This window comes from Microtus pennsylvanicus, chromosome 11 (genome assembly GCF_037038515.1).
Source record: "Microtus pennsylvanicus isolate mMicPen1 chromosome 11, mMicPen1.hap1, whole genome shotgun sequence".
NCBI classification, from domain to species: Eukaryota; Metazoa; Chordata; class Mammalia; order Rodentia; family Cricetidae; genus Microtus; species Microtus pennsylvanicus.
In genome coordinates this window covers 22,831,051-22,902,659 of record NC_134589.1, presented here as the reverse complement: position 1 = coordinate 22,902,659, position 71,609 = coordinate 22,831,051, and the positions used below count along the sequence as shown (strand labels likewise).

At 44.2% G+C, this 71,609-nt stretch overlaps 2 protein-coding genes across 2 annotated transcripts; both read right to left on the bottom strand.

The window, feature by feature from the left end:
- Positions 1 to 25,530: 25,530 nt before the first annotated feature.
- Krt12 (keratin 12) lies at positions 25,531 to 31,681 on the bottom strand. The gene is made up of 8 exons (XM_075942225.1): positions 31,142 to 31,681; positions 30,199 to 30,281; positions 29,003 to 29,159; positions 27,953 to 28,114; positions 27,739 to 27,864; positions 27,383 to 27,603; positions 26,231 to 26,307; positions 25,531 to 25,628 (listed from the first exon to the last, which is right to left on the bottom strand). The coding sequence occupies exons 1-8, from the start codon at positions 31,679 to 31,681 to the stop codon at positions 25,531 to 25,533; spliced, it is 1,464 nt and encodes a 487-aa protein (XP_075798340.1).
- Positions 31,682 to 36,633: 4,952 nt separating this feature from the next.
- Positions 36,634 to 45,389, bottom strand: Krt20 (keratin 20). The gene is made up of 8 exons (XM_075990779.1): positions 44,919 to 45,389; positions 42,124 to 42,206; positions 40,723 to 40,879; positions 40,227 to 40,388; positions 39,952 to 40,077; positions 38,919 to 39,139; positions 38,221 to 38,258; positions 36,634 to 37,324 (listed from the first exon to the last, which is right to left on the bottom strand). Exons 1-8 carry the CDS (start codon positions 45,315 to 45,317, stop codon positions 37,227 to 37,229), a joined length of 1,284 nt encoding a protein of 427 aa, XP_075846894.1. The 5' UTR covers positions 45,318 to 45,389; the 3' UTR covers positions 36,634 to 37,226.
- Between the last annotated feature and the right edge of the window lie 26,220 nt (positions 45,390 to 71,609).

Below are 71,609 nucleotides of genomic sequence, written 5' to 3'. Positions count from 1 at the left end.
CTGTTAACTGTGTAGCCTGTTTCCTCGCTCTAAAGTAGGAATAATAATTTTGCTTACTCTGGAGTTACCTTGGAAGCCTAATGAGTGCATAAGTATCAAGCATTAGGACAGCAGGTGGCAGGCATAGAAAAAGAGTTTGACAATATTTTTTGCTTTTGTCACTGATTTCTGTTTCTTACAACCTAACCCACTTAGGGCTGCAAAGTCTGAAAGAATGGGGGATGGGGAACAGCTTGGTTGCAAACGTGCTCGTATTTGCTGAGTCAGTGTCTCAGAATCTGTGTGAAGAAGCCTAGCATGAGGATCCCTCCAGGGCTAGGAGACAGACGAGAGGATCCCTGAGGCTGACTGGCCAGCCAGTGCAGTTTATTGGTAAACTCCATGTTCAGTGTGAAACCCTATCACAACGATAAGTTGGACAGCGAGAAAGACGCCTGATTTTCCTTTGATCTTCACAGGCTTGACCATACACATACGTGTACACATGAACACGAACACACACACACACACACACACACACACACACTGAAAGAATGAAAGGATAGGGTTAAAGGGTGAAAATGGCCAGAGAGGAGAGCAGAGGGGAAAGAGTTTCCATCCTGTTACTTGATGACGAACTTGCCATCCGTTTTTCTGTGCTGATGCTTGCTTTCATTTGTGTTTTTTTAAACCCACTTTATCCATTTTCCTCCCACCCAACAGCTGACGAATTTTATCACGTCTTGCTGCCAATGCTGTAAACTTGGCTTTCAAATATTTCCCCAGGATGATTTCACCAGCATCTGCGGCCTTTCTCTTCCTTAGCTCCTCACTGTGGCAACTGAGATCTAGTCTGTCCACTGCGGCATGATTGATGCTCTGGGAGCAGGGTTGTCATCGCCTCGGCGGCATGCTCAAGCTTCTGTGATGTCTTTTCTATAGCCTGGTTCTCCCCTGTCCAGCCAGCCCCGTTCCCCCTGCGGTGAGGGTGGCAGGGTGGCAGGAGAGCCACGTTCTCATAAAGTAATTACGTGGCCTTGGGCAAGACGCTCAGCTTTTCTGTGTTTCAAGTTACTATTCCATAAAATATGGAGCCTAATGAAACTTAATATTAAAATACGAGCAATATATAACTCAACGGAAACACTTAGCATTTCCTAAAATAATACTTAATCACAAGCAGGCCTTCTTTTCACTTTCAGCCAAAACGCTGTGTGTGGTTCCATCTCGAGGCCCTTGCTTGTTGCTCTCAGCTTGGAGCAGAATTCATTCTTCTCTGTGGATGGCTTACACCATTCAAATGTCGCACCTCAGCAGCAGACTGCGGCTGAGATGCCATCTCATTCATGAGAGTTTTTTGCTGTTCGGCCATTCGTGGCTATCTCTCTCAGTTCTTATGTTACATTGGTTTCGTGATACTGCATGCAGGCCTCCTCATTATTCTTCTAGAGAATATTGGCCATTTGGCTTCTTTAGATTCTTGGCCCACCTCATAGGACTCACTGTTCTCTGAGGGGTTTTCAGTGCCTCCCCCCACTTTCTTTGCTTTTGTTCTCGACATGTTGACACTCTTGCATGTTGGAAACGGAAAGGCTAGTCAAAAGTTGATTTTTCTTGGTATAAAGTTCTGACGCTCGTAGGTGCGAAAATGTTTTGTAAGCATAAGAACTCCAGGCTTCTACATGACATTCCCAGGGTGCCTTTGGGTGATGTGTATCCGAGAAGAGTAGGCCTTGAACCTGCGTCTTCCTTCTTTAGTCAAGTCATTTGTTTGATCTGCTGAGACTGCCTTGATACCAGTAAACCACTGAGTAGCTGTGTTATGAAATCTGGATTAAGGGCACTCCCTGGCTGGCTTTCTCTTACCCCGGTGAGGATGTAGTAAAGGGGGATTAAATGTAGATTAAATAAATTAAATTTAGCCTTTACAGTTCTCTTGTGCATTACAGGATTTTTGTTTGGGTCAAGCTGACATGATTCTGTGACAGACAGCTGCCGGCTATGGATAAGCTGCCTTTGGAGGGGGAAACAGCGACACAGAACAGAAAGCAGAAATGTAGTGTCCCCTTTGGTTTTCATAAGAAAATAGAAAAATTGGAAGAACCAAATAAACCAACCCGCACAAACTCCAATCGTAAAAGACGGCAGATGAACGTAACAAAATTTAGCAGCTATTTTTCACTCTGATAAATCTACAGAATTCTTTTAGGAATGTTTTTTGTTGTTCATCCATGTTGGTAATTTAAGGAATGGATGGATGTAAGCTATAATATTACCGAGCATAACCTCTCTCTCCCTTACTTATGAAGTTTTTGCAAATCTAGAGGGAATAGTGAAGATTTCGTCTTAGAGATGTGATGTAGAGATTAAACTACACAGTAATAATTCACTTCTCTATCTATTTTGATTAAGTACATAAAGTATAAGTCAAAGGGAAATCATATGGAGTAAAATTAATCTCTTAATGTTATTATTTAGAAAATTCTTAGACGACTGACTTAAAAACAGATGAGTAATTTCATAACAAATGTGGCTCTTTCTCTGAGTCACGTATTTTCCCAAGCAGGCAAGAATGCAGTCGACTAGACTTAAATAACTATTTAAATCTAATGCAGTCGTATGAAGGAAATTGACCATGACTGTTCTGGCTCTACAGGCTTGGAGACTGATCACATCCCAAGATTATTAATTCTTGGACTAAGCCCACTTAAGAAGTATGCGGATCCTATTTGGAAACCAGCCTGAATTTCTGAGTCCTGGGTCCTGTGCTAAGCACCTTATCTGCACTTTCATTTCATTAAATCCCAATGGCCACTCTACAAAGTTTGCTGGCAAGCCCTCCGAAAAGGGCTTCGCTGGAATTTCAGCACATTTATTTTCTGAGCAACTTGTGATGATTTAAAACTGTGTTTTCCAGCATTGTGGCTTCGAAAATTAATGAGTCCATAGGGATTTTATCTTAGTTTTTCAAAGAAGACATGTTTCCTTTACTATTCCTACTAGAAAAAGTCGCACCGTGGTGGAAAAACCAGTCATTTGGAGAGAAAAGGAAGGAATGGGTGAGTGGTGCTGTCTGGAGGTCAGATTTCCAGCTCTCCCCTGGGCTTCTGGCTTTGCCCGCACTTCCTGAGGGCCTCTTCTGTTTGAGTTTCTGGAGTCTTTGTCAGGATTGTGCTCAGCCCCAGTGCATCATTAAATCGATGCAATTAGCCACCGTGCATAATGGCAGTGTTAATCCTTTTATACCGCTGGTTTTTCCAGAAGCTGCTAGCTCCCATTATGGAGCTTAAGCCTTTTCTTCGGGTTTTAACTCCTAAGTCTTGGGGAATACAGGGCAGTACTGGTGCAAACCCGATTTAACCTGCTGGCAAACCAGACCGCGGAGTGCACCTGATGCCTTGGAATTCCTCAGCTTGTATAAATTTATTTTGGCTAAAAGGTGGGGCTAAGTAGAATTTTCTAGTTTTTTTTAAATTTCTTTTAAAAAGGTAATTAAGTCTTTCCTTTGACAAATTCATACATGTATATAGTACCTTCCGATCACTCTTATCCCCAGCCCTCTGTTATCTCCCCCCATCCCTTCCCCACATCCACGTCCTTTTGCTTTGTCTTGTGACTCGCTGAGTTTAATTAGGGCTGTCCCTGTGCTATTGGTTTGGAACTATTCCTCGGAGCCTGGCGAGCTCAAGGGGACTCCGGCTCTTCCAGACTGTTGGCAGCCCAGTAGGTCCAGGGTAAGGGGCTGAGCCCCGCAGACCCCTCCTCTCCCCACGACTGACTGTTGATATAGCTGGTTTTGGGCAGTTGCTCTGTGTTCCTGTTTGTGAAGACTGTGTCGTGCCCAGAGGATGCCTCTTCACAGCGATTCTTCCAGATATTTGGCTTTCACCCCCCTCCCCCCTTCTTCCATGGTGTCCCCTGAGCCTCGGGGGTTGGTGGTGGTATACATACACGTCTTATTTAGGACTGAGCATTTAACCACTGCTTATTCTCCGAACTTTGAACAGCCATGAATCTTGGCATTCACTGCAGTTCACTGGAAATAGAGGTGTTTTCTGGATTAGTTAAGTAAGTAGATATTTACAGAGTTATATAAGATGTTGGATTTTGTTTATTACAAATGAAGACCTTACAGCTTGTAATGTGGGCTGTTGTCACAGTCTGTCACACGGAGACCATCAAGCGTAAGAACAGTTCTGCTCTAGGCCCCGGGCTGGATCCCCAGCGCTGGTGGCAGGGCTGGGTTTCAGACAAGCAACAGCTTTTGTCGCGGAAGCCTACTCTGCTGGACAGCGTCGGGTCTTTATGTACACTTTCTCCTGCAACCCACTTAACCTGGAAGTCAGGAACTGTTAGTCTCTGCTCACAGGGGAGGAGACGGGAGCTCGTGAGGATGGCACAAGTGATGAGTTAGTGGTCTGGCTGGAAGGGACGGCAAGCCTGTGGCTAGATTACATCGTCCTAAACCTGATCTTTCATCGCCAGACCCTGCATTAAACTTTGTGCTGTCAAAGTCTTTCCCGGAAATGCAAATTGCTGTGGCAAAGATGGAACCTATTTTATTGTCACAGGCTGTTTTAGGAGAGGATGACATTGGCTACCTATAACTGAACTGAGTGGAGTTTTTAAGGCAAGCGGGTTTGAAGACTATGCCTTTGGCCGAGCTGGTATTTGAAGGGCAGTTTATGGGGCTCTTCTGGGTCCTGGTCATGTGCGCTTGTCTTGTGTGCTTCTTCACCACTGTGCCCACATCTTCCTGGCCCACATCTGTGCACACAGTGGTTCTAGGTATCGGCGTACTGCGAACTAGCATCTAAGCGTACTTCAAACTGGACCAAGTTGCCTTTGGACAAACAGTGAAGCTATGCTTGGTTTTTGGCATCTTCACCCTGGTCTTCCTTCTTCCTCTTCCTGGTGAACCTCTCTGTACCTCATCAGGCACTTGGGCTTTCTTGTGCTTTAGCTTCTCCTTTGTCTAAAGGGACGTGGAACTGCTCACTGGCACTGATTAAACCCGGCCTACTTGCCGTATGCAGTTCAGAATGCCAGCCTCCGCCTCGCAAGCTCGTCTCATTTAATTGTGAAACGAAAGACTGTTCCTTGAGCTGAGAAGCCGCGGGGAGATGTTGGGCAGAAGTTTGCTGAAATCACACTCTGCCTACTTAAAAGGCCAGCCTGGAGCAAAAGTGTAATTCCATTCTTCAAGAACGCATATGGGTGGACTGGGGAGATGCCTCCGTCTGAACAGTGCTTGCCAAGGCTCAGCTTACGTCAGGTCTTTGAGAGAGATGCTGAGCATTGGAAGGTATAGTCAGGACATTTGTCTTTTCAGCACTGGTGCATGCATTTCTGCAGAAGAGAAACATGCACGCACCGGAAAAGCCTGTCAACAAAGCCGCTAATATTGTTCCTTGAGAACTACACAAATGGGAGGAGAGAAACCAGCAGCCAGCATGTAGGCATACTAGCGTAATGTAAGAGGTAGTGAGCGCCCACTCCCCAAGATGGCTGACCTTTCACCTTTCTCCATCTCACTTCCTGCTCCAGGAAGACCACTGCACCCTCTTGCCTTATGCATGATGCTTGCTCAGTTTGGATCCCGCTGGGGAACAGAAGAGGGAAGAGCGAAGGTTATAAGAACACATTCTCCTGGCCTCCTCTGAGCCTTGGCTATATCCTATTACTGAAAGCTGAATCCTGGGGGTGTGAGAGCCGGCTCTCCATAAGTGCTTGTCACACAAGTGTGAGGACCTGAGTTGGATCCCCAGAACCATGAAAAAAAAAACAACCCAAAATCTGAGTTGGTGGCACGCCTTTGTAAGTCTAGTGCAGAGGAGGTACAGGTAGATCCTTGGGACCCCGGGCCAGCTAGCCTAACTTGATTTGCTAGCTCTATGCCAATGACAGATGCAGTCTCACAAAGAAAAACACCTCCCGCTGGGAAAAAAAAGACCAAAGGGTGGATGGCCCCTGAGGACCAGCAATCACAACACCCAAGGTTGTCTTGTGGCCTGTTCCCATCACACACACACACACACACACACACACACACACACACACACACGCACGCACATACACACCCCCCTTCTCAAGAAGGCTATCTCTATGGGACGTTCTTTCTACTGGAGATCGTAATGCCCATGGTAGCTCCACTCTACCATATCTACACTTTGTAAATAGCTCTTTAATTTTTAACCCCTTCTTGGACACCCTCCATGTCTGTATTTCTAGTTGGTTTGAAAAGGACTCGAACCAGTACTGATGTGTAGCCACACCACTATGGCCACAGGTGTGTGTGTGTGACGGGGCAAGAGGGCGCAGAGCTCCTCCATCTTGTCTTCTTGCTGAGTCCATCTCATCGTTAAGTAGAAGTTGCTCTCCTTGATGGAGAATCCCATGAAAAACTACCCAACTCTACTCTAGGATCCAAAGATCAGGATGGCCTAGCTAACTCAGCATTTGTTAAAACTGCCTGTCTGTGCAGAACCCTCTCCAGTGGGCTAACGGGTTATCTTAGCTTCTATTAAAACTGTTTCAACTGCTTACTCCTAGAACGCCCCCCCCCTTGCAGCTGCCCTGAGAGATGTCTCAATGAGGTCTCTACCCTTGAACAACCCCCTCCGTGTTCTGGTCCCAGCAAGCTGGAACAAAGACATTCAATTGGCTGTACACTGTGTTTGAGTGGTCATCTCTGGTGAGCTCCCTTTAACATAGGAAAAGAAAATCTGAAAGGTTTGGGGGCCTCAGGGGGAACACTGGGATGGCTTGTCCTTCTGGATAAGAGGTTTATTAGAAGGGCTGTCAACACCACATGAAGACAGACACCATCAATAGTTGAATGGCACAGCAAGGGCTCCAGGTGGAATTATGGGGTTCTAGGTGGAGTGGGAGTCTCTTCTTGGAGGTCTTAGAGGAAGCAGGAGGTTGCATTCTGCATGGTTGATGGATAGTCCACAGTACTTCTTATGCCAGACTGTCTCTGCTTCCCTTTGGCAGGGCATGGGTAGGGGGAGGGGAGCATTTCCAGGAAAGAAGGAAGGAAGAAATCATATTCAAGTGTGACTTAGAGGATATGGGGGAAGTGAGTAGGAGGGATACATTTAGCCCCTAGCTCCAAACCTCATACATAGCGCATCAACAAAAACAACAATGAGTTTCCTGTTGCCAAGGGACTGGAGCGGACAGGACCAAGACCATGCAGTCTTTCTGCAGACTAGCAAAGTCTGGAATGGCTATGGTGAGATATGCTGGCTTCCATTCTTGGTGTTGGTTGTAGCACATCTTCACCGCTTGGCTCGAGTTTCTCGAAGGTGTGCTTGCACGGCAGAAACAGCCCTGGATGCATGGTGTGTTTGTTCTTTGGAAGCCGGGCCTCCTTCCTTCCCTCGAAAAGCCAGCTCTCTGGTGCAGTTGAGGTGGGAGGTAAGAACGTCTCAGATGGGAAAGAAAGGGTTGAGATGGCATCGCCGCTGTGACTGACATCTTGGGACTGTGGAAACCAGCTCACCCTCCTTTCTGCACCTCCTTACCAGATGAAAGGAGAGATAATGGGGGCAGGGGGTGGAAACCACCATGAGGTTCCAGGAGTTAAGTAAGAGAGGACAATGAGCTCTTCCCCGGCAGAGCCAAGCCCCAGTGTAGAGGCGGGGCTGCACCGAGTGTGAGAGAGGGTGTTCCCTGCTCCGCGAAGGGAAGGAGCCAGCAGCAACCTGTTTCCATCATTGATTTTAGATATTTGCTTTGCTGACTCCTTCTTTCTACAGAGCTCCCCCCTCCCCCGCCCCTCCATCAGCAGTTAATCCTGTGTTCTGAGGTCGACACCCCAGGGCCACATCCCAGTTTAGTTTGTCCTGGCTGGTCAGCTTCCACTTCCCTGTAGAGGATGCCGTGAGAATAGGTATTAGGTGGATTATCGTCTGGCTGGTCTCATTTAGGCTAAGGTGTGATTTACTGATGGGAGAGGGGTAGGAACGCAGAGGTTGTCACCCAAGCTGTTTAGATGATCTCACTGAAGCTGTTTAGATTATCACTGAAGCTGTTTAGATGAAAAAAAAAATCTACCCTTGATCTGAGTGGAATTTGGGGCACTGTGGGGGCGAAAACTTGAGAGAAGAGATTTTTCTGTATTGTTTCGATTATTAATACAACTTGGCCATAAGGTTTGCTGTAATAAGAAAGGTAAGGAAAACCCTTTGTCGTCTCCAGCCCCTTGTCCCGCAGGACAAGGACAGGAGTCGGTTCTGATGTCCTTAGTTTTGAATAGTAGTTATTCCCTGTTCTCTACCTGTGCCATGTTAGACACATTCCTTGGCTCCGTTGATGCAAAGGTGAGAGACACGGGCATAGTCTTGACCCTTAAGGAAACTAGCTCTTCCGGGGTGCGGGGAGTTTGGGGAACGAGACCCAGAGAGATGCCAGCTGGACAAGAATTTTCTAACACAGATTTGTATAGAATATGTGAATTGTAGGCAAATGGAAACTAGTTTCTGTAGGACTTGAGGAGAAGCCACAGAGCTGCACCTTCAGTATGAGTGGGAGGTCATTGCCTAAAACAACACCCTAGACAAAGAGGACTCCGTGTGGAGAGGCGTTGGAAACACACAGGACGAAAACCTGAAAACTTGGGCTTGGCGTAAAGATAACGTGCTTGAGCGCCAAGAGATAAGCCTGAAAATTGCTTGGGGCCACGTTGGGAAGTTCCTTTAAGGAATTTGGATTTGATTCCAGAGTCTTGGAGTGGACGAATGAGAGCCGTCAAACAGGAAATCATAGGAAAAAAAAATAGACATCAAATGAGCACAGCCTTAACATTTACAGCCTAAGTTTGGGTAGAAGGATTTTAGGGGAACTGAGGTAGAAAGACAAAGTAGGATTTTCAAGGTTCTGAGGTGGGAAAAAGACAACGAGACACCAAGAAGGTAGCAGTGGTATGGGAAGGAAGGAAAGACAAGGACTAAGTGGTGGCATTTGATTGTGGCTGGGTACAAGTGGATGGTTGGGGAGTCTAAGAATCCAGAAGTTTCTAGGTTTGGGCTCAAGGAATATCATTAATTGATATGAGTAGCAAGGGATGGGCAGGCCTTGTAGGAAAGACAGTGGACTTGGGATAGGAAGATTGGCGATGGGGCTCCCAATGAACACCCAAGTCGAGCTATCCCATGGCAGTGTGTGTCTTGGGATTCAGGAAAGTGCGTGTGACTGCGCTTGGAAGTCACTGGCAAAGGGACAGCATGGATTGTGCAAGATAAGAGAAAAAAGACCAAGGATATACAGCATGTCATATGTAAATGAGGCTGATGGAGAGAGAGAGAGAGAAAGAGAGGAGGAGAGAGGGAGAGAGGGGGAGAAAACGAACCAGGAGTCAGAACCTAGAAGAAAGCAGGAGACAAAGAGAAGAGAATTTCCAGGAGATGGGCTGACCTGGATATGAAAGAGGCTGTTTTGGAAGGATCCTTTAAGTTACCATTGTCTCTGTGACTAGGGAATGAATCATTCTTAAGGTATTAACTAAAGCTACACTCACGGATTCAGTTCTCATAGTTTATAAATCATTTAATCTGACTGTTTATGTAAACTAAAAGGAACCCTGAGACCGATGGGCGTTTAGGAGACAGCTGAGGGCTAAGTGGACCCTCACCGAGGCAGTGGCGAAGCCCTTGGAACACTCAAACTGAAGCTGTAGACGGAGTGGGGGAAGAGACACTCAAAGTTAGGCTTAGCTCAGAGGATGAGCACCCAGTAAAAGAAATGAATAAGGAATGGTTTGGAAGCCTGAGAAGGTTCAGGAAATCAGTGTGGAGGGAAGCGTGGTAATTCACCTGGCAGTATTCAGACGGAGGTTATCTGAGGTTGTGAGTTTCACATCCTGCAGAGAGAGACCACGGAGAAGAAGGACTAGGAGGGAAAAGTCTATGTTATTGCCACAAGATCCTTGGAGATTCCAGAACAACAAATTTCCAGATAATTTAGGGCACAGAAGTCAGATCATTTATCACTAGGGAAGCAGAGGGTGGAGAGAGAATGAAGTCACCTACATCTTGTGTTGCTAGAACATTCCAAGTACACGACAAAGGAATGTCAAGGAGGAGAACAGGTGTCATCAGGACAAGAATGTATGGGACACACTGACAGACTGAAGTGGGCTGGGTGTTGGAGTCTTCAGAGGTCTTTTAGGAAATGTTTCCTTCCAGGAGGAAAGGAAGGCAGACTTGGGGATCCCGGAAGTGAAGTAGCACAGGCAGGAGCCTGGAAAGTGAAGAACATTAGAAATAATACGGATAAGGAGCCCTCAGTGAGGGTTTGAAGGTTTAAGTCTGTATTTACCCATCCCGTGTAATGATGATGTGTATCCTGTTCTCCAGCTTCCATACTCACAGAGGCGTGGCTTCCTGTAAGGACAGGATGGCATATTACTTCTCTCTGTATCCTTGGGACCACAATAAAACAAAATTTTGGAGGAATAATTTAAAATCTATAATAGGGAATTAAAAAAAAGACATGTGTCATTAATTGGGGGAGGGGGAGGGAAATGGGAGGCGGTGGCGGGGAAGAGACAGAAATCTTTAATAAATAAATAAATTAAAAAAAATCTCTATAGTTTAGAAAAACCAATTGTGAGAATGAGGCAAGGGTGGGGAGGGAAGGGGAGAGCAGTGGAGGAGGAGCTGGGAAGAGAGGGAAGGGAGGGGAAACATGGATTGGGATGTAAAAGCAAAACAAAATAAACAACCACCACAAAAGATTCAAAAAGAAAAGAAACCAGCTGTGGTGAGTGTTGGAGAGTGAGTTCTCAGGGAAGTGTTCTGGGGTGACTGGGAAAATACAGCCCCCTTCGTTCAACTGGAATGGCTACCATCAGTACCATGTGAATGCAGTTGCCAAAGCCTGGCATCAAATGTCAGGTGACCGCTACGTATGACGACATTCAGCTTATGAACCCGAAAAGCTGAGGAACAGATTATGGGCCATGACACATTTTCTAAGCGATTCTCATTTGTGTCTTAAGAAAACTGTCTTGATCTAGGCTGTGGACAGCCCTTTGCTTTGCTTCTTGTTGTGTTCCCCACACTTCCATTAGTGGGGTTAGGATTAATGTTAGTAAACATTAGTTTAACTAGTTAGTTGGCAAAGCAGTTTATTTCCTGCATGCATTCAAGAACTGATGACAACGAAAAATAGAAACAGTTTTAGGGACTTTATAGATGAGCGCTAACAAATGCAAAACTGATAAAAAATAGAAAAATAGTTTTAGGCGCAGATCAGAGCTAACAAAGAGCTTCTCAAATGTCTCCCTCCCTCCTTCTTTCCCTCCCTCCCTTTCTCCATTTCTTCTGAGACAGCCTCACTGTATGCTCAGGCTGGCCTCAAACTCTCCATCCTCCTCCTCCTCCTCGGCCTCCTGAGTGCTGGGGTTATATGCATGGGCCACGGCACCCTCACGAAGCCTCCTTGATGTCACTCTTCTGGACTCAGAGCAGACATTACTAATTGATAACGACACAGCTTCCTGACAAACTTAGGTCTGCCTCTGTTCTTAATAAAGTTAATCAAGGAAATCACAACTGGTTTTCTAGATTTGATCTGTGTGAGCGAAAACCATCTCCTCTTTTTAGCTTCGATTGTTTGTCAGTGACCATGTGTTCATGAAAAATACAGGTGTTCTCAAATGTTACTCATTTCTTCTTCCCCATCCCCATTTTCTGGTCTTGTTAAGTACTCAACACTAAGAAGAACCCCTTATCAAATATTTCCGGTGATAGGAAACCTCATTGACTTGTATGGGTTCCTTAGATGCTGCAAATGATTTCTTAAAATCTTTTTTATCTTGGCTTGGGATCTTCTAGACAGAAAGGCCATTCAGCTGGAGAGTTCCTTATCTCCAAAGTCTTTCCTTCCAGCTCCTTCACTTGATCCTCAGATGACATGGCTTCCCCCTACAGCATCATGGGAGCTGATTTTTACCTGGATCCCTTATAATCTGTAGTTTTAATGTGTTTCCCCCCTTTTCAGTTTGTGGTATTATCTTAAGGAATACAGTTTGGAGAAGTGTGTGCTGTGTTTAATCCCATTGTGCCCATCTCCAGAGCAACACTGCAGCCCTCTGAAATACAATTCAAAACAGTGTCTCTCATTTTCTTATCTAAACCTGTGGAAATTATTTAAATGTAATGAGCATTAGGAACATACACACATCCCCCCACTTCGGGGCGTGGCTCCAGGGTGGCTCACGTGTCTTGATTGCATTTGTAATAGGAATTTGCTTTACTCGCTTGCTTGGTTCACCCTTTTTTCTTGGGTGTGGGGCCCAAGTTTGTCACTCAGGCTTCTCTGATTGGGGTGCTGATTAAGTAGCTGGCTCTTATGCTGCAATTATCTTCCTCTTCAATTAAAATCGCATTTCTTTATTGCAACACAGCCGTTGCAAAATCTAGTAACACACATTGGGTATTTGTTTCACTCCAAACAAACTTTCCCTGAGTTTTCATATTCTGGCCTTTTGAGTTTCTCAGCTGTTAGACATTGCTGTTCCCCTTACTATGCAGGACACTCTTCCCAACATGCTTGATCGGTAGGTACTGTATAACATGATTAATTTGGCCAGCCCTTTGCTGTAGAGCGTTATACAGTCATCTGCTGTAGAGTAGTGATTAAAACATTACGATTGTTCCCAGATTTTATAATTTTGGGTGACTCATCCACTAGAGCCGTACATATATGACAGCCTAATTGGTACTAAGATGAAAAATTCAATCAGCATAAGCTTTTATTGGAAAATATGCCAAATGACAGACTAAATAGTTTTCACTGGACTTTAGCCAATATTGTTCTCTGACCAAAAAAAAAAACAATCTGTTTTTGATTGATGGATTGATTTGGGGAATTGTACATGGTATGTATGGGGGAACTGGGCCCCAAATTCACTTTCCTGTGAGTTTTTAATGGCATGGAAATGATGGGTCAAGCTCATGTGATATTTCTAAATATCATCCCACTTCACATGTGTGTGGTGTACCCACCTTCTCCCGGATGCTCCATTAAGAGCTGGGGATTTGTTTCTAGATGGCCAGCGTTGCATGACGTTGCCTTTGGGTTGGTCTTCAAGGACAGAATTGTGCCGTTTGCAGGAAGACTGGTGGTATGGGAGGCCGGCATGCCAAGCGACATAAGTCAGACTAGAAAGACGGATACTTCATGTTTCTGTCATATGCCAAATCTATACTGAAAAAGTACAAGGATTGCTTGGGAAGAGGAAGAGGGTCTAGAGGAGTGGAAGGGAGATAAGAGAACATGAGCAGATATGTGAGTATGAACAAAAGCAGTTTATGTAGGTGTGAAAATTTCATAATGAAGTCCATTACATACACTTGATGCATGCTAATAAAAACCTTACAGAATTGGTGGCAGCTTCACAGATTGAGCCTGGGATGCTATTCTGAGCTATCTGTCTGTGTCTTGTGTCTGTGCTGTGACTTGCTGTTTGTCACTGTGGCTTTGGCGGTGCGGTGCTTCAGCTTTATGCTTTCTGGTGAATACAGCTCTAGACATTTGAGTCTATTATGTGTCTGGATGAATTCAGAGACTGTTTTCTCTAGTCCCCTGGAAGACTTCATTGGAATGTTGTTGGGGATAGCATGGCATATCTAATCATCTGACTCCCTGAAATAAGAAACTATTCAAGTAAATGCTGGCATATTTTTAAAAATTCATTTTTTTGGGCTGGAGGGATGACTCAGCAGTAAAGATCCCTGGCTATTCTTCCAGAGGACTTGGGTTCAGTTCCTGGCACCCACATGGTGGCCCATGACCATTTATAACTCCAGTCCCAGGGGATCCGATGCTGTCTACTGGTCTCCATGTGCACCAGGCACACACATGACATAAATCATTTTTATTAAGAATTCATCTTCTATGACTGAAGTCTAGTTTGCAATGGCCAAAGAACTTGGGGTTCTTATGGGTCAGATGCTTTGGGTTCATTTTGCCCGTTGCCTTGCACCCCACACCATACAGGGAAATGCTACATAGTGTTTTATGGTCCTCTGCAGCATCCTGTCTACATCTTTTCTCCTGGGCAGGTTACGTTATGCCTCAAGGTAAGATGACCGGCAGTCATGTCTGTGGCTGCTCACAGTTGCCTCCGTAAAGCCAGATCGATATTAGTTTGAGAGAAAAGCAAATTTTAGAAGACCCCAATGATAAGGGCTGAGAGACACACGTTCTGTTTCGATCTAGAATATAGGACTATTCTGATATTAAAATCATGTTTTTTTCCCTCCTTTCCTATAAACCTAGTCTTCCGCCAGTTGCTTTAGGAGAATTCTTTTATACCCGTAGTTAGCTGATTGTACTCTCTATGGATGAGTTAGGAAATGCCAATATTGCTTCTATAAGTGGATGTCTATGGACTTATTGTTACCTGATAAACACTGAGTAAAAAAAATTATTTTGTCAGAACAACTTCTGATATTCTTAATATGCATAGGAATAAAATCTTCAGGTTGATTTCCTTAGAAAACGGCATGAGCTCAAAGCCTACCTGTTGAAACTGAAGAGCGCTTTCATCTGAACCGCCAGACGCTGAGCCACGTGATTTCTATCCATAAGCTTGTGAAATGACCAAGCTCAGGTTTCCGTGCTGTCGGTAAGTTTTTGGTGAAAATATTCGCCGAATCCAACGACTACCCCGGTAAAATGAAAACACCTATTTCAGTGCTTTTCCTCTGCCACAGTCAATCAAACCCTTTTATTAAGAATTAAAAGCAAGGGCCGGTGGTGGCGGCACACACCTTTAATCCCAGCACTCGGGAGATAGAAGCAGGAGATCTCTGTGAATTTGAGGCCAGCCTGGTCTACAAAATGAGTTCTAGGACAGCCAGAGACCCTATCTCGAATCCTCCCCATCCCTCAAAAAGAATTCAGAGCAAAATAAGAGTAATTAATTCCCGGGTGGACTGAGCATATTTAAACAGAGTGATAACAGATAATAGATCCAGGTGGAATATTTTCAGGGCATCCTCTCCTCCTCTGTGTTGGAAACTGTTTAGCTGTGGTGTCTCGATAAGCGTGGGTTGGCCTGTTCAGTGTCATCATAGAGGAGTGGTGGAAAACTGCGAAGTAAACACAGCTGCTGTGAGTTCACAATCCCCGTAGCTCTGTTCAGCGGAGGGCACATTTGGAGACATCCCCTCCAGCTCTTACATTCCTTATGCCGCTTCTTCTGGAATGAATGGCTCCTGAGCCTTGGTGGTGGGGTTCGTATGTCCCATCCAGAGCACTTGGTCTCTTGATGTCAGCACATTGACCAGTCGGCATCTGCACCGACTGCTGTCTGTTGTAAAAAGACACCTCTCTGACCAAGGTTGAGAGCCGCCCAGGTCTCAGGCCAGCCGATGATCTGATGGATATTTCCGGAAAACAGCACCTGGGTTTATATAACAGATGTTTATTGAGCACTTTTAACCTGGTAACCACATGCTAAGTACTCGAGCTGCCTAGAGAGTGACATGGGCGTTACAGCTTTCGTTCAGTATTTGGACACTTGTACACTCACCTCTATCCAACAAGTATGGTCACCTCCTGCAGCGGGCTAAATGTGATGTTTTATTCACTGTTCTGGATGCCTGGTATTGTGTGCATATTTGTACATGCGTGTATATTCTTGTTCATGTGAGTGTGTGTGTGTACACATGGACATCTTGTTTTTGAGACACTGTTTCTTACTGGAAGTGAAGTATCTTGTATGATAGAGCTGTGCTTTTTTCTCTTAAAGATTTATTTTTATTTGTGTGTATGGTTGTACGAGTGTATATACACAATGAGTGCAGGTGTCCTTGGAGGCCAGAAGAGGGCAGCATATCCCCTGGATTGAAAACTGACATCCCCCCCTCCACTCCCTTCTTAAAGAACTTGCTTATATTATTTCAAATGTCACACAAATAAATACAGAACTGTGAACTGTGCTAGGAGGTAAAGGGGGAAAATGCAATATATTATGTGTATATACTTCTAACAAGAGAGGCAGATTTGGTTAATGGTGGCTGGGGGCAGTATTTCCAGGAGAGGTGACCTTTGAGCAGACCTCACTGATGAGTAGGGGTTAGTTTGACTGTGGTCAGGCAGGAAATACCCTCTCGGGAAAGGGAATGTCTGAAAGGAAGCTGAGTGGGAAGAAGTGGGTTAAATTTTGCTAGATTGGCGTAATCACTGTGTGTATATGTATGTGTATGTATATCATCATATCATGTGTGCAGCTTGAATACACATGTGTGTGCGTTGTAAAGTCACACTACATAAGGCCAGCGGGACTGGTGAAGACAGAAGAGATTCACAGTTGGAGGAAAGTCAGAGTTGGCTGCAGTTTTGGTATTTATTCCAAACTTCTGAAGAGCTTTGAGCAATGTGGTGATGAAATCAGCTCTGCGAGGGGAGAACAGAAAGGGGTGGGTGTAAGTGGAAGCTGTGTGGGGTTGTGATGGTCAAGGCACTGGAGGAAAATAGCCAAATCAAGGCATTTAGGAGACACAGAGGCAAATATGCCCATGATGAGCTTAGTGAACTGTTGAGCAGAGAAATCCAGAAATCTTTAGTTTCAGGGGGTCTGGAGCTTGATCTAGGTAAGAAGCCTCAACAGAAGGATTTTTAGAGCAACATCGATGGGACAATACTTTTTTCCAGATTGCTTCGCTCAAACTCAATTTCACTGAAATATAAGAATTTGTTAAAATCCTGTTTTCTTGTTTGATGTTTTGTCTGAGCCAATCAAGCACAAGTTTAATAACCATTAAAGACACTTACATAATTGTGATTCAGAGCTAAATTGTCATGATAACATAAAAGGTTTGTCTATGTGTATATGCCACAACATATAATATACAGCACACATATGTTTTATGATACACAGCATGTATTTTTGGAGTGCAGTTTTGCACGATTAAGTTTTGAGGGTACCAATACTTTGGAAAACGCAGCTTCAATGTGCCCAATGAAAACGCATACAGATCTTTGAATAAAGGCCCTTTTATATAACAGCACAACAATAAAATAACTCCTGTCTAAACTTTAGAGACAAATAATTGTGTAACTTGCTATTTTAGTGGCTGTTGGGAAATACAACCTGACATGTACTGTCCCTTCACTCCTCAGAAGCGTTCCCCTGTCATGCAACTGCTCTCTGTGTACCCTCAAGGTGACAGGGAGTCATGGCAGTCATGACTAATGCGCACATGGGCTCTCCTCCCTGTTGAGCCATTCCTTCCCCTCGAGCGACTCTCAGGCTGCTGCTGGCCGGCCTTCAGCTTCCCAGCTCCCTCGCTCTGCAAGCTGTGCAAACACCGTCCAAGGTCACACGGGGGAGAGAGCTGCCACTGGGGATGCCAGTGGGGAGCCCAGTCATGTTTTCCTACTGTCCTGGCCCCTCAGCCTCGGAACAGCCAGAACAGGGAGGCTAGACGCCATTGCTGTATTTTTAATGTATGACCTGGCTGGCGAATTCTGATCAGTGTGGGTGGGATTCTGCAGATTGTGTTCCAGAGTTATCTCTTGATTGGATGTTTTTTTTTTAAACTGATAAAAATTCATCTGCCAGCTTACCCAGCTGTTATTTGATAAGATAGGACATTTTAACATCAGGATTACTCTGTCATCCAGAATCATCTCATAAGACAGCTTAGAATAGATGTCCCCCAAACGTAAAGTGTGCTGGAAGTACTTACATATAATGTAAAATGTCATAAAATATTTAAGAGTCTTGCAGCATTAAAAAACATGCCCCAGGAATATCTGTTTAATAGTTGCTCCTTTTAAAGCCAATAAAAAAGGCGTGAGGACCGTCATATCTTCCGCACAAGTGCCTCCTCCTCACGCCTTTGTTAAACAATCATGCATCTTATCTGGGGAACTGTAACAACAATGAAGTCATACTCCATCTGCACCAATCTGATAAGGAAAGCAATGTATGGTCTGCATAAATCATGTAGCTGCATTTAGGTCATACAATACTAGTAGATTGACACTATTATATTCGCAGATATGTGATGGTGAATAAATCTGTTGGGTTAATATGCAAATATAGAAATACATAATGCTATATAAAACAATACCAATGGGATATTTCTTAAAAATAGAAGTCACACTCGAACTGCTTTAAACATTATATTTGTAGCCTGTTCACTCGAAAAGTGAAGTTGCACCCTTAAGTGATTCCTTAAAATCCCTCAGTAGTTCCCAGTAAATGAAATATTTCAAAAACACGTACACTTTCCTTGGTAGAAACTTCATGTTTATGAAACTGTAGGTGGTGGGTCCCAACGAGCAGGCTGACCAGCCTCAGTCATAGTGTCCTGTGTGTGTGGCGTTTCCCACCATTCCGAATGCTGAACTCCAATGAATATCACGATATCATGGCCATCGTTTTGTAATAGGTGAGCCAGCTCAAGCAGAGTAAGTTTCTCAAGAGGACAATCACAGCAGAGTCTGAAGTCTGAGTCTGAGCAGAGTCTGAAGTCCCACCTGCTCTCACTGTTAGAGCCTGCCACCCTTCATGAATTGTTTCATTTAAACAAAGGTCTGCTTCGACATCATGCGTTTGTTTCCATGATTTTGAGGAAGAAAACAGCATCCCGGGAGTTAAGAATGTATGTATAGGGGCCGTGGAGCTAGCTTAGCGGGAGAGGACTTGCTGCAGAAGCATGAGGACATGAGCGTGGGTCCCCAGCACCTATGTTAAAAGCAAACATACAAAGCTGCATGTGGCATCCTGCACATGTAAGCCCTAATGCCTAGCTCCAGTTTCAGCATAGAGACCTTGTCTCAAAAATAGTAATAATAAGCATAAAAAAATAAGGTGGACAGAGAATGGTAAAGGAAGACATCTGATGGCAACCTCTGACCTCTGTACAACGCGTAATGGCATGTGCACTTGCCACATGTGTGCGCGTGCGCACACACACATGGATGCATGCACACACAGAACATATGTGTAACATAACATCAACAATGACATCTTTTTGCAACTAAAATTCACAGTTGAATTTTAAGGAAGACCCGAGTACAGAAATTATTTCTGAGATTCCCTATGCCCATACTTTTGCTTTCTGTGCAGCTTGCATATCTACCCTGAGTTTTGCAAACACACATTGCATGCCTGCAAATCTGTGGGTTTATTCATGACTTTATTGTAAGTTGTACTGCGAACCCTGGTGTCACAAGAGTGAAGCCTTGGGCATGCTAAGGTTCCCTTGGTCTGTTTTATAGGTGGCAGGGGGTTTCTGGGTAGAGCTCCTCTCCTTCAGCTTGAGCAGCTGTGGAGAGCTGCCATCTTACAGTGCTGAAGGGGTTTGCCACTCACGAAACTCTTGCAGGGAATTGGTTTCTCTGACGCTGAAGGTCACCTGCCATCCAGGGAGGAGGGTAGGGTTGATCCCCTGCCTGTGTATCAGGTGAGAACTATTTCAGATGAACGCTTGAGCGTTTCTTTACCATCTTTCAAATCATCTAGCAATGCCTATGAAGGGATGGAAAAGATTAGGGGTCAAGGGGACCATATGCAAATTAGTCAATGATTTGAGTCGCAGAGCGACTTTGTGTTTAATTTTCTAACTGATGATGACGGACATTGAGTTAGTGCCGCGAGTGAGTTAACTTCTTCAATTCTTATAATTGTGTGAGGTAGGTGCTTCATTTTTTTCCTGGGAGTGGGGATTGAACCCAGGGCCTAAGACGACTATGCAATAACTCTCCTACTCTGTGACACGCCCAGCTTGGTAGGCACTGATTTACCATGAGTTTACAGATGAGAGTGGTAAATAAAACTACTAGCAAACAAGAGAGCTGGAGCCCGTCTGGACCACCAGCCTTTGACTCTGCCCTGACCCACTGTGCACAGTGGGGAGCAGGTGCCCGGGAGCTCTCTGAGGATGTGCATGAGGAAGCCTGGGCTTGTGCCATAATGTTCCACATCCCTGGCAATTTAACAGTCAGTGCTCAGAGCAGGCACCGACTCATTCAGACATCCCCCTGCTGATCCCACATGGCCCCATGATTCCACTGCAGCGTCATCGTAGAGGCAAAGCAACCCCGCCCCCATACTATCATTTTAAGATCGTCTTTGCGGAGATCTACATACAAAGCAATGGACCTACTCAAAGCTCACAGCTTGAAGAGCCCTGAGGATTAGCTACACCGGTGTCACCATCCCCACAGTCAGCAGGTCCTTCAATTCCCCAGAAGGCCAGTTCATTTATTCTCCCTCACCTTCTATGCCAGGGGGCCACTGACCAGCTGTCACTGAAGAGGAGGCTTGTTTGCCCCAAAGTTCAACATAAACGGGATCACAGAGATGTATTCTCTTGTGCCTGGCTTCTTTAGCTTAGCCACTAGACTGACCTCAAACTCCTGGACTGAAATGATCCTCCTGTCTCAGCTTTCTGCGTAGCTGGGACTCTGGTTGCATGTCCCATGTCCCTGCTTCCCACGGGGTTTCTGTATCGGCATTTCTGTGCTTTATAAACTGACGGGCTGCGTTCTAGTGTGTGGACTTTATCAGGTGATTAGGGATAGGACCATGAATTCTGATCTTAACGACCTTTTCTTGATATGTTGCTAAATGGTGCAACCACAGCTTTTGGAACCAGCTGCAGTGATGAAAAGATACAAACAGCTGGTTTTTTATATTTGATTTTGAGTTTACGATACTAATCTCTCCCCCCCTCTAGTGTGTGCACACGTATATTGTACAGATGCATGAGCATATGTATGTCTACCTGTAGAGGTCAAGGGTCAGCATTAGATGCAGTTCCTCAGGCTCTATCCCCCTTGCTTCTTGAGACAGGGTCTCTCTTTCGGCTGAGGCTCACTATTAATTTAGGGCTGGCTGACCAGTGAGCTCCAAAGATCCACATGTCTCAGCCTCTGAGATTCTGGGAGTCAGACTCAGGCCCTCTTGCTTATGTGGCAAATGCTTTATTGATTGAGCCATCTCTCCAGCCCATGATATTAATCTTAATAAAAATTTAAACGTATATTTATGTCTAACATTTAAGAAACGTTTACCCTACAGAAGATCATTTACTCAGCTGTATGAATACATTTTCATTTTATTCGATATTTGAGTACATTTTGAAGAGCTCAAGATGATCAGATTGCCTGCCTGGTATTTGAAACATTAATTACTAACTTCGTTTTCCCTAAGTGGTCTAGGAGACCTGCGGGAGAGTGATTACTAGTTAAACAAGGCAGTCTTATCTTACTAAGTTGATAGTTAATAGAAATATTATCTTCTTCCTCCTCCATCTCTTGTTCCTCTTCTTGCCTTCCTTCTTCTTTTCTAATAAATCTGATATTCTTTTTTTTTCTTTTTTTTTTAAATTTATTTATTTATTAAGGATTTCTGCCTCCTCCCCGCAACCGCCTCCCATTTCCCTCCCCCTCCCCCGATCAAGTCACCCTCCCTCATCTGCTCGAAGAGCAATCTGGGTTCCCTGACCTGTGGGAAGCCCAAGGACCGCCCACCTCTATCCAGGTCTCCTAAGGTGAGCATCCAAACTGCCTAGGCTCCCCCAAAGCCAGTACGTGCAGTAGGATCAAAAACCCACTCTGATATTCTTATCTCAAATGATTTGAACAAAGGAGGTAGTTTTTAAAGGTCCTTTTCTGAGGTTCCAGCAGGTGGCGCTCTACACACGCTGAAAGGGATCTTGCTTTGCATCCTAAGGGTTTGTGTTGGGATTAAAGAGTCCTGGCCTTCAGCTGCTCTTCCCTCCTAGAACCTTCTAATTAAAGTTACTAGAAGCTGTGCCTAGCTTAGAGGATCAGAGGATGGGATTTTCACCTGTTGGCCATTGACTGCAGTGTATTTAAGCCTACATGGTGCTATTAAAGAGGGGCTTTGGTATCAGTGTTAAAAGGTCTGCGAGTCGATCTGTCTCTGCGTCTGTGTTCTCAACCTCCAGCCCCTTGCCCAAAGCTCGCGAACTGGGGTCTAGCGCATAGAGCGCAGACCGGGCCCGCAGTGAGTGGAAGTTTGTTTCTGGGTAGTTTCCCTTCTGTTAACCTTTCCTCAACCACATTTGTTTGGATGACTAAAATCTATTTTGTCCTTGATTATTAGAGCAATAGGCTTGTTTGCTAAGCTTTTAAGACATACACAGAAGGAATAATAGAGCATATTTGTGAAGGCCCTTGCTAGTCCTGAGAGATTGCTGTAACAAATCAGTATACACTGCATCTTCCAGGCCCTTCTTTAGCTTAGACAAAACAATAATCACATATATAAACAAGAACTTAAATTTGCAAAATTTTAGAGCTTAATGTAATTTTGAAGAAGATGCTTGGCTTTTGCTGTTTGATCTCTTAGCGCGTCCCCCCACCCCCATGTCCCAGAGACTTATTTCCCCTAAGGGCATTCTTCACAACTGTGTCTTGCAGAGTCCAGGCCTTTCACAGCTGCGCTGAACCAGGAACCGTGGTCTGGTGGTAGGAGCTGGACTCTCGTGAGGTCATTGCTGTGGCCCAAAAGTTTGTATTTAAAACCTAGTTGGTAGTGTGGTGCCATCACAAAGTGGGACACTTGGGAGGCTCTAATGGTGGAGCCCTTGCAGATGGGACCAGTGGCTTATGGAACAGAGGTCCCAGGGAGTGGCTTCCATCCTCTACAATGTGCCCAGGCCGTGGGCCCTGAGCAGACACCCAGTCATCCTGTTGAACCGAGAGGAAGCAGCTTCTGTTATTTATGCTCCCTTCCCGTGGTCTAAAGCATGTTATCACAGCCGTCCAAGGGGGCTAGGCTGCGTGCCGTGCTAGCTGCCTCTCTTGCCAGTGAGGATGCGAATTTCAGACTTCCTACGCCAGGTAGAGACTGGAGAATATCCCAGAGATAGCGTGATAAAAAGACTGGGATTTGGAACCTGCTGCCCTTCCATGAAATCCCAGCCATGGGAGCCTCAGTGGGAGAATGTGTGAAATGGCCATTTTTAGACAACTGCCCTCCCTTGTAGCATAACCTTGTAGGCGTCTGACATTCCTCAAGACCAAAGCACAGCAAACAGCATTTTGATCCCTATATATTATATTCATTGACCACATTCACTTCCATGGCTGCCGCCTATCGCCACCTCCCTCCTTCTGCCAAGACAGCTTTGTACTGTTTAGGTTAGGGTTAGAGTTAAGTTCAATGTTGGGAAGAGTTAGGATTCTGTTGAGTAATATTAGGGGCTGGGGTTGTCCTTGGAGGTCCTGTTCTGTCACTTTCTTCCACATGTGTGTCAGGAGGTGAGGCTGCCTGAGGTCATGATGGAGGCCACCCCAAGAAGTAACAGAAGTATAGACAACAGTTGAAAACACAGGGCTAGATGAGGTTAACCAGGGAGTGGGTGTAGAGGGAAGATGGGAGGATGGAGCCCAAGGTTCATAGGGAAAAGCCCTATGAGGAAGCTTCCAGAGGGAGTGGTGTTCTCTGAGTCACATTGCAGGACTGGTGGGGGCATTTCCAAAGGGAGGGAAGGCTGGGAAACCAAGCTATCTCAGGAATGACCATTAGGTTTGCATTGATCATATCCCTTTGAGATCCTTCAAGTCTATTATCGCTGGGCTAGTCAGATGGGGGCTGAGGATCTTGCTCAGGAGTAGACCTAGGACCTCTCTTTGGGTCTGAAAGGTCAGGATCATCTATGACAGGTGCTGGAAGAGAATACTAAACATAGAGAGATGCGTGCACGCTAGAGGAGGATGAACAGAGGATCTGAAGCCACTTGAACATTAAGAGGAAGATGACTTCAGGAAACTGAACACTGAAGCCAACCAGCCAAAAAAATGGGGTAACCCTCCGACGTTTTTCTCAGCTGTAGAAGTCTTCCAGGCTTCCTCTCTCCTCTGCCCACTTCGTTATTCCTTACTCATCTTCCCCTGGGTTTCTCTATCCCATTTTGCTTCCAGAGAGTGGACAATAAAGGGACACACACACACTGAGCACTTTGAGGCTGGGCGCACAGCTCAGTAGTAGATCCATCCTGAGATGCTGAGCATGCCACAAAGAAAACATGCTATCCCCTCCTCTGCCTCAAGTGGGTGCTGTCTAGCGCCAACACTCTCTAGGTTCCTGTTGGTTTATGTCGACTGAACTGGGGAGATGGTACAAGGGGTAAAAACAGCCTTCGCTCTGCAAGCATGAGGAGTTGAGTTAGAATCCCCAGCACACACATGAGAAGCAGGCCAGACAACATATAATCCCAGCGCTGTGAGCCAGGGAACTCCCTGGCCAGCCCACCTCGCTCCATGAGAGGGCTTGTCTCAAGAGGAAGAGCGACAGTGAAGGAGTCCAATGTTCTGCTCTGGCCTCCACATCCATGGCCGAGAATGCGTGCACCTGCAAGGTCATGTGCACACGTGGAGACAGAGACAAGCGGAGAGGAGCTGCTCAAGATTACGTAACAGAACTAGGATTGGAACCCAGTCTGACTTTGGAGTCCTGGGTCTTCCTCCCTGAATCCCACCCTGTTTTCGTTCAGGATTTTGGATTTGACAACCTAGATCAAACCACCATCTACTCTGGTTTAGACTTTGGTTACCTTCTATCTCAACCCAGAACCTGACTTCTGTCATTGGCTTTGGCTCTGACTCTCTCTCATAAAAAGCCCCACCCTAGGCCTTGCCACTCCCAGACAGGAGAAAGGAGAACCAAGCAAGGGAGGTCTCCACCCTTGGATCTTGTTACAGGTATACACTCTGTTCTTTTCTCTCTCCACCACCTGGTTGGCTTCTGAATAAAACATATAGCTGCCCCGAAAGAACTCGGACTTCTCCCATGTATCCTTGGGACTTCTGTGAGCCCTTTGTCCAGGTGTCACCATGCCTGGTAGATGGCTACCTCTGCCCTCGGACAAGGACCAAGTCTTCTTTACCGTTGATTCTCCAATCTTTCATTCTACAGGGGACTCATTAAGGGTGGAATTAAGTGTATAGAGACTCATTGTCTGTATGAATTAAGACCCTAGAAAACGAATCGAACAACTGTCCTCTCCTACAGTGGAAACTCTAAAATTCCAGCAACCTCAGTGGGCTGGCACAGAGGACAGCCCCTTAAAATAATCTTAATCCCCAACCTCATTATTTTTTGGTCGGAGTGCTTATGTACTTTATTATCAATATCATAGAAGCTTGTGCCTATGCCCTTGACACTACTGTTGCAATCAAGGAAGCATACACTTCATTTTATTGCCATTAATCTTTAATCAAAGTTAGCTCTGTTAAAACAATGCTATTCCATCAAAGCTCTTGGATGAAACAAATGGTCCAGGGGACCAGAAAACAGAACCTACTGGAAAGACTCCTGAAGGAGCCCAGGAAGGTGTAAAGGTGTAAGGTGAATGAACAATAAAGATCAACACAGCCATGGGGACTTGTAATTGGATCTTGTTTCAAACATGCTAACAAGACCCAACCTGAACAGATAATCCAAAGAAGGGGAAATCGGCCAAAACAGATGCGGCATTAACGTAGCATATAAAGCAAGAACTTCTAGCTGTAAACTTTGCATTCCTAAGGAGCCGGCGTGAGGTCTTACATTGCTTCTTCAAGTTCCTGAACTTGGGATGAGACCACTTCGCCATTCACTATCTCCTGCACAACTGTCTTGATTTTCCGAGTTTTATTTGGGTCTAAAGGTAAAATACAGAAAAAGGGGGTAATGATTATTACGAACCAATTATCAACCCAAAGTTTACTCTCGTTCAGTCTAAGCTTTTCTTCAAACTTAGACTTTCGGGAGTGACTTCCATTCCAAACCCAATGAGTTTTATTTAGTGGAAATTCATTCATTCAATACTGTCTTGTGCACAAATCAAGATACCCAATCTCTCCCTCTATCTCTCTGTTTCCCTCTTCCTTTCTTTTTCTTTCAGCTCAGGGTCTTGCTAAGTAGCTCGAGCTGGCCTGGAGCTCACTGTCCTCTTTCTTTCAGTCTTCAAAGAGCTGGAATGGCAGGCAAGCACCACCAGGCCTGGAGCATTTCAAAGCATTTCCGAAGTATGTGTGTGGTGCCCACCACACCTTCCTGGAGTGGATTCCCCTGACTTAGCCTGCTGAGAGGTTTAATAAGCTACCCACTGCTCACTTCGCTTCAGGAAAGACTCTGATGTGTCCCCTGCTCAGAACACAACTACATCAGAAGTTAATTCTGCTCAACCCTTAGTGAGATCTCACAGTTCAGTCCTTAATGAGTGGGATTCTGACTTGTTTTGAATGATTCTTATCTCTGTACCTTTCGAGGAGTCCACTGATGGTGCCTGACTCTGAGGTTTGGAGACAGCGAGGGATGAACTCTCCTCCAGACCGTCGCTGTAAAGGAAACAAAGGCGGGGCTCATGCGATTGCTGGGAAAGGAGAATCTGCTGTTGGAGTTTAAACATTAAGGATGTCTATGCCACTATGCAGAAAATAGAGATGCTATTACAAGTTTCTTGGCTGAATGATGCACCACGAGGGTAACCAATTGGGCCAACACACAATTGTTTCTAAACCCCCTGCAGTGGGCTCTGAAGGGAGGCAGCGTGGTCTCAGAAATCAGCTTTCTTGATTTACAGTTTGGAGGAGTATTTCCCCCTCCACATTAAGCTGCTATTGTTTCTGACAGGCTTGCTACTGTGGGACGGAGGTGGTCCAGATGGATACTATTGATGTGCCGTCCCTAGCATCAGGCCATTAGATGGATCTTTTAGGACATGTAAGTGATCGTTTACAATGTCTTTGCCAATGCAGCATTTTATTAATTAGTTTTGAGTAATAAATGACTAGATAATTTTGTGTAGTATTTAATAAACTCTAGGTATGTGTTTTTTAGATTTGTTGTTTTATCCTTTCTTCCTCCTCTTTAAAAATAATCTTTATGTGTGTGTATGATGTGTGTGTGTTGTGTGTATGTATGTGCATGCACGTTCATGTGTGTAAGTGTAAGGGTGTGTTTGCTACTTCATACATGGATGTCAGCTACACCCCAGGTTGGTCCTGGATTACACCTTGTTTGAGACACAATGGGCCTTAAACTTCTGGGGATATTCCTGTCTCCACCTTCCGTCTTCAGTAGGAGGGATGAAATTAGTAGGAGAGATGAAATTCGAGAAATACGTGGGTTTGGGGGTTCTGGCCTCAGTTCTTCACGTTTGCAAACTCTTTACCCTCTGAGCTACTCACCAGCCCACCTCTGCTTCCCGGAGACGGTCTTACTAGATAGATGTAGTCCAGGCTTCTGCTGCCTCAGCCTTCCATGTGCTAGGCTTACTGGCAAGAACTGTTCCTTGTTTAATCTACTACAGACCTCTTTTCCCATTGCAGAAAAAAAAAAAGCAATCTGTGGCAGGAGTCTATTGCCTATCAGTCCCTGTGATATTTCCAACCTCACTATCTGTCTGCTCACCCATGCGCCTCCCCATCCAGGAGCCGGCGGTAGGTCTCAATCTCCATCTCCAGGCGGGCCTTGACGCCCAGCAGCCGCTGGTGGTCGGCGTTCTGGCGCTCTGCGTCCGCCCGCAACTGTTGGAGTTGCTCCTCCAGGTTGCCTATCAGCTGCTGCACCTGAGACAGCTGGCAGCAGTAACCGCCCTCGGTTTCAGCCAGTGAGTTTTCCAGGGACTTCTTCTGCAAATGGGAAAGAGACAGAACAGTGTGAGGGTCTGAAGACAAGATGACAGCCCACGGTTCCACCTATGGTGGACGTAACATTTTCGTTGGAAGTTAAAGATGTGGCCGTCTCGCCCCCGCGTGTTGTCCTACCATGGCGAGCTGGGATTGAAGTTCAATCTCCAGGTTCTGCACCATGCGCCTCAGGTCGGTGATCTCACTCTTGCTGGACTGAAGCTGCTCCGTGTTGCTGCTGATCTCTTTCCTGAGCTCTCCGCTCTGCAACAGCCAAGCGGGTGGATGGGTGAGCTCTGTGCTGGCTTAAAGGGCTTTCTGGGAACACACCAAATCTCTGTCTTGGTGTTACCTTTTCAAGGAACCAGGCCTCTGCGTCTTTCCGATTTTGGTCGGCCATGGTTTCATACTGGGTTCTCATTTCATTGAGGACCTTGGTGAGGTCTATCCCAGGTGCAGCATCCATTTCTACACTGACCTCACCTGGACCACCTGCCTGGAAACTCTGGAGTTCCTAGGGACAGCAAGGGAGAGAGAAGGATGTAGAAGTTCATGTGACTAGTGGGGTCCCCAGGTACTTTTGCTTTACGGGGTCTCTTCTTCCATGATAATAAAACTTCATTTTTGACCGAGTTGGTATAAAAGCAAAATATTAATGCAAGACACCAGTACGTTTTTAACTTGAAAACCCATTTTTCTTCTGATTAAGAGAAACGAACAGAAACCATGATATTTTCACAGGTTTCTTGAATGACCAAGGGCTCCGTGTTCTGTGCCCGTGGTTCTTGGCTCTGCTTCTTGAACACCCACTTCCTATAATTAAGGAAAAGAAAGGGACCTGGTGTGCAGGTTGCTCCAGCAACTGCTGCAAAGCTAGGGCTGCAAGTGGTACCCGGGCTCGTACACTGTTTCACAGTCATGGAGAATCCAGCAGGAACTTCCTTAGAAGGCCATTGCCAGCAACCCTTCCTCCTTTCCATGCCCCAGCCTCGGATGTGCACATCAGAGTTCCATATGATGTCATTCTGGTTACATTTCTCTAGCATATGCGGCATATATATTATCTGCAGACTTTTGTTTTAGTTTTTAAAAATACTCCGTTTAAAATTCCTGCCATTACTTAATGTGAGCAATAGAATCAGACTACTCTTTGCCATCTTGAGTCTAATACTCTAATCTAGTAAACCTTAACAAGCAATACTGTCACACACACACACACAAGAAAGAGAGAGACAGAGAGAGAGAGACAGAGAGAGAGAGAGGTGGGTGGAGGCTAGGGGGTGCACATACAAGAACACCAAAACTAATAGTCATTTTAACACAGAGGCAATGTATTCGCTAGCTTTGTTAATCCAAAATTGTAATGTTTGGGTCTGGAAGGGAAAAAAAGGCTATTTCTGACCTCCTCATGGTTCTTCTTCATGTAGGCCAGCTCCTCAGTCAGGTTCTCTGTCTGTGCCTCCAGGTCAGCTCTGGCCAGGGTTAACTCGTCCAGCACCCTGCGCAGCCCGTTGATGTCGGCCTCCACAGTCTGGCGCAGAGCCAGCTCATTCTCGTACCTGAAAACCAAGTGCCAACAGTTTAGGTAGTCAGCATTAACACACAGCATTGTCACGGGCCCTGGACATCTTCAGGGCTATTGACGTATAGATCTGTGCACGGAGAGCCAGACACAGGGGCACATATCTGGAGTCCCAGGACTTGGGAAGTGGAGGCAGAAGGGGCATGAGTTCAAAATCATTTCCAGCTACATTGTGAATTCTAGACCAGCCTGAGATGCATGAGACCCTAAAAAAAGGGAGGAAAAATAGTGCATTAAGAGCGTATGATGCAATTTTTGATTTTGTGACCTTTCTTCTTCATGTGTGTATGATTGCTTACTGCTCATCTTGAGAAGAGAAGAAAAACAAAGACTAACGAGGCACTATCGTTCCCCAACAGTGACTCTTGCACCCCAGGGAGAAGTCTCCCTGTAGTTTGACTTTCTAACAATATCCTAAAACTAGCTGGTGATAAACTAATAGTTACTCTTTTTCTTCTTCTTTGTGAGTGGCTTTAAACCTTGATGCTTCGTTAGTAGCTTTTGTTGGGCTTCCACAAGTTCAAGACTATGGTCATTACAACTCCCTGTAGGGGACATTTTGTAATACAGAAAGGAAATTAGTTTGTTTTCCCTCTGTGTAGGAGGGCGAGGCATGGGAAAGGAGTTGGGACATAAAAATAAATGCGTGGTTAAGCTTTCCGTTGTATGTGTCATCAGGGAAACAATTGCTCCGTTTAACCCCTTGGCAAAAAATATTATTAATTCATTTTGATACATTGAAAATTCAGGCTTACACATAGGTACCATTATCGTGCTGAATTATGAGTCATTACAAAGAGATGGTTCATAGCTCCAGGTGGGAGCTACTTATACTTTAAAGTTGTATAAGGTGAACTGTTGGACTTTCGGTGCTTCTTAAAGGGTCACGTGGATCTGAGAGAGCCCTGGAAGTGAGGAGCGTGTGGACTTGGGCTAACTCCTCTACCTTCACTGGAGGCAGGAAGTGGGGAGTGGGAGGAAGGATGAGTTGCCTAGCATGGGTGTAACAGACTCACTTCATCCTGAAGTCCTCGGCAGCCAGCCTTGCATTGTCAATCTGCAAGAGGACCTGGGCATTCCCAACGCTGGCAGAAATGATCTGGAAGAGTAACGGGAGATGCATGAAAATGGAGCCCTAAAGTAATAGTAGTTCCAAATGTCGTTTTGGACGTAAGAATAAATGGCGATGCTAAAGACTTTTCTCCCTCCGTTCAAACTCTTTATTTTGAAATCAGCTTTTCAAGCAGTAAGCTTCTAGATGGCTTTTCATAATCTTTACTTTTGATTGCTCTTCCCTCCCCACCCCTGCCTTTCCCTCCATCTCCGCCTCATCCTTGTTTTAAGTTTTTCAGGTCAGCATCCCCTTCTACTTTCTTATCATATATGTTTTATTACATCCCCTTTAAGCACCTCCTCCCTACCATGGCTCCTCTCTTGCTTTCTACCTCTGCAGGCACTCCCTGCAACTCAAACATAGAAATCTAAACAGCCCAAACTAGAATCCACATCTAGAAGAGAACAGATGGCATTTGAGTTTCTGGGCTTCAGTTGCCGCACTCAGTATAAAGTCCTCAGTTCCGATTTCCTAAGGCAAAGGCTGTGGGTATAGCTCGATGAGAGAAAACTTGGTCACGTGCCCAAAGCCCCATGTTTGCTCCCCAGCACCACAAGAAACAAACAAACAAACAAACAAACAACAAAATTCCTGAAAGGGTTCAATACAGCTTCACTTTAAAAGCAAATGTCTTGATAAAATAATGTCTAAAAGTTAAGAAATGTACATTTCTTTTAGGAAGACTGAGGAAGTACAGCCATTTTATGATGAACAGAGCTGCATTTCCTGAGAGGAGAAACTTCTCCAAGTACAATCTAGTTAAAAGAAATGTGAGTTAAGAGGATTTATTACTATAAAATATTGTAATAATTTTTTGAAAAGGTTTCTAAAGCCTTTCCCCTTACCTTGTTCTTTAAGTCTTCAATCAGGGGGTAATATTTGCTGTAATCACCCTGGGGCCCAGAGCCTCCAGTCCTTCGTGTTTCATACCACTCTCGAATTTTGCTTTCCAGTTCCGCATTGGCCTCCTCTAGCGCGCGAACCTTGCCCAGGTAGGAAGCTAGTCTATCGTTCAGATTTTGCATTGTTTCTTTTTCAGAACCGGAGAGAAGCCCTCCGTCATTGTCAGAGAGGATACACAGAGACCCGCCACCAGAGCCTCTCCCGATTCCCATGCCCAGCCCTCCCAAGCCACCTCCCAGGGGTCCACCATAGGCAGTGGCAAGCCCTGGTAAGGAGCCTGCAGAGCCCCCGCTAAAGCCAGAACTGGAGCCAAACATGGATGCAGCAGAAATGAGCCCCCCACAGCCAACTCCAAAGCCAGAGGCCATTCCCCCATAGCCACAGGCGATACTAGAAGCAGATGCACCCCAAGGTCTGCCTGCCGCCCCATTCTGTGAGGACGACCTCCTGGACAGTCCAGAGGTGCAGACTGAAAGCGACATAGCGTGGCTGGAGAGGGAGTTTGGCAAGGTGGTGACCCCAGAGAGGCGTAATGCTGGTATACCAGAAGGGTCATGCCTTTATAGGCTGGGAGGTGGGTGTTGCGGTTGAAGCATTCAATCGCTGCATTCCAGCTAGGGTGCCCACCCCCACCCTAGCTGGCCAGCTCAGTGGGTATGTGATTTTATGCATCATGAAAATTCACTGATATAGCTATAATTGAATGATCATTTCCAGTAGACGTCTGTCACACACACAAGGAGGCTGGGTGGAGCAGCTAGACTGTCGTAAAGGATCTGTCACCTTCATTGTTTCCTTGCCTGTGTTCTCAGCACTGCCAGCGTCTCCCAGACACCAGGAAGATGACAGATGGAGTTCTAAGGGACCCTCATGCTTCCGGAGCCTCATGCTTCCTGAAGCGCTTCCCTCCTCTTCTTTGTCTATCTCCTTTGGAAATACAATTTAACCCAGCCAATCAAGCTTGCGGTTCTTTCGGTAGAAACAGTTTCAGGGGCAGCCGAGGAAGGCGGGAAGCAAATACCTTTTCTGGACAGACACTAGAATTTTAGTTTTTAAGGTTATATAAACAGTTGCTGTTAGGATGCTTCATGGTCCTTGTTTTTCTGACCTGGGAAGCAGAGCAGTTGATCATGGGAAAGTGCTGTTCGGAAGTTGAATGTTACAGTTACATCAGAATTGTCCTTAGTCAACCACGAGACTTTTGGCTGGATGTTCACTGCTGTTCCTTCAACAGCACCACCTTTGGGAATTTTGTAATAAGTGTGTTGACTGGATGGATTGTGTGTCACCCAGGTCTTTTCACCGTCACCAATACGCACAAAGAAAAAACACTGTCCAGAACAAGAAATGGTAAAGATTCCATGTTTAAGAAGCCAGTGAGCCATGGCAGTTCAGTGCTCGAGGAGGAGGGTGCATTTTCGCAGCATAGAACAACCCATGGGAGACTGGCTTGTTAAAGCTTTGGGAAGCACGATCCTAAGATCGTATCCAGGGGTTGGAGAGAGTAAGAACACTTGCTATTCTTCCAGAGGACCTGGGCTCAGTTCCCTCTACTCACATGGCAACTCACAACTGTCTAATTCCAGCTCCGGAGGATCTAACACTTCCAGTTTCAGTGGGCACCGGCTATCATCTCCACATACCCACCTGCAGACACACACAACCATACATTATTAAAGCTAATAAAAATATTTTCTTAATCTGCTATCATCATTTTTAAAAACTAACATTGCTGTTACATTTTGATAATAATTTTTGCCTTTGAAACAGGCATGGCTTATACATGGGTTATGAAAACAATATTCCAATGGGAAGTTTGTTAACCTGAAAGGTGTTCCTGGAGAGAAAATGTCAATGCCTGGAGGAAACCTATTAGTGAAATTCCAGGGCACGGAGAACTCTTCAGGAATTTAGGTTCACGGAGAACTCTTCAGGAATTTAGGTTATCGGAATTTCCAATGGGTAAGAAAGGGAAGGGGGTTCCCGTTACATGCTTCCTTGAGATGATGTCCCAAGTATCTATGTTCCTCATTGTAAAATGATTCTATTCTTGAACTTCAAAAATAACTATCTGCCCCTCTATATAGAGAGAATATAATATAATTATATATTATATGTTCTAATATAAAGAAGATACAGGTATAGATGACTGCATTATATATATTTTTAAACATAATTGGTATTATTATTTAATTAAGATTACATATCTAGCAACTATCTGGATATCACCCATGCCTGGTCCATTTTCTCAAAGTCTTACAAAATCAGTATTCAAGATATATTGGATTGATTTCTCTCGTGATAAGTTAAACTGCTGATTCATATTGTGTGTTACAGAATTAGGAAAGTATTGATACACAGACAAGCAACAGAATTCACGAGTGTTATTGGACTCTGGCACAGTAGATGGGGTGGAGGTCTCACTGTCTGCATCCTAGTGAGAACATCTGCAGATTCCCAGAAGGCTCTGGAGCATGGCTGCCCCAAGCAGAGCATTTAATAGCATTTCTGCCTTTCCTGGGAACCCTGACCCCAAAGAACACTTCTTCCTCTGGCCTTTCTGTCATCAGAGTTGGCCTCGAGGTTGGTACTTGCTTTACAGCGGTAGAGTGCGGATCTGAAGCCTAGATCCCTCCTAATTCAGTATCCATAGCCACCTAACACCCGGAGAGTATTTCCCTTATCCAGCCTTCTTGGAGGGGAAATCTTGAATCTGGAGTCATACCAGGCCACAATTGGAGCTGCCCTTTGGGGGCTGAGGGGCAGATGCAGAGGGTCACAGGTGAGCTTCATGACCGTCCTCCATAAGGAACACCCAGGATCAAATAGACCAACACTCACCTTCTCAAATCCCTTTCCCGGGGTCAGGAATACTGAGCCCATAGTGACATACAATTACAACTCTCCTTCACCTTGTTAAATAAGGAACACAGGCGAGGGATACATTCTGACCTATGCACAGCCATGAAGAACAAGCAGGGCTTCCAAGCACAAGATTTGCAGAAGTTATCCATTTACTGTGAACGTGGGAAGGACCAGCAACCTCAGACAGACAAGGTTTGATGAGAGAATCTGCAACTCACTAGCTTCATTTGTTGGGAGAATGCGAAGGTGTTGATTGGGAATGCCGAGACCTGCAGCCCCAGATGGATGCCTTTCACCAAGGCTTCCTTCACGCTGTGTCCCAGGCTTGTGGGCTGAGCTGGTCCTTGTTTGAACTGCTATCAGTGCTCACGTTCTTGCTGTCGTGCAGACACTGAACCAAGCAAGCGGGTCACAGACATTGTGTTTCTGAGCTCCCGTGGTGGTACTCTCATCCCATTTTACAATGGAATCATGTCAAGGTCGGGACGTTGACTTAAGGCAGAGGTAGCATTTGCATCTGCAGTGTATCCTACACACAGGGCAACCCTGTTGCTGCTCTCTGTGAAATTGGAAGGGACACAAGGTGACTCTGGCCTCCCTAATTGTGGTTTGGAGTTCTCTCCTACATACCAACCAGGAACCCTGGCTCTGTCCTTCCTGGGACTTCTTAAGACCCACAAAATGACTTTCCATGATTTATGCAAAATGACAGCATGTGAAATTCTACCAGTGTTTAGGCAAATGTGTCTTTAGTTTGGGTTTTGTCTTCTGGGCTCATGTCCTGACTTATTATAAAGCATAAGTGATTGGCATTGTGGTTGACTATACTCACAAGCAATGCTCTCCCAAGGCTGAGGGGCTCTATTTTACCACTAGAGAAATAAGACAGAGGCTGTTATCTGCTTATAGAGTCAAAAGGGATGCATCCAAACCAAAATCACCGCTTAGTTAGGAGCACATAAGAGTGGAATATGACTAGCATGTATTCTTGAACTTGGAACCCATTTTGTGCTGAAATGTGTGCTTCCCATCCTTAATGCTCACATGTGTATTTTAAATAGTTTTGCTCCATATCCATATTCAGCTTCCATAAAACACGTTGATATTCTACACATGTGTTCTCCTGAACCATTGGCTTCTAAAGTAGAGATCAGGTATCCAACTGATGTTTTATCCCGAGTCCCAGCCTACTGTTTGGTTAAAAAAGCTTTTTGTTGTACCCAGAGCTGTTATGCTTGGAAGAACTTCTTTGTAATTTGTTTAAATGTGCCCGTGAAAAGGTACTGCCTTGCTTTCTGGAAGGCGTGAGTAAAACTTATTCTGAACTTAAGCAGAAGGGGGGGTCACTTCGGCAGTCGGAAAGAGCCGTATTTCTTCTTCAATGGCTGTCCTTGAAGGCAGGATGCTGTGTTCCTCAGCCCCCTCCCCATGGCATGCCTGCTAGCTTAGTTGGTTGGAGGTTGGTACTAGTCATAAGCTTCTACTGTTGAGGTTTTAGAGGTGACCGTAATTGTGCTCGACAGCCATGTAGATGGATAAAAAGGTGGAGATGCTTCAAGCAAGAACAATCCTGGGCTTGTTGGCAAGGTGATTGCATAAGCTGAGGTGCAGAGAGAAACTACCAGGGTTACCGTGAGTTTCTAACAGGAATTCGCTGGGTGTGGTGGCCAATGTTCCTATTAGTAGCACTTGAGAGACTGAGGCGGGAGGATCATAGGTTGGAGGTCAGCCTGGGATGCACCGGAAACTAGAGAGAGACATAAAGAGTGAGAGGGAGGGAGGAAGGGAAGAAAGGGGAGAGAGGGAGAGGGTGGGAGGGAGGAAGGATGGGAGGGAGGAAGGGAGGGAGGGAGGGAGAGAGAGAGAGAGAGAGAGAGAGAGAGAGAGAGAGAGAGAGAGAGAGAGAGAGAGAGAGAACAGCCTATCTTCTTGAATTGGTACACAGCACCTGTTTAGCAAGCATAAGACCGTGGAGTTGATCCCAAGCACTGCAATAACGTGTGTGTATACACACACACACACACACACACACACACACACACACACACACACACACACATATTTGTGTCTTATATACCTTCTATTTTTGCATAACTTAGGGAATATTTAACATGGAGAAAATTATGCACTGTTCTATAAATCTTTAGATTTTTGGTAAACGCCCACTCACAATCTTCACAGTGACTTGGCCAGCTAGTTCCCTGCTGGTGGCTTCCTTATTTCTCGCTTTCATATATATGTGCATATTTGTATTAGTGTGGGCACTGGTGTGGGTGCATGCGCATGTATGTACGTGTGGTTGCGTGTGCACATGTGTGTGCACACATCTGGGAACCAAGGTCAGGGTCGGGAATCTTCATCGCCTGGGAATGATTGTCAGTGGGGGTGATGGACATGTTCTAGGATTAATGGTAATTATTGTACAACCCACGGGCACACAGGAGGCCACTAAGCTGCACGTGCTACAAATGTGGATGTCTCAGTGTGTTGTTGTGTCTCATGAAAGCAGTTCCCAAAAAACCATGAGAGACATTTCATACTCCAGATTCACCAAATGAAGCGACGATCAATGAGTTCAGCAGTTAATTACGAAAAGAAGACACATTCTACCTTCGGTCTAGTTTTGCCCTTAACCGAGTCCCATTTCAATCATCATGTGCCTTGCTCTAATTCTGTTCAGCATTTGTGACTGGAAATTCTTTTAAATTATTCAAAGAATTAAGTTGAACCAGGAGAGGTAGCAGAGACAATGGGGAAAGGCCAAGACCTGCTTGAAGGAAACAAATCCAATGAGATTATGTAGGAATCCATGGAGAACTCATGGACTCCCTACTGCTGGTTTTAGCAATTTAGAAACAAGAAAAACAAAACTCAAACAGAGAGAGGTTTATTTTCAATTTGTTAGAACTCCTCCAACTGAGAGCTTCAGTATAAACGAAGGGGCCTGTGATGAAGATGGCAGTGATGACGGCTTAAATAGGCTGGTACTCCCTGGTTCAGTCTTGCAAGCACTTTTCAGCGCAGAGCGAGAACATTTATATTTAATTACAGAGACTGATACGTAGACTCCCCATCCCACCGTAATCACTGTACAGTGCTGATGGCGTTTTCTGACGGCCACTCTCTCATTTTCAGCTGGAGCAGCCTCCCCTCGGCAGCGGGCTATACCCTTTCTTCCACCTCCTTGATTTCAGAGGACACGACCTTGCCATCCACCACTTCCTCTACCACGGTCTTAATCTTCCTGGTTTTCTTGATATCTGTGTGTGCGTATGAAACATCAGAGGTTGGAACAGGCCCGTGGCTACCCTGTTATACCTTTCCACTTCCAGTATTGCTGCTCTCATTTATTTCCTCTTCTTAGGGAAAAATAAAAGGCCCGAACCTATTCTTTTTCTTGTGTAATCTTAAGTTGACTTTATAAGAAAGCACAGACAATATATCACTCTCCTTAAATTTATATATTCCCCCCCCCCTCAGATGGACACAGACACGCTCTAATGAAATCCACATTTGAGTTGTATATATCCTTTTCAGGGTCACTGTCTGAGCAATAGCACAGGCTAAGAAATTGCCTTGTCATAGCGACTGTGCCAAGGTCCCCACTTGGAGGGAGACCTTTACATGATGTGCAAGATTTTTAGAATCCTGATGTCTTGGGACTTAATTACTCCCAGTTCCACATTCAATAAGAATTTATTCAGCTGGTAAAGTGCTTGCTAAAAAAGTGTAGGGACCCGAGTTCTGGTGCTGGAAGGGAAATCTTTCCTCTTTCTTTCTTTCTTTCTTTCTTTCTTTCTTTCTTTCTTTCTTTCTTTCTTTCTTTTTCTTTCTTTCTTTCTTTCTTTTCAAGCTGGAGGTGGTGCTATGCATGTCCTCTGACTTTCATATGGGCACACACACACACACACACACACGCACGCACGCACACACACACACACAGAGGCACACACACACAGAGGCACACACACACACACAGGCACACACACATGAACACACACATGCAAGCATCCACTAAGTAAATAAATAGAAACCTGGTTCTTAATTGTGCTTTTGAGCACCCTCTGTCTTTGACCTTTCCTCAGGGACAGACAGTTGCCAGAGGCCTGCTGAGGTCTCCGCATCATAGAATCCTGCACAAGGGCAGAGCACTTACCCTTACTTTCCAAAGTGGCCAGCTGGTACTCTGTAGTTCTGTGGTTGTCATTTTATTTAAAGCGAAGAAACAGAAAGAAGGCATTATTTCCTCATCAAAGCGGGGGAACTTCCCTCCATGTCCTTTTGTTGATCAAAGTCTGGGTTGATGGGAGGTTTAATATTATTTTCCTACTTCTGTCCCTTGGACTATTTTTATTCGACACTAGAGTGTTCTACTTTTTAGCTTGGAAAACACACAGTGTCAAAACGGACCTGCTTATCATCTACTGGAACTGTCTATAGTGAAGAAAAAACAATTAGGATGGAAGTTCAAATCTATGTTCTCCTGATGGCCTTGGATTTATGTTTGCAAGCAGCCATTTCAGTTCTGCGTGTTTACAAACAGGGTCCCACGGGCCCCTGTGGCCTGTGGTTTAATTCATGAGTAGTGCAAGGAGTTACTGTGCTTCCAGTTCCACATTCAATAAGAATTAAATCACGTGCCATCGGTATCATTAAGAGAACCATCTTATGACTTAGAGCTGCCCGAAGGCCTCATTCAAAGGCTATTGATGGTTGGGGTGTTTTATACTATTTGCTATATTTTCATCTCCTCGTTGTGTGTGTATAAAATTGCCTTTGTGTGGGGGATTGCCTTGACAAGGCCTGTGAAAGAGAACTGCAGACAGACAGGGACATACACCCGAAGGTCTTTACCTTACGTCTTCTCCTTCCAGAAGGCGGCGGTAGGTAGCAATCTCCTGCTCAAGCCGGGTCTTTATGTCCAGAAGGGCATTATGTTCTTGGTTCTGGCGTTCTGTGTCACTCCGGATCTGCATCAGTTGGGCCTCCAGGGAGCTCAGCATTCCTTGGAGGGCTGCCAACTGGCTGGCATAACGTGCCTTGGTTTCCTCCAGGGTGCGCTCCAGAGACTCTTTCTGAGAGTAGCAGACAAGGAGAGTGTTTCTTATTTGCTGCCTTGAAGTAAGCCTCACAATTGTTTTGTCTTTTGGGAAGAATTTTTCCAGCCTTTGATCACTACCCATTTTCTTGCTTGAAAGTTCTTCCCATCTAGACAGACCCAGCAGCCAGCTACACCTGCCGTCTCTTGGACTTGTTTTGTTTGAGCTTTGTGTCTTCTATCCCTTCAGTGTGCTGCACTGTGCCACGAGATCAAGATTTACTTCCTTGACCTGGGAGGATGTCATGCCTGCCTCGATGATGTGCAAGCAAAATTGATAAGGTATTTTGCTTTCTTTTCTTTCTTTCTTTTTCTGTCTAAGAATCAACTCTAAGAGTTGCCCCACAGCTCAGTTATTTCTCTCTGCTTTCCACCACAAGGACATGAGCCTGACGACTATGTCCCTTTAGCCCAGACTCCGAAAGCAGAAAGCCATAGAGTCATCTTGGTAGTGTTGTTGGCATAACTTGAGGTGGCTGACGCTTGCTTAGCCTGAGATGACTCTAATCTTTTCCTAACTTAAAGCTCATCTTCGATTTAAGTTCTCAGATAAATGCAATTTTCCCTGTGAAATCTTCAAGATCTACTCTTTCCCCTGCATTGGTACAGGTCATTACCCTTCCTCTTCTTCTTTCCGTGGTATGACTATTATTAGCTATTGGACCTGTTTCCTTTTTGGCTCTGCAAGGGGAGAGGTTACTTCTTACAGGAGTCTGTGCTTCTAGAGTTCTGAACACAGGCCTTGGTCAGCACGGACTAGACCGAGCAGGGGAGGCCAGAGGGGCTCACCATGCTGAGGAGAGACTGCAGCTCGATCTCCAGGCCCTGGTAGGTGCGTCTCAGCTCCGTGACTTGCAGCTCGCTTTCTTTCAGCTCCTCGGTGTTTATGGTGACTTCTTGCTGCAGGGCTGCGCTCTAAAGTTCCAAGAATTAAGAAAATGAGCAAAGAGAGACATAAAAGAGAGGAGGGCAGACCAGAGAAGGAGAGGGAAGAAGAAGAGAAAGAAAACAATATGCTCTGTCCTGGAGATCAGCGCGACACACCTGCTCACGCTTGGAATTACCTGTTTCTCAAACTGTTCTTTGGCCTCTTGGAGGTTCTTCTGGGCCAAGACTTCGTATTTCTGCCTCATCTCATTCATGATCTCTCCCAGGTTCAGGCCTGGAGCAGCGTCCACCTCCACGTTGACATTGGTGCCCAGTTGCCTGCGAAGGGCATCAACTTCCTGTGGGAGTAAGATTCCGATTGTGTTTAGTCTGAATAATACCCTCAGATCAGATGGGAGGAAAAAATATAATAAATCTTGTGACTTCCTTCACTGGGCACGAATAATGATGAGAGGAAACAGGAAGAAGGCTTCCCGGGGTCTGGCTCACTCCTTTCAGGTTCTAAGGGAGAGCAACCTCATGCAAAAGGGTGGCTGGCAGGTTTGACATTCTCTCTGTCACCATCAGCACCGCCGACATCACCTCTTCTTTCTGTTTCTTCTCCTCTCATTTTTATTATTTTGCTATTGGAGCTGCCTCAGCATTCCCTAAACATCCCTGCGACTCTCTCACCTCCTGATGCTCCTTCTGGAGGATGGCCAGGTCCTTATTCAGTTCTTCAATCTGAATTTCCAAGTCGGTCTTTTGAAGGGTCAGGTCATCAAAAACCTTGCTCAAGCCTTGGAGATCAGCTTCCACAGAGACGCGCATCCCCCTCTCAACCTCATACCTGGGAATGAATTAAGATGCAGGCATAAGAGTCCTTCTACAGCCCTGATGGAGGAGATGACGCAACACGAGATAGATCAGCTCCTGTACTTTATCACAACCCCATTCACATGTTTGTGAAAAGTGAATGAGAACATGGGAATCAGGTCATTTGTTCTGTAACAGAATCCATCACTGGGGCTGGAGAGATGGCTCAGTGGTTAAGAGCACTGGCTGCTCTTGTAGAGGACCCTGGTTAATTTCCCAGCACCACATGGTATCTTATAAACACCTGTAACTCCAGTTCTAGGGATTATGATGCTTTCTTCTGATCTTTGTTGGTACCAGGCACACACATGGTGCAAGGCATACATGCAGGCAAATGTTTATTCACATAAGAATCTGTATCTATATCTAATTTCTGTTCATTTACACTTTTGAAAAGTGTCTGAATTTAGGGGCTTAGTGGTAGAGTGTTTGCATATAAGGACCTGGGCTTGATCCCAAGGACTGTGAAAACAACAGGTGATGAAGGAAGGTCATTGGTTAAGTAATAAAGAAACTGCTTGGCCTCATAGGTTAAAACATAGGTGGGAGGAGTAAACAGAACAGAATGCTGGGAGGAAGAGGAAGTGAGCTCAGACTCGACAGCTCTGCTCTCTGGAGCAGAGGCCATGCTCCCCTCTTCCAGGCAGACTCCATGAAGCAAGCTGCCAGGTCAGACATGCTGAATCTTTCCCAGTAAGACTGATGCTACACAGATTATTAGAGATGGGTTGATCGGGATATGAGAATTAGCCTGTAAGGGCTAGAGTTAATGGGCCAAGCAGTGTTTAAAAGAATACAGTTTGTGTGTTGTTATTTCTGGTGTAAAGCTAGCCGTGCGGGAGCCGGGCAGGATGAAAAGCAGGCCTGCAGCTCCCACAACAAACAGGCAACAGCAATAAGCCCAAACCAAGCCAACCTGAGCTAGCCTTGTTGGAGCCGGGTGGGACGAAAGCAGACCTGCCCACAGCTCCTTCTACACCCCTTCTCAATACACATATACATTCTAAATATATGAGAAAAAAGTACTAAAAGGATTTCTTTTTCAGAAAAATTTACCATGGTGCTGGGTGTGAAGGCAGACATCTATAGTAAAGAGGATGCTGACTTTGGGGGCCAGTGTGAACCACATAGCAATGTCCTATCTCAAAAACAAAAACCAGGACAACCCACCAACCCACCCCCGTACATCCTACATTTACTGTGATTTAGAGCACCTACTTCGATCTGAAGTCATCTGCAGCCAGTTTAGCATTGTCAATTTGCAGGACGCATCGGGCGTTTTGCATTTGAGCATCCTTAATCTGAAAAACATAACAGAGGGAAAGAATGACATTTCCACCAGGGCAGGAGTTTGCAATGATCTTATTTGCCCTCAGAGACAACTGCAATTACACCAACAGTGATGTCCATTTCAAGAATGTCCACGAGAGAATAAGAGGAATGATGACACAGGCCTTCATGTCACAGCGTTAGAAAAGGACTCCTCGTCTGGTCCATGTTCTTGTGATCGTACAACTCATTCACATCACAGAACCTTATTAAGGGCCTTGTCTGTGGCGCTGTTCATACCCGGAACATGGTTGTAAGCCATTCTCACCTGGTGAGCTCCCACTCCTTCACCTCTCAGCTCTGCCACCATGGCTTTGAGGGGGCGGGGCCTTCACTGATAGCCTTCAGGTCTAGCAGTGGATGTGCCCTTGCTTCTGTCGCTCTGCACAGCCTTCCTCCTATACCCCTCTGAGTGATAGTTGCTTTGGTCCATGCCTGATTCCACCTAAAACACTTTATTTACCGACACATTCATCTCTGTGTGATGCACAGCACTCAGCTAGTGTCTATGAAATAGTGGGTGAATGAGAAGTAGCCATCTGGTCGGAATTAGGTACTAGGACGGAAGGATGGATACATCCTGGATCTCTCTCTGCCTCTTTCCCCAGTCGCTCGCTCTCTCTCTCTCTCTCTCTCTCTCTCTCTCTCTCTCTCTCCTCTCTCTCTCTCTGTGTGCATGTTCACATGTACAGGTGATTGCATGTGGAGGTCAGAGGACAGACAATTTTGCATGCCATTCCTTGGGTATTATCCACATGTTTGGGGAAGGGCAGGATCCCTCACTGTCCTGGAAATCATCAAGTAGGTCAGGCTGGCTGTTCAGCAAGGCCCAGGGCTCTGCTTGTCTTGGCTTTTCAAACACTGGAATTACACGCGCACACCATCATTCTCCAATTTTTTTTTCTTTTTTAACCTGGGTTCTGGGAATCGAGCTCAGGTTCTCGGGCTTGCAAGGCAAGCACTGCATTCTTTAAGATGCATGCGGACTGGAAGTCCATTCTTAGAAAACATTAGAATGATCCATCTCTTTCAGTAGCTATTCCTGGAGAGAGGTCCCTTGAGAGACTTCCAGCTAGTAGGTACTAGTGGCCGCTCCTAGGTATTGTGGATAATCCCCAAGTCAATTGAGAAGCATCAACCTTGAGAAAAGTGCTGGAGAACAATCGGTTTGTATTTGGAATGTGCTTCAGGGAAAGCCCGAAGAAACACTCTGATGAGGGTGATGTAATCACCTTAGCTTCATGAGCTGATCCTTTCTGTGAAGTCTGAATCAAGCTGCACTGATGCCTGTAATACAGCTCAAGAAAAGAGCTCACAGGGACTCAATGGCCTTGGCCCTAAAGGGGCAATGATTTTAAATATAAGCATAAGAGAAAGCCCCGCTTTCCTTGATTAGATAAGAATGGTGTGTGCTGTGCTTGGCATCTTCAGTCAGGAGCAAAGTCTCCCACTTCTGCTCCACTGGGTTTATAAAAGAGAGAGAGAGAGAGAACCCCACCTATCTCCGATGACAGAGGGTCAGACTGCGATAGGATTGCAATAAATTTGAATTGGGGGCAATAGACCATTTCATTATTGCCTAAGTGCTTTATAAAATGCTTGGAGATGGTTAGCAGATATTTAAACAGGGCATTAAAAAAGTCCAGTTATCAGAACTGTGCATAGTGGCTAATCCCAGTGCTGAGGAGATAGAGGCAGGAGAGTGATGAGGTCCATCACTTGGACTAGCCTGGGATACACACTGAGGGCTTGGACTAGCCTGGGATACACACTGAGGGCTTGGACTAGCCTGGAATACACAGTGAGGGCTTGGACTAGCCTGGGATACACAGTGAGGGCTTGGACTAGCTTGGGATACACACTGAGGGCTTGGACTAGCCTGGAATACACAGTGAGGGCTTGGATTAGCCTGGGATACACAGTGAGGGGTTTGGACTAGCCTGGGATACACGGTGAGGGCTTGGACTAGCCTGGGATACACAGTGGGGGCTTGGACTAGTCTGGGATACACCTTGGGGCCTTGGACTAGCCTGGGATACACAGTGGGGCCTTGGACTAGCCTGGGATACACAGTGAGGGCTTGGACTAGCCTGGGATACACAGTGGGGCCTTGGACTAGTCTGGGATACACAGTGATGGCTTAAATCAAAACTGATTCCTTCCATCCATCCAACCACCCATCTGTCAGTCAGTACAGAAACCATTAATATCTGCATTTTGTCTCCACTCTGAACTCTTTTATTATTTATACCCACAGTAGGATGATATTTGAAATATAAGGTTATATAAATGAAAAAAGAAAAATCTCTTTTTAATTCATTTGAGTCTTCAAAGTCAATAAAGACTAGGGGGAAACCACATAGAAACCCTTGAAATTCTTCTGAAAATGAGATTATTCTCCATGAGGACCTGACATGGTAAACCATGGCAAAGACACAGACTGTAATTTTGGGTGATAAAAGTATCATATTTTATATGCAATTAGGTTGAAATTTTAGAAAAAAAGTGTGGTTTAAACTCATCCTATTAACTCTGATACCACTTGATAAAATACATTTTTTTTTAGTTATAAATTTCAACTTAATTTGCTTTGTATGTTAGGGTTCACCCAGCATATACACCCATCCCCCTGATCTACTATGCAACTAAAACAGAAATGTAGATACACAGGCCTCATGACTTACCTGGTTTTGCAGGTCTTTGATTTGTGCGTAGTAGGGACTGTAGTCCCGGACGGTGCTAGGCGCATTGGTTTCATACCACTGCTTGATCTGGGCTTCAAGTCTGGAGTTGGATTGCTCCAGGGACCGCACTTTTTCGAGGTAGCTGGCCAGCCGATCATTGAGGTTCTGCATTGCTAGTTTCCCGTTGCCCCCAAACATGTCCCCTCCGCTGCTATAGCTCACTACGGTTTTGGAGACGGAGATGCGAGTGCCGTGGCCTCCAGCTCCACCGTAGACACTGGGTGCAGCCCCCAGACGCTGCACGCCCCCCTTCCTATATAGGGAGCCACTCATGCTAAGTGCTGGGCCTTGTGAGGAGGAACTCAGACTTCTGTGAACACTTCGGCGACTGAAATCCATCTGGGATCCTGGGAGGCAACACCTGCAGCCTGGAGTTGGAGCACAGCCTGTCTGTCTCGCGGCGCTGTAGAGCTGACCTTTTATAGAGTTCAGGCGAGACACACCTCCGCTGCTGCCAGGTCACCTCAGGAGTGACACAGTCTACCCTCCTACTCCCCCTCCCTTCTGTACAGCAATATGTTCAATATCATTCCCGAAATGACCACTAGAGGCGCTTCTTAAAGACTTTTCTGGGGGGTGGGGTGTGTATTCCTTTTTACTAAACACAAGGAACAAAAAGAATGAGGAAGGGGTGTTCTTTCAGTTCTTGCACCTGCCCTGGCAGGTTTTTTTAATCATCCCCGTATATAAATAAAGAATATTTACAATCCATATGAATAATTTAGGCCTTGAACGAGACATCTGCGGGGTCATGATGGCAAGTCACACTGGTGAGAACAAAGGCTCGATCGAATGATGAATTGCTTTTCAGAACCTCTGTTTTATGCTTTTTCTTTTGCTTTTAAGTTTATCCTTGATTAGAACTTATATCCTAGTCTATTGAAATATCTTGGATGAGGCTGGGAGTTCTGGTTGGTGCACACCTGTAATTCCAGCACTTGGGAAGCAGAGACAGGAGGATCACTGCAAGTTTGACGCCAGCCTGGTTTAAGTGAGGAGTGCTAAGTTAGCCCGTGCTGTGTAATAAGACCCTGTCTCAAAGCATGTAAGCATGTGAGCCCACACACCACAGACACACACAGTGTGTGAGAATTGAATCTGGTGAATGTGTGAGTTTGTAAAAGAGTACAGGTGGCGGCGTGGAGTTGATTTTGGAGTTAAAAAGTACTTTATATAGTAGTTTTAGAAAATGCCATATATATATGTATATATATACATACATATATACAATGTATTTTGATAATATCTACCCAACAGTCCCAGAAGTTCCCCAACACATTTTCTATTCAACATCAATCCCCCTTTAAAAATAACCTATGTATCTAATTAATGCTGCCTGTGTGCTTATAACTGTATAGGGGTGTGGACAACCTGTCAGTGGCCATATCTCCAAAGAAAATTCAATCCTCTTCTTGGCTCCAAGCAGCCCTCAGCTGCCAGGAACTCCTAGGCTGGGGCAGGAGCCTTGAGAACCCCTCCTGGGTATTTTCTTTTTCTTTTCTTAAAAAGAAAACTCTATCATAAAAACCTTGCGCATATCATCTAATGGTTGAAAATGCTTTTAGAATTTTAAATGAGTGAGAAACCAGTTTTTATACCTGGTATGTTGCATGCAGGAGCCTGCCTACCCTGTTGGAAGCCAGCTAGATACCACCAGGAAATGCTTTCTGTTTCTACCATCCTGACGCCATTGGAGCTGCCTCCCAGGATCTTGCTTCTCCTTGCAGATTCCCACACTCAGAGCCAAGTGATTCCTCGAGAAGAAAGGTTTCAGGTGGCCACAGGGACGCACACACCTAACTTCCTAGAGGCTGCTGATAAAAGAGGATAATTATTATGAACTTTGGCCACTCAGTCTATTGATTTGTTTGAATAGAAACGTTCCTTCCAGAGCCTGAATCTGTTTCTGTTCAGGAGGATTTGCTGATTCTTCTGTGCACACATGTGGGCACTGGCTCTGCAGTGGGGACCTGATGGTGAACACCTACTGAGTGTCGAGGAATGAGTGCGTTTCCTCCTAAAGTCCTTTCCACTCAGACTCCCGACTGAAAACATCTCCTTCTTCTTTGAAGCATTCATGTCATTTCTTTAAGTCAAATTAACTGGAAGGGCTTGGGAAAGTCACAGAAACCACAGCAGATTCCCATGTTAATGCTAACTTGATTGGAGATCTGAGTATGATTGAAGCAAGCAGGCACAATGTGTGTACACACACACACAAGGAAGTACATCTGGAATCTGCTTGTGTTGCTTTCCCTAGTAATGGTCTCCTAAGATAGAATAAGATTGAATTGTTTCTGTCTTTTAGATACCTTGCCTTCAAGTTACAAATCAGTTACAGCTTATCTCAGTTATAAGTTTTATAAAGTAAGAGCTATGCAAAATTAAAAACCGACCAAGGGAACCCTGCTTTAGGAACTCTATGATATATATATATATATATATATATATATATATATATATATATAGATATATATATATCGTATGTGGTAGCTTGTCCGTCAGCTAATCTTCCCCAAGTGTTTGCCACTAATGGCTGTGCATACAGCAAGCAGCTCTTGGTGTTTGTTAGGATGATAAACCAATTTATTAGTAGATATCACAGCTGAGATTTGCAATTAGTAATCTTTCAGAGACAGAAGTCTTTGTGTGTGTGTGTGAGTGTGTGTGTAAATGGATGTAGTTTTTGATACTGATTAATGGGGTAGGAGAGAAACTTGTTTGATTAAAATGGAAAATTGCATCATTAAAATTGTACACAATTCGAGGTGAGTCCCATTGAGTTTTATGTATTAGAACATACGCCGAAGATGTTTAAAACATCACTTATTCACAGTTAGTGCCAAGTGTGGGTCTGAAGTGTCCTCCAAGGGCCCCTGTGATGAAGGCTTGGTCCCTGGTCTGAGGTGCTACTGGGAGGTGGTGGAACCTTGAGAAGGTGGGATGCGGTGGAAGACATGTCACCAGGGGTATGCTTTTGCAGGGATGCTCGGATCCTTCTCTTTCTGTCTCTTTTTGCTGCCTGGCTGCCATGCTGAGATTGATGCCTCTGTCAGGCACATGCCGTGATGCACCCTGGTGGCAACCGACTTTGGACGAAAACCTCTGAAATCATGAACTAAGGCAAGTGTTTTCTCTATGTCATTTACCTCGGGCGTTTGTCACAGCCACAGAAGGCAGATCAGCATAGCTCTGAGGTAGGAAGGAGTATACACGCAGCTGTCACACACTACAAATGTGTCCTCTTCGTTAGCTCAATTCTCCCTTGTGGCTGGACTCAGTTACACTTAACTCGGAGTTAAACATCCCTTTTTTAGTTGTCTGAAGAAATAACTTCATGCATTATCCCATCCGTTATTGTATAATACTTATAGATTGCTGATGCTTTAGATTTGAACTAAAATCTATAGTGGAGGTGACGAGGTTGAGCTTCCACCATCCGAGCCACGGGTCTGCTCGAGTGGTAGCATTCCGACTGGAGTTTCTGTTTCCACATGAGAACGCCGCATGTAGAACATTGGGTTCGATGTATCATAGAGATTTAGCCTGTGGCAGGTTATTCTAGCTTATAAAGTGACTACAGGAAATCAAGCTACTGTTTCATGGAAATTCATTTTTTCCAGCCATATCAGAGATGTAATAAAGACCTTATTGCCCCTTCTTCGTACACATAAACACACATTTAGAGTCCTTGCCATTCCAGGCTGTTTGCTGACTGTATCTGCACATAGATACTGGATTACAAGTTCCTGCATGTAACTGAGGTGTATTTTGACCTCTGAGACAATCAACTGAGTGTTAATGATTAATGTTAAATTGGAGGAGCTCTATTGTAGCAGAGAACTTTCTACTTTTGTTTTCCCACAGCACGGGCAAGCTATCTCAGCTCAGATAGACACAGATAGTGCAGACAGGCTCTTGGAGAGGTTGCCTCCTGGAGACCAGGACATGGGGGAGGGAGAGGAGATGAAGAAACTTTGGCTGTAAATTCTTCCTTGAAGCTTGCTGATGAGTAGGAGGATGCTCAACGGAGTAGGCATAAACTCCTAGTATTGTCTTTCACAGAACTGAGGAAGCACCTCCAGCTTATGGCTTACCCGTATTTGGTGCTTCTGCTCAGCTATGGCTTGAGGATTTGGTGAATCTGTTATCTCTGTGGCTATGGGATTATCAGCCTGTATAGTATGCAATGTGCTGTTATGAGTCACCTAATGACATGGTTATGAGAAATATGTTGTTAGATGATTTCCTTGTTGTTTGAATATTGGGGAGTATCATTACATAAACCTGGATAGTATGATACACTCCAAGGCTTTATGACACATAGTATAAACGGATAAACGGTACACACACACACACACACACACACACACACACACACACACACACACACACAGTTTATGCTATTTGTCTGAGTTTACTTTCTATTGCTGTGATAAATATCATGACTATAAGCAACTTGGTGGAGGTTGTTACCCGACACATCTGTCCTGAGCAAGCTGGTGAGGGAAGTCAGGGTAGGGACTCAAGCAGGAATAGAGGTAGGACCCATGAAGGAATGGTCTTTACTGACTTGGTCTTTACAGCCTGTACTTCCACCTATCGAGGGTTAGCACCCTCTCCAGTGAGCTGGGCCCTCCCACAGCAATCATTATTCAAGAAAATGCTCCATAGGCTTCCCTACAGGAAATCAGAAGGAGGCATTTTCTCAGTTGAGGGTCTTTCTTCTCAGATGACTCTAGGCAATTGCTCTTAGTACCATGATAAACAAAACAAGACAAGATCAAACAAGCCTTAGAAAAAACGCAGTACAGAGATACAGTAGGGGTTAGGGAGATGTCTTAATCTGGTAAAGTGCCTCCCTGGTAAAGATGAGGGCCTTAGTTTAGATTCCTAGCCCTCATGCTCAAAAGCTGGCATTGTATCTATAATCCAAAAATGGTGGGTAGTAGAGATGAGAAGATCTTTTGTATCTATTGGCCAGCCGGCCTAGCCAAATTGATGAGATGCACTTTCAATGAGAGACCCTGTTTCAAAAACATAGGGTGGAGACCGATTGAGGAAGACCCTTGACATCACCCTCTGGCCTCCAAATATACATGCACACATGAGCACGCATGTTGCTAAAATTCCTTCCCAGGGTACACATAAGCAATGTCCATCCATTCGCCTAAGGCACCAGAAACAAATCCAAGCAATAGCTTCTCCAAAGTTCACTTTGGGGGAACCAATGCATTTAGAAGACTTCCCTACAGAGCATAGGGGAGGGATTATTTACAAGGGTGTGGGTGCTTCTCCTCCTAACAGGCCATACTTGAAAAGCCTTCACCCAGCAGGGATAATGGCTTCCCCATCACTTCATAGGTGGAATCCCACCCCTTCCCCAGTTTTTTTTCCAGCTTAAAAATTCTAACCCCTCCTGGAGGCCATGAGCAATTCTAAGGCAGAGTTGTAGGAAATGGCTGGATACTCAGGCAATGGGCCTTGTGTCCCTCTCCACTCATACACGAGGGGATATAAATAATCCAGAAACCCAGCTTGGATGATGCTTCTGCAAGAGGGAATTGCTGAACTCCCCAGGATGGCATTTATTTGATGGGGCTGACAGCCTTCACAACAATGCACGCATGCTCCTTTGTTTAGGGAAATGTGTGGAAGATGGCTATACTCATATTAAAGCATTTTACTTATTTGTTACTGTGCTTTCTTTTTGAGACAAGGTCTTTATTTTTTTTTTCTTTTTTTTTTTTTTTTTTTTTAGTGTGAATGTGTGTGTGAACACAGGTGTACATGTGTATAGGTGCATATGTGGCTTGCAGAGTTAGTTCTCCTTTCTAATACTATGTGGGTGTTGGGGAGTGAACTCACACCGTTAGGTTTTGTGACAAATTCCTTTACTCTTTGAGTCACTGCATTGGTCCTAATTTATCATCCCTTTTGTTTTTGAGATGAGGTCTCATTATATAGTGTGGACTGGCCTTTTGCTCTTGAGTTCTGGGATTATGGGAATGTGCTACCTTCTAAGCTGTTTAATCATTTATCATAGTAACATTTTCCATGTTTTTTTTTTTAAGACAGCGTTTCTCTGTAGCTTTGGAGCCTGTCCTGGAACTGGTTCTGTAGGCCAAGCTGGCCTCGAACTCATAGAGATCTGCCTGCTTCTGCCTCCGAGGGCTGGGATTAAAGGTGTACACCACCATCTGAGACAAGGTCTTTATATATTAGCCCTGACTCACCTGGAATTCACTACATTAACCAGGTTATCTTTGAGCCTGCCATGACCCTCACACCTTTGCATCCTGAGGGCTGGCATTACAGTTATAAGCACCATCCCTGAGTAATTTTGAAATTAAAGTACATACTTTAAAGTTGGGGTAAGTGCTAAGAGATTACAAGATCTACCAGCATATATAATATAATATATAATATAATACAATAATAAGCATGACAAAAATGAGAGCTTTCTAGAATTGCTTAAAGCAACAAAATTCTTAGATTATGGAGCTCTCATGAATCTCAAACATAATGGATACAAATAAATCACAACCATACCCTCAGAACAAAAGCCAGATCATAAAGAAAGCTTGGAAGCAGGTAGAAAGAAAAGAAAGACCACCAGCAAAGGCACAGCGGTTAGCATGACCGCTAACATCTCAAAGACAACTTGAACATGGGGAATGAATAATGTCTTTGAAATGCGGGTGAAAATAACCATCCTTCTTGGAATATTCTTGTTCAGTGATTCTAAGTTTGAAGGAGGGCAATATGGAGGTGTTTTCAGGATGAAAACAATTGTCATCAGCTTCTCCATTGTCACTGAAAGTAACCTGAAAGCATATACTACCTGCAGAAGGGAGGGCCAGATGGAAGGTCTGTGTTGCAGAAATGGAGGATGGACAATAAAGAGCTAGGTATACCACTGGGATTGTTTGAATGACAATGACCCTCAGAGATAACATATGTTTGAATACTTGGTCCCAGATGGTGGAACTGATTGGGAAGGACTAGGAGGTGTGGCCTTGTTAGAGGAGGTGTGTCACTGGGGGCAGGCTTTGAGGCTTCAAAAGGTGGGAGCCATTCCCAGTGCCTCCTGGTTGTTTCTCAAGATGTGAGCTCTCTGCTACTGCTCTGGTGCTGTGCCTTGTGTGTGCTGTCATGTTCCCTGCTATGAAGGTCGGTCATACTGTTGGATAAATGTATGTAGGCTTGGAAGAGAGAAAAAAAAGTGTATAGAGAGTAAAAAAAAGGCAACGTCTTTAAAGAGACAGAGTATAGATAGTCATAGATTAAAAGAAGTAAAGAAAAATAAGCCATGTAAAAATGGAAAATTCACAGAGAGTCTGGATTACGTATAATATTGTATTATCTTTGAACTTTTGACTGTGAATGAGCTACAGAGAGACATTTCACTGTATGGGCTGCTAAGCTAAACCAGCATGTATATTATAAAAGTATCATGACTTCCAAATTTGGGTCTAAGGATATGTTGCTTTGGAACAGAGGTTCTTCTCTTGTTTCCACAGAGGATGAGAACCCGTGGATTGCTTCCAGACTGGTGTGGTTTGATGAAACAAGACCCCCTGAAAGGTCACCATGAACACCCTCAAAAAATTACTTTACCCAACTGATGACTGAAATGAACCTAGCACATAGGATATACCATGAAAGACCTGATTAACAGTGCCTCAAACAGTGGGAAGCAGTATGGACAGAACTACATCCATATTCCCAAATATTGTCTATAAATGTTTGTTTATGTTTAAAAGGAGGAAATGCTATAGAGATTTGCATTGGTATAGATCTTGGTTTATTGATACAAATTTAAGGTCAATTTTGTTATATGTATCTTCTGATCTTGATTAAGGTATTATATTTGTGTAGCTCACTTAAAATGTAATGTATAAATAAGAAATATAGGTTAACAGATACCAATTTTTAATAGTTAAGCTCATAGTCATGTTAGTTAGATTTTCTAGGTGTATAGAGATATATTTCAGTTAGATAGGTATTCTTCAAATCTTCCAGAGGCCCTCAGAAGATGGGATTTAAATGTTTTAATAACTTAGGACTTTTCATAACAATGAGACACATCTGCTCCTGGCAGCACAATCTACTTCAAGAGGAAGATGGACATTGAAGAGGCTTTGTATGGAGTTGGTTAGCCATTTGTACAAGAAACTTCTCTTTCCTGGACTGCTTTAAAGTAAATACTTTAAAGTTGGGGTAAGGACCCTCAGAGAAATGACTGCTGAACTTGCCTAAAGGTGAGATGATCCTTCTGGGTTCCTGCTTCATAAAAGAGTCTGCTAGATATTCTGCAGCACACAGAAGAAAGTGACTGACAAACTGCCAATATAGGCAGAACTTTCTTTGAAACTTCCTGCTTTGTGAAAAAGTTTGCTGGATACTATGGGCCTGTTGGCTGAAGATGGATGCCCCAACTGTACAGAAGAACTTTGGGTGACTGACTGTCCAGGCAGTGAGATGTCTTTGTCAATTCTAGAGTTTTAGAAGTTGCTTACAATGTACTTCCTATTTATTTAGGTAATATTATATCCTTCTGGAGTCTTTGATGGAGTTGAAGAATTGATATAGTTTTCCTTAGTTATGATAAAAGATAAAGTAGATAAATATTAAACTGTAATTCTTGCTTGATAACTGATTTGTTATATATAATATTGCTATGTTAAAGTTAAATTCTTCTTTTTTTTAACAGAAAAGGGGAAATAGTGTGCAGGTCCTTCTGTCTATGTGTTACTTTCATTGGTTAATGAATAAAGAACTGCTTTGAGTCTATAGCAAGGGCAGAATAGAACTAGGTGGGAAAAGCTAGGCTGTATGCTGGGAGAAAGAGGGCAGAGTCAGAGAGACGCCATGGAGCTGCCAACAGAGATAGACGTGATGATGCAACTTTGCTGGTAGGCCACTTCCTTGTGTTGATATGCAGATTAATAGAGATGGGTTAGTTTAGGATATGCATTTAGCCAGAAATACGCTTAAGCTATTGGCCAAACAGTATTGCAAATAATTTGGTTTTCTGAATGGTTATTTCATGGCTGGGTGGCTGGGATGAACAAGTGACCCTTTCTCCAACACACAATCTGGAAGCACTGACATGGTCACGGGCTGAGTATGCCACTGTTTGAGCTACTTTTGCTGTGGCCGTTATGTCGGACAGGAACCACTTTAGGGAAGCAGGATTGTTTTGGGATCTTGGTTTCAGAGAGTCCTAGTGCACAATGCTCTCAAAGGCATGGGGGTTCACCTCAGTCCTTGGCACAATTACTCCTCTGTCTTTAAAACAAGCTGTCAAGTGGCAGTTATTCTTCACATCTTTTTTGTCTTCCTTGATATGTTTTTTCTTAAATGCAGTGAACTATCCTAGCTCTCGCATCTGGAAGCGATCAGTCTCACAGCACATCCTCCTCCTTTTGCAAATGAGGAGGCAGAGGCATCTGTGGGTTATTGATGTTCCCATAACAACCAAGCAAACATGGGAAGTGGAGATTAAGTAGCACAATATTTGCTCTCTAAATTGATTTTTGTTCTTTATGTGACTTAGGGAAACTCTTTGCAAACACCACCCCGCTGAGAAAGAACATTCTCAATTAAATCATCGGTAACTAGGCCATTATAAAAGTTCAATATAAGCTCAGTGTCTTCTATTTTCCATTCTGATGCTGGAGACCCACTCTTTTCATGTGTATAGTATCACAAGTTTATTCAGATTCTCCATCATTGGCCTCAGAACAGTCCCAAGGCAAAGTGTAATATGTGCAAAAACATTGCATGAGATGAATGCATGTATTATTTATTAGCTTTTCAGAACACAGTGGCAGATGTGTTCACGTCACAGTGTAGGGGGTGTTCAGTAGTTACTTTTTAATTCATCCTATTGACTAAGAGAGCTCCTTCTACTTTGCATGAAGTTGAGAGTGAGGTGGGAGATGTATTGGGAAGAGGCTGGGGGAACATGAGGGAGGGAGCGGAGAATATATATGACCAAGATGCATTATGTGCATGAATGGAATTTTCAAAAGAAGAGACCTGCTGCTGTTATCAATAGTAACAATGGTTTCATTCATGTTTCAAGTACAAGGAGAATCTGGGAGAGCAAGAACTGCAGCTGAGTTGTTAGCGTTCTGAGATGTTTAATGTGTCCCCTGCTATTCTAGCCCCTGTAGAAATTGCTTTATTATAGCAAAGCAATTTGGTTTTGAAAGAGATGATCTTGTGTTAACTACACAAATCCTGCATCATATTTTGTATATTATGCTTAATAAAGAAAGGCATAAACTGTATTTTGCAGATCTTTAATAGCACAAAGAAAAGTCAAAAGGAGCGATGGGGAAATGTGGTAATATTAGTTACCATTATTGCTTGATATGAGGAGGTAAGCATGAAATCACTTTGTACTCTATAAATACTTAACATAGTGAATGTATGTACACTCAGAAAGATGAGCAGGAAAACAATACACATCAGAACACCTTATTCTCTGAAAAACAGAGTAAATTGAAAGTGCTTCATGGGTGGTCCACCTTTGGAGGAGATTTTGCTCAGTGGAGGAAATACTGCCATGGGCATGCATCATGGGGAAAGGTCTGAAGGGAGTGCTATGGAAACTCAGAGAGGTGGCAAAGCCTTTAGGCTGGAGAAGTAGCATGGCACAAGACATGAATATGTGTAAGATTCGGAATGCCAGACAGAGTGAGGGAGTATAGGGTCCTCAGTGACCCGTGCCTTGTGCCTGGCAGGGACCAGCAGATGCTCAAGGGCCCTGCAGTGGGAAAGTGAGCAGAGGTGGGCTGGAGAGGGAACAGCCTAGGGAAGGCATGGAACACGGCTAAAATGTCACGTTTATTAGGTCTCTTAACAACACTGGGAGAGACAGTGTGTTCCAAATGTAGATCTTTTAAATGTGACCAGGAAGTGCGGGGTGTAAGAACAGAACAGATGTCTTGATAAAGAACCGGGTGAGGCAGGTGGATCTACAGGCCCTAGGGAGTCCAGGTAATAAGCTAATTTCACCTCTGCACTCTAATAAAGTGAGCAGTCCTTGGGTGATCCAGTTTGGGCATCAGAGGGCTGGAAGAGAAGTCCACTTGGAGGGACCCCATTTGGTCCGATTTAGAAGAGAGAAGGTTAGGGTTCTATGGGAAGTGAGATTCAGTGGCCTTTCTGTGGTTTGTCTCTTCCTCTGTCGTGTTTCCTACCCTTGAAACCAGGGGCTTTGTACTTCCCCAGGGACTCACTGGATGCCAATGGAGACTTGTTCTATCAAGATTTTCTCAGCAATGAGTTGCTTCTATTCAGCTCTCACAACGTAGCTAATATTTCTGATGCCTCGGACTCCACAAAGATTGCTTGTTGTTTTCTATAATTTAGCAATGAAAAGACAGGGAAAGCCAGAACAATTTCTTTCGTGTTTGACACAGATGTTGAGGGATATCAAATAATTACTGCCTAGGGAGAGATAAAAAAGGATTTTATGACTGAGTCTTAGGTTGATGGAGCCACAGGCTTCTGGCTGGGTATACTTTTTCAAAGAAAATACATCTCTGTGAAATGAACTGTCTGGAAAACTCCAGGCTTGAGAAGGCTGCAGTAATTTAAGTGTGTATTGGTTCCGAGGTGTTGACGTTAATGGTGATACACAATGTTTCTGGGCAATTTAATCCAAACCCTACACTTGTTTTGTTTCTTGCTGCAGAGTTCGTTTTGTCTAGATCATTTGAGGTTTTATTAAAGATTTACCTGAATCTTTCAAGTGCGGCATTACTACAATGTGTGTTTATTTATGTTTTTGGAACACAGTAAATATGATATCCTACAGGAATTCAGGTTTTAGATCTCTAATTCCAATCCTTTTTCTCCACTAATGATGCTGATATAGTGTTTAAAAAATGCCAGGATTAGCTCTGGCTCTGTGGCTTAGCTGGCTAAAACGCCTGCCTAGTAAAAAAATGCCTGGATTAAAAACTATATAGCAAAACCCAAGAAGCAATGCTCAGCTAATTGAAAGGTAACCCTGGAAAGCGATTGTTCTGACCTGCCGCATGCTTATGTTAAAAGACAGTCCTTTGTCTGCTGCCCACTTTCATACTGGCTCTTCTCCCATCAGTGAAGACAACCACGACATGCTCACAGGCCAATCGATCCAGACAGTTCCTCAATGAGACTGGCACCAAATGATTCTAGGTTGTATCAGTTGACAGTTAAAATGGACATTAACCCTCCCAGTGTCACCTCTGTCTGCTTGCTGACAGATAATTCTGAGTACTCTGCGGGATGCCAAGGACCAGGACACAGAGGTAGAGATTGGTTTTGGAGACCGCCTGTACCCTTGCTTGCCATGTGAACTTGGGTGAGGTGCTTTCTTCAGTCATGTACTGGAGGATGGTGTTAATGCCCACTATGGGCATTGGTGTGGGGATCAAAATATCTTTGAGTTGTATTGCATGGTACCCGGTACTAGGAAGTGCCCAGTGAACTGTAGCTCCTCATATCAGATGTGAGAATAGCAGAAGGATAGGAATTATAAACTTGATGATGGCTATAATCTGGCGAGGACCAATAAGAATCATCATTAAATGTGCACTGGGTTAAATGGATAAAGAAAGTGTGGGGCTTACATACAAAGAGTTTTACATAGCTGTAAAGAAAAGTGAAACCATGGCATTTGCTGGAAAGTAGATGGAGCTGGAAATCACTATGCTAAGTGATTTAAGAAGATTTAGAAAGGCAAATACTATATGCTATATATTTATGTATATAAAATGTATATAATCATCTATGTGTGTATATCATGAAACTAGAAAGAAGGTAGGAAGAACTATTAGGGGAGGGAAAAGAGGGACACAGAAGGAGAGAGAGAAAGCTGTCTGAGGTTGAGAGGAGGAGGGTGGAGATGGGACATGGAGGCAGTGGGGGAAGGGGACAAATGAAACAAAAGCATAAAGACACATATGAATGATAATGTCATAACAAAACCCATTGCTTTTTACACTAACCTAAAGATGGACAGAAAATATTGTTAAATAAATATCACCAGGACATAGTGGTACATGCTTTTATTCTCAGCACTTGGGAGATAGAGGCAGTCAGATCTCTGTGAGTTTAAGGTCAGCCTGCTCTACATGGTGAGTTACAGGACAGCCAGACATACCCAGTGAGACCCTGTCTCAGAAAAAATTGTATTGTCACTAATGTTGGCTGAACTCATATAGGTAAGTTGGATTCAGACTTCTGAAGAAGAATGTGAGTGAGAACACATATGATCACTTTGAAATTCATATACATAGTGACCAGGGAGTATTACAAGTGGGAGGGTCTAGGAATCATTTGCATATGGCATCAACTTCTCAGATATTCATGGATTACTTAGATGATCATTCTGTGCTTTGAAGATAGTTTCCCATGACAACTATATCATAATTGTTTAGTTATCCTAAAGTCTATTCACTTCAGAGAGCGGGGAGGAGGGAGGGAGGGAGGGAGGGAGGGAGGGAGGAGAGAGAGAGAGAGAGAGAGAGAGAGAGAGAGAGAGAGAGAGAGAGAGTTGGAGTAGAAAGAGAAGAAGCTTGGCACAGTATGACCTTGTCAAATGAACTCAGTCATCAATGCGTCTTTCCCTGGACTGGTCCCATGCTCCTGCCCCAAAGAGGGTAGAATCCAATGGAGAGGATGAATACATGGAACATGAACACACATGGAGCATGAATACCCATGGAGCATGAACACACGGAACACAAACACACATGGAGCATGAACACATGGAGAATGAACACACATTGAGCCTGAACACACATGGAACATGAATATACCAGGCAAAACTGATGAAATTTTTTCACTTTTTATTTTATTTTTTAAATTTCACATATCAATTCTTTCCTCCGCTCATCCCGCTCCCCACCATCTTCCCCTTACCCCACCACCCATCTTCTCCTCAGAGAGGGTATCGCTTTTCATGGAGAGTCGACAAAGTCTGTCCCATCACCATGGTGAGGCAGGACTAAGGCCCTCCCCTCTGTGTCTAGGCTAAGTATGGTATTTCTCCATAGGAAATGGGCTCCAAAAATCCAGTCGTGTGTTAGGGATAGATGCTGGACTCACTGCCAGTGGCTTCATAAACTGCCCAATCTATTCACTGTCCTGCATTCAGGGGGTCTAGTGCAGTCTATGCAGGTTCAGCATTGTTCTTTCAAGGTCTGTGAAGAATTTTGCTAGGATTTTGATGGGCATTGCATTGAATCTGTAGATTGCTTTTGGTAAGATTGCCATTTTTACTATATTAATTATATCTACCCAAGAGCATATGAGATCTTTTTATTATTTTATTTTATGGTGTCTTCTTCAATTTCTTTCTTTAAAGATTTAAAGTTCTTGTCATACAGGCCTTCCACTTCTTGGTCCAAGGTATTTTTTGTTCTTTGTGGCTATTGTGAAGAGTGATGTTTCTCTAATTTCATTCTCAGTAAATTATCATCTGTGTAAAGGAGAGCTAATGATTTTTTGAGTTAATCTTGTATCAAGCTACATTACTCTTAAGTGTTTATGAGTTGTAGAAGTTCCCTGGTAGAATTTTTGGGGTCATTTATGTAAAATGTCATATCATTAGCAAATAGTGAGTTTGACTTCTTCTTTTCTGATTCGTATCCCCTTGATGTTCTTTTGTTGTTTTATTGCTCTAAAATTTTTCTGGGTATAGTAGTCTAGGCTGGCATCCATGGTCTCTTTATGCCTGCATAACACTTGAGTAGGACCTTTTTGCTTTCATTGTTTCCATTGAAAAATCAGGTGTAATTCTGATAGGTCTGCCTTTATATGTTATTTGGCCTTTTTCCTTTGCAGCTCTTAATATTTTTTCTTTATTCTATATGTTTAGTGTTTTGATTATTATGTGGTGAGGGGACTTTTTTTTTGATCCAGTCTATTTGTTGCTCTGTAAGCTTCTTGTATCTTCATAGGTATATCTTTCATTAGGTTGGAAAAGTTCTGTGATTTTGTTAACTATATTTTCTGTGCTTTTGAGTTGAACTTCTTCTCCTTCTTTTATACCTATTATTTTTAGGTTTGATCTTTTTCATGGTGTGCCATATTTCCTGGATATTTTGTGTTAAGCTTTTGTTAGATTTAATGTTTTCTTTGACTGATGAATCTATTTTCTCTATTGTATCTTCAGTGTTTGAGATTCTCTCTTTCATCTCCTATTTTCTACTGTTTATGCTTGCATTTGTGGTTCCTGATCATTTTCTCATGATTTCTATTTCTACAATTCCCTCAGCTTGTGTTTTCTTTATTGTCTTTATTTCAGTTTCTAAGTCTTGAATTGTTTATTTAATATGTTTGATTGCTTTTTCTTGGTTTTCTTTAAGGCATTTGTTGATGCCTTCCAATATTTTGTTTGTATTTTCCTCCAGTTCTTTGAGGGAATATTTTTCAATTCCTCTTTAAGGGCGTCAAACATTCTCCTAAAATTATTTTTTAGGTCATTATCTTCTGCTTCATCTATATTTAGATGTCCATGTCTTGCTGTCGTATGGTCACTAGTTTTTACTGTTGTTGCATTGTTCTTTGTGGTGTTGTGTGTGTTCTTACTTTGTCTACCCATCTTTTCCTCTAATTGGTGTAGCTGGAGCTGTCTGTGACTCTGGTGTTCAGTCTTCCAGGTGCCAGTAGTTCCAAAGCTCAGATGGTTGTTCTTCATTGTGTTGTCTGTCTTCATGAAATGTCTGCTAGATATTATGGGCTGGTAGGCTGAAGATGGGTGCCTAATGATACAGAAGAACTTTGGGTGACTGTCCAGGCAGTGAGAGGTCTCTATCAATTCTAGAGTTTTGGAAGTTGCTTACAGTGTACTTCCTGTTTACTTAGGTAATGTTATATCCTTCTGGAGTCTTTGATGGAGCTGAAGAATAGATAGTTATAGTTTCCCTTAGTTATGATAAAAGATAAAGTAGATATAAATATTATAACTGTAATTCTTGTTTGATACCTGCTGAAAAATCCCTTGACAAAATACAACATCCCTTTATGATAAAGTCTTGGAGAGAGCAGGGATAAAAGGAGCATACCTAAACATGATAAAGGCAATGTACAACAAGCCAACGGCCAACATCAAACTAAGTGGAGAGAAACTCAAAGCAATTCCACTGAAATCAGGAACAAGACAAGGTTACCCATTCTTTCCATATCTATTCAATATAGTTCTTGAGGTCCTCGCTAGAGCAATAAGACAACAAACGGAGATCAAGGGGATACAAATCAGAAAAGAAGAAGTCAAACTCTCATTATTTGCTGATGATATGATAGTTTACATAAATGACCCCAAAAATTCTACCAAGGAACTTCTACAACTCATAAACACTTAACAGTAATGTAGCTTGATACAAGATTAACTCAAAATTCAGTAGCTCTCCTTTACACAGATGATAAGTGTACTGAGAATGAAATCAGAGAAACATCACTCTTCACAATAGCCACAAAGAACATAAAATATCTTGGATCAACTCTAAACAAAGAAGTGGAAGGCTTGTATGACAATAACTTTAAGTCTCTGAAGAAAGAAATTGAAGAAGGCACAAGAAAATGGAAAAATTTCCCATGTTTTTGTGTAGGTAAAATTAACATAGTAAAAATAGCAATCTTACCAAAAGCAATCTACAGATTCAATGCAAAGCCCATCAAAATCCGAGCAAAATTCTTCACAGACCTCAAAAGAACAATGCTCAACTTGATATGGAACAGCAAAAAAACAAAAAACAAAAAAACCCCAAAAAAACCCTAAAAAAAAAAACCAAAAAAAAAAACAACCCCCAAAACCACAGAATAGCTAAAACAATACTTCACAATAAAGGAACTTCTTGGAGACATCACAATCCTTGACTTCAAACTCTATTACAGAGCTTCTGTACTGAAAAGAGCTTGGTATTGGCATAAAAACAGACCGAAGGACCAACGGAACCAAATAGAAGACCTGAATATCAATTCATACATCTTCGAACTCCCGATTTTTGACAAAGAAGCAAAAAAATTTCAAATGGATAAAAGAAAGCATATTCAGCAAATGGTGCTGGCATAACTGGATATCAACATGTAGAAGAATGCAAATAGATCCATGTCTATCACCATGCACAAAACTCAAATCCAAATGGATCAAAGACCCCAACATAAAGCCAGCAACACTGAACCTCATAGAAGAGAAAGTGGGAAGTACACTTGAATTGATTGGCAAAGAAGACCACTTCCTAAATATAACCTCAGTAGCACAGACACTGAGAGCATCAATTAATAAATGGGACCTCCTAAAACTGAGAAGTTTCTGTAAAGCAAAGGACACGGTCAACAAGACAAAATGGCAGCCTACGGAATGGGAAAAGATCTTCACCAACCCTACATCTGACAGAGGGCTGATCTCCAAAATATTCAGTGAACTCAAGAAATTGGTCATCAAAAGGACAAATAATCCAATAAAAGAATAGGGTATAGACCTCAGCAGCGAACTCTCAACAGATGAATCTAAAATGGCTGAAAGACCCTTAAGGAAATGTTCAACATCCTTAGCTATCAGAGAAATGCAAATCAAAACAACTCTGAGATTCCATCTTACACCTGTAAGAATGGCCAAAATCAAAAACACTGATGACAACTTATGCTGAAGAGACTGTGGGGTAAAGGGAACACTTCTCCATTGCTGGTGGGAGTGCAAACTAGTCCCTCCACTTTGATAATCAATATGGTGATTTCTCAGAAAATTAGGAAACAACCCAGCCGTAACACGTTTAGGTATATACCCAAAGGATGCTCAATCATACCACAAGGACATGTGTTCAACTATGTTCATAGGAGCAATATTTGTTGTAGACAGAAATGTAAACAACCTAAATGCCTCTCAACCAAAGAATGGATAAAGAAGATGTGGTATATTTATGCAATGGAATACTAAACAGTGGAAAAAAATAATGACATCTTAAAATTTGCAGACAAATGAATGGATCTAGAATACATCACATCAAATGAGGTAACACAGATCCAGAAAGACAAATATAATATGTCCTCACTCATAAGTGACTTTTAGATACAATGCAGAGAAAAACCAGCCTACAATTCACAATCCCAGAGAATCTAGACAACAAAGTGGACCCTAAGAGAGACATACATGAATCTAATCTACACGGGATGTAGAAAAAGACAGGATCTCCTGAGTAAAATGGGAGTGTGGGGATCATTGGAGAGGATAGAAGGGGAGGGGTGAGGAAGAGAAGGGAGTAGAACAAACTATATAGTTCAATAAAAACAATAAAAAAATATAGCCATTTTACTAGGTTAATGTTTACTATGTTAAGAGCATGGGAGATCTATCTATTTTCCGATATCTTCTTTAATTTTATTCTTCAAAGACTTAAAGTTCTTGTCATACAGTTCATTCACTAGTTTGGTTAGCGTTACCCCAAGATATTTTATAAAACTGGTGGAATTTTAATAACATATTTAATAATATATTTTACCCAATATGTATACTATTCTTAATGGATATTTTCTCTTATTTTGGAGTGAGAATTTGAAGTCCGGTGTATATTCCACCCCACAGCCCGCCTACACTCAGAGAAGGCACATCTCAGATGGTTCCTCTGACCCTGTTGTTAGTGTGTTCCTCCAGTGACAGAGCAGTTCCTGACTTTGCTACGCGAAAAGTGGTTTTGGTCCCATAGGTGGGTAGGTCCGGGGTCTCGTCTGGACTTCTCACGTCTGGAGGATGGAACAGGACCTATGGTGAGTCACTGCCATCTGGGCAGCACTGTCAGACGACCGGAGAAGCTTGTAAGTCGAGGAGTCCACGACTCTCCCTTCTAATCATGTTTGCACAGTACACATCCTTATCGTAGATTAGATAAACCATTTTATCACAGTCAGACCAAAGGTAGACTTTGTTTGGCCCTCGTGGAATCAGTGGATTCCAGTAAGACTTTTCTTGATCAGAAGGTCAAGTTGTTCAGAAAAAAAAAAAATGAAGAAAGGCAGGGCAGAGATACAAGGAAACAAGTTTTTATTCAACCATGTAGTGAATGACACCACCATTCTAGCCATAAAAGTAGGGAAAGGAGGGGAGGGGAGAAAGAGTGAGTCCCTAAACCCATCATCTGACTTTCTCTCTAGGATTGGCTTTGTGGGTACATAGGACTTTAGAGGGCTCTGACACTTGATTGACAGCTCTGTTGTCGCTGTGTTGAAATGTTTAACTATTTTTGGACAAAGATTTTACGTTTCTATTTTTGGCCCTGCAAAACACGTAGGTGGTCTGCACTCACCTCATGACCTGCTTAGTATTACCTGCGGGTATAGGAGAGTGATGGATGAGGGAGGCATTTAAAGGGACTTACGTTCTTTTCCACTTCCCCATCACCGCGACATCTTTACAGCCAAGGTATGACATGATATGGACCTGTGGGAGACACAGAGGCAATAATGCAATAGAAGCAGGGATGTCAACGGGGCACTAAAGGCAGCAACTGTGGAACAACGCCATTCGTCACAGGAACAAGTTCCTCAATCGATGTATGACAGCCCCACCCTCCCAGCCACCCTTCCTGGTTCATTACTCTGTGACTAAGAGCTTGGGTACTTCTGGGCTGTGCTGATGAGTCAGCTGGCCACTTCATAAAGGAGTTTCATGTCGGTCAAGGTTTACGTGTTGACTGCTTTCTCTTTTGTCAGAAGTCTTGGCACAGTAGGAGTGTACTAGTCATACTGCTCAGGTTAGAAGTAAAATATCCGAAATCTATTTAAAGCTGTGGATGCAAGAAACTCTTTCATTCTAGAACGAATCTACTTGGTAACTTGTGTGGCGTCTTCAACTCCGAGTCTGGGCTGCAGAGCAGCAACCTTGGTCTCACCAGGAAGCTCTGTGCTGCCTTTGGGGTTTTCCACCTGCCTTTCACTTGATCGCCAGGTGATTTGTGCTCAGTTTGAGAAGGGCTGTAACCCTCTGTTTAATAGCTGGTTATGCTTGGGGAGGGCAGGGAATCTAAACCAGTTTATGGCCTCATCAACTTAGTACCAGGAGTGTTGTGGGAAAGCGAGGTGCCCAGCCTGGCAGCCCTGGCAGCTCCAGCCTCGAATGAAAATGTTGGTTCTTCAATGAGGGCTGATGAGAAGCCAAGGACAATGGCATGGGGTTTTGATCCTACTTAATGTGCTGGCTTGGTGGGAGCCTAGCCAGTTTGGATGTTCACCTTCCTTGATATGGACGGAAGGGGGAGGACCTAGGACTTACCACTGGGCAGGGAACCCTGACTGCTCTTTGGACTGGAGAGGGAGGGGGAGAGGAGTGGTGGGAGGGGGAGAAGGGTGGGAGGAGGGGGAGAAGGGTGGGAGGAGGGGGAGAAGAGTGGGAGGAGGGGGAGGGAAATGGGAGGCTCGGAGGAGGTGGAAATTTTTTTTTATTCTCCTTTTATCAATAAAAAAAAAAGGAAAATGTTGGTTCTTAGTCCCCTCCCCTGACCCTCTGGTTGGGAAACTGGGAACGTGACCAAGCCACCCAAATTTGCCTTAACAAGCCTTCCTGCGTTGTTTAGATGTTAGACAGAGTCTGGGAACCATTACTGTGGCGTGCCAGTCACGGGGAACTTTACAACTGGTTGTATGTTTTCCATTTTGAATGCTTTGTTGTTGTTGTTAAATGAGGCCAGTGAAGAGATCAAATTTCACAAAGCCATTAGCTTAACTTGGAAGAAGCCATGTTGCCCTGTTGCTCTGACTGTGGTAACCGTAATCTGAAAGTTCTTATACTTATTTAATTCTATGTGTATGGGTGTCTTGCCTGCATGTATATCTGTATACCACATGTGTACCCGGTGCCTGAGGAAGCTAGAATAGGGCATTGGATCCTCTGAAACTTGAGTAGGCAGATGCTTGTGAGACACCATGTAGGTGCTGGGAACTGAACCCAGGTACTACGGAAGAACAACACTCTGTGCTCTTAACTGCTGAGCCATTTCTCCAACCAAATGCTATATTTATTTTTTTGGCAGGCTTAAATGTGGAAGGGGATAGAAAAAGTAGTAGAAAGGAAAGTGTATGAAATGACCTGGGATTGCTGAAGCTGGGGACGAGCAGAGAGAAGGGAGAGACAGTGGATTGTACCTTGACACTGTGACAGCGGCTGACCATAGGCTTGCCTGCTGCAGGAAGGACATCTCTATCACAGTGGTAGGCAGAGCTGTGTGTGCCCTTTACTCCAAGACGTTGGAGAATCTATTGTAACCAGTTTGATGCTGTGAGAGACATTGGTGCCCCCAAATCTCCCAGACAGTTTATGTTCTAAGGAGGCTATAGACTCATGGGGGAAACTGATCAATAAAGAAACCAGTAACTAATATGTACTAATGAAGAGGTGTGAAGACCCAGAGGAGGGATTCCTGTGTAAAGCTGTATGGGTCCAGACACCTGTTCAGTGTTCAGGGGAGAGTGATTAGCCAGGTGGTCAAGAGGGACATGGGGAAGAGGAGTGGTAATGTAGCCTTGGGGATAAATCTCATACCATAGATCTGAGAATTTATCCATTCATTCCATATTATTTGCTCTCTCTCTCTCTCTCTCTCTCTCTCTCTCTCTCTCTCTCTCTCTCTCACACACACACACACACACACACTCACACACACACTCATGTATATATAATATATACCGACAGACACCACACAGGTGAACTCACACACACTATATACACTACTACATAATACACATGTTAAATCACAAACATACACATAGACACACATACCACACACACACGAACTCTCGCACATTCTGCTGTGATCATATATGGTTAAGTAGAGAAGGGGCAGCTGGAGGTGTTGGGTGGTTTAAGAATCCTATATTGTCATGTCCCATGAAAGGAAATTTGGTCTTTTATGTCTTCACTAGCTAAATCAAGAAATAGTAGTGAAAACATCTGTTTTTTGATGATACAAGTTCAATGCCCAGTACACCATCAGTTGCTCACAACAGCCCGCGAGTCCAGTTCCACCAATCCAACACATTCTCCTGTCCTTTACAGGCACTGCACTCATATACAAACCCATACTCACACACATAATTTAAATTATTTTAAAAATTTTAACAGTCCTGGGTTGTTTCTTTTTCTGGCGGGGTGGGGAGAAGATGATAATTTAAAGCAGAGTCCTTGGGCAGCAGTGGCGCACGCCTTTAATCCCAGCACTCGGGAGGCAGAAGCAGGCGGATCTCTGAGTTCGAGGCCAGCCTGGTCTACAAGAGCTAGTTCCAGGACAGGCTCCAAAGCCACTGAGAAACCCTGTCTTGTGCTGGGCATTGAACACATGTCATCAAGAATAGTATACTCCCTAACCACTGGGCTATCTGTCTAGCCCTGATTTAAAATAATACCAATAATAAAAATTGAGAAAATAAACCGCCTGTTAAAACGCTCTGGTTAGAGCTGCACACATAGGGATGCCATATGATAAGTTTGCAGGTTAACTTGTATCAGGCACTGCCCCGAGCTCACTAAGTCCTGGAGTCCCTGTGTTTTTTATCTTGTTATTTGAACTTGAGCTGATGCTCTGCAGCTTCCTGCGGTCAGACCTGTGCAAGCAGCCAGACCATAGATCCTCCAGACTGACGCAGGGCTCCGAGCAGGGTAGGATGAGGTTTGCAGTTGGTTTCTGTATGCTGCTGCTGGCTTCCTTGAGGTTGACACCTTTGGCTGCTCGGTTTCCAGAAACCTGTAGACTGTGATTTAGGACCTGGAGGGTAATGGATGGTTTCGTGGCAGTGTTTACTTGAGTGGTTTATGATGTGGTTGGGGAGAGTAAGAGCAAGCAAGAAAATGATAGACTACAGAGGCCCCTGCAGTCAGAGCGAGCTGTGTGATGCAAATCAGGAATCAGTCAAGATGGGAAAGAATGCCGGTGGCAGATACAGCTGGACGGCTTTTCTACAAGAACTGCGTTCAGTAAATAGGTACTGCCTTTTAGGACAAAATTGACTTCAGTTTTCCACATCTGTCTTTAATAATGTGAATGGACAAGATTTTGTTCAGATAAGTGCCCATGAATCTCATGTACATATGCCAACCTGTGTATGCGTCCGTTTAGTCCTTAACCCTGTTCCCATTTTCAGATAGCAAGATGGGTTTGATTAGAATAAACGATCCAAGTGCAAAAAAGAGAAAACATCTGCTTTTTAAAATAGTGTTAAAACTTATTCCTCAACACTTTTACATATTTATATAATGTATTTTGACCATAACTATGCCCCACTCCTTCTCACTCCTCCAACAGACTCCCCCTTCCTAATTTTATCCCCTCGCCCCCTTCTTTGGTGATCTGTGGAGTCTCATCAGTGCTACCCATAGATGTATGGATATGTACTGGAGCATGGATGACTTACAAGTCGCCACACCCCTGAGGGCTTTCCTTCACCCAACAGCCATCAACTGCCAATAACTTCTCAGCTTGAAGTGGGAGCTTTCGAACCCCTCCTACAATTGTAGTAGTTTGAATAGGAATGGCTCCATTAGGGTCATATACTTGAATGCTTGGTTCCCAGTTGGTGGAACTGTTTGGGAAGGATTAGAAGGTGTGGCCTTGTTGGAGGTGTGTCACTTGGGTGGGCTTTAAGATTTCAAAAGTCCATTCTATTCCCAGTGAGCCTTCGGATGTAAGCTCTCAGCTAGCATGTCTGTCTGCCTACTGCCATGCTCCCCACTGTAATAGCCAAGGACAAGAACTCACCCTCTGTAAGGCCCAATAAAATCTTCCTTCTATAAGCTGCCTTGATCGTGGTACTTTGCCACAACTACAGAAAAGTAACGAAGACACCTATGCATACTAGAATTTTGGCTGGTTTGATCTTGTGCCAGCAACCCCTTCTGCTGTGAATTCCTGAGTGCAGCATTCACATCATGTCCAGAAGACAGTATTTCCCTCCACCCCCTCCTCCAGCTCACTTTCTTTCTACCCTCTCTGCTGCAGTGTTTCCCGAGCCTTGGGTGTGGCAGTGGTGGTGGAGTGTCCATAGAGATGCTCCATGTAGGGTGAACGCTCTCAGGGCTCTGATCAGTTCTGAGTCCTCACTGCACTCGCAGCTCCTCGATCGAAGTTAGAGATGACGCACATCCATGGACAGAAGCCTAAGTGTTTAGAAGGCAGCTTGACAATATGACCACTTTTCAAACAAAAATGCTTGGTTCCCTCAAGGCTCTAGGACCCTTGCAACAGGCACAGATTCCTTCCTGTGGAGCAGCCTCAAATCCAATCAGAAAACAGTTGGCTACTCCCGCAGAACTCAGGCCACTATTTCACCTGTGAGCGCCTCTGGCTTAGCAGGTTGTTATGGTAACATGGAGGGTCCAGCCCTGGGGAAGACTGCTGATTTATTTTCTCTCCCACTGGCCTGCATAGTGCCCTCTCCTTATGAAATCTGGGTATCAGGAAGGAAATTTTCTTGGTCACTTCAGGCTGATTTCTCTATGGCCTGCAGGTGACATATACGGGGTCTTCAGCAGTAGGGTCTTACCGTGGAACTAGCCAGCATTTTATTTAGAAACATGTGGCTTAGCACCATAACCGCCAAGAGACTTTTGAGAAGATTCAGGAGTGAGAGACCAGGACTGCTATATTTTAGGACCATTCACTCACCATCCACAAATAAGCATAAATAAATTATGTGTGCACCCTGCTCTGCTGTAGATGTTGGGAACACAGTAGTGAAGAAACCCAGGGGTGTGCCCCATGGAGCCTCATGGAGGTAGGAGGCTAGCAGGGAAGAGGGTGAGTCAGATGCCACACATGAAAGGGCTAGCGAGGACACTCTTATGAGCGACGAGGCCAGGTCTAACTGACAGTAAAAGACATTTGACTGAAAGCTAGGGAGGAAGAGCCACGATGTCTGGGGTCAGAGAAGTTCCCGGTGCAAAGTCTGGAGCATGAGTGTGTGGGTGCGGCCCCCTGGCCCATTGCGGGAGCTAAGGGGAAGTAGGTGTGGTGGGAGGGAAGGGAGGCAGAGGCAGGAGCTACAGACAGGTGTGTCCTATAACTACGGCGTTTACTCTGTGTGACTATAGAACTCGTTGACGTTTGTCCATGCAGGAACTCACCAGCCATGGAGACCATACACGATAGGTACCGATTTAAAATCCACAGACTAAGCTATGTACCCCCGTTCAAATATGTCATTTAAAGAAAATTTCGGTCACTGAAAGGAAGACAATGGCATTAGTGGCAAAATTTACAGATTTGAAAGAAAACAAAAGCACACTAGCAATGACTTAGGCCGAGAATCCCAAGACTGCCCACATCAAGGCAGGAGTGTAGATCTGCACCATGGACAGCAGTTCCGGCCGAGAGCCCCAAGACTGTCCACATCAAGGCAGAGTTTAGATCTGCGCTGTGGACAGCAGTTCCCGCCTGGTTCTGGTTCTTGGCGGAGCAGAAGACTCTGAGAACCCAGCTTATTTTCTTTCTTGCACCTGTTCCGCGCATCTGCCTTCCATCCAGCCCCTGATTGTTAGAATTTCTTGGCAACACTGGGCATGCCAGTTCAAGCCTATTAATCCTAAGACTTGGAAGGCTGAGGGAGGAGGAGAGTAAGTTTGAGATCTGTTTGGGCTATGTAGAGAGGCTTTGTCTGAAAACATTTCTTAGTTCTCCATAAAGCCATTCATCAGAGTTTATTTTGCTTTTTTAAAATTGATTAATTTTCTTGTTTGAGAATCCCATAGTTGTGGGAGCCCACATGTGACTCAGTTTCCACCTGGAGACAGTTCTGACTTCTGAGTCATCTGAGTTCAAGCTTGCCTATTCTGCTTTTTCTAATAACATGGAGGGCTAAGAGAGACTTCTGATTGAGCCCATGGGAAAGAGCATTGTGCCCATGGGAAAAGAACACTCTGTCTGGTAGAGAGAAGACTGCTGATGCCCAACCTCAGGAACATCAAGAGAGAAAGTGAGGCTGCTTCCGAGCAGCAAGCACATGTTAGAGAGGAGGCTGTTCACTCAAGGGCAGGAATGGTCTTGTGGTTAGACACTGACTGACCGTCTGTGCTGTGCTTTGTTCTGCTTTTGTATATAAGCCAAGTTCTGAAATAAACTCTGGGTTGTTTGGCTGTTTTGGCACAACCAAACAGACCTCCCGATTCTATCCTGTGCTTTCTGTCTTAGTTTTTTTTTATCTGACATTTCCTTAACCTCATTGTCTCCCCCAATTCAGGAACCCTAGCTGACTTTGTGGGAGCAGGCTCCTACACATAATATATTTTGATTACTCTCCCCCCCCTCAGCCTTTGTTATCCCCTGCCCATCCCTATTAACAAAGCCTCCTATCCCTACCAGTATTTTTTTTTTTAAACTTTATGGTTCTGGGTTTTATTTTGTGAACAATTTAGTTCAACCAGAGTTGTCTTTATAACCACTAGCAGGGAAGTATCCCCTGGAGCAGAACACTGATAGGTAAACAGTCAAAGGCCGTGATTTCTCTGGTTCCCAAACTATCAGTAGTAAGTAGTTCAACAGTGGGGGGAAGCGTCCCATTCCCTGAGCCCCTCCTCTATCCATGCCTGAGTGTTGCCAGGTCTAGAGCAAGCATCCCCAGCTGCTCTGGCTGGGTCTGACCCAG

What these genes read in the sequence shown, in the direction of transcription:
- Krt20 (XM_075990779.1), bottom strand. Translation starts at nt 45,317, where the DNA reads ATGGATTTCAGTCGCCGAAGTGTTCACAGAAGTCTGAGTTCCTCCTCA. An exon ending in TGCAGTCTCTCCTCAGCATG is followed by an intron (nt 39,140 to 39,951) that starts GTGAGCCCCTCT and finishes TGCTACTCTCAG; the next exon opens with AAAGAGTCTCTGGAGCGCAC. An exon ending in CTGGAAGGAGAAGACGTAAG is followed by an intron (nt 38,259 to 38,918) that starts GTAAAGACCTTC and finishes TGACAACCACAG; the next exon opens with AACTACAGAGTACCAGCTGG.
- Krt12 (XM_075942225.1), bottom strand. Translation starts at nt 31,681, where the DNA reads ATGTCGCTTTCAGTCTGCACCTCTGGACTGTCCAGGAGGTCGTCCTCA. An exon ending in GCCGAGGACTTCAGGATGAA is followed by an intron (nt 29,160 to 30,198) that starts GTGAGTCTGTTA and finishes CTTGGTTTTCAG; the next exon opens with GTACGAGAATGAGCTGGCTC. An exon ending in AGGCCTGGTTCCTTGAAAAG is followed by an intron (nt 27,865 to 27,952) that starts GTAACACCAAGA and finishes TGGCTGTTGCAG; the next exon opens with AGCGGAGAGCTCAGGAAAGA.